At 40.8% G+C, this 72,089-nt stretch overlaps 2 protein-coding genes and 1 long non-coding RNA gene across 3 annotated transcripts in view; 2 read left to right on the forward strand and 1 right to left on the reverse strand.

Annotated features, from left to right (window-relative positions):
* The window catches only part of LDLRAD3 (low density lipoprotein receptor class A domain containing 3), a 114,252-nt gene extending 101,004 nt beyond the window's left edge, over nucleotides 1-13,248 (forward strand). Inside the window, exons 5-6 of the mRNA XM_085321871.1 lie at nucleotides 8,310-8,655; nucleotides 10,293-13,248. Coding sequence (XP_085177997.1) covers nucleotides 8,310-8,655; nucleotides 10,293-10,554 — 608 coding nt within the window. The 3' untranslated portion in view covers nucleotides 10,555-13,248. The remainder of the gene's footprint in view (nucleotides 1-8,309; nucleotides 8,656-10,292) is intronic.
* A 27,235-nt stretch (nucleotides 13,249-40,483) lies between these two features.
* On the reverse strand, nucleotides 40,484-47,176 carry COMMD9 (COMM domain containing 9). The gene is made up of 6 exons (XM_085321880.1): nucleotides 47,098-47,176; nucleotides 46,888-47,013; nucleotides 46,381-46,520; nucleotides 45,621-45,655; nucleotides 42,306-42,409; nucleotides 40,484-41,445 (listed from the first exon to the last, which is right to left on the reverse strand). Exons 1-6 carry the CDS (start codon nucleotides 47,146-47,148, stop codon nucleotides 41,305-41,307), a joined length of 597 nt encoding a protein of 198 aa, XP_085178006.1. The 5' UTR covers nucleotides 47,149-47,176; the 3' UTR covers nucleotides 40,484-41,304.
* LOC146586067 (uncharacterized) lies at nucleotides 46,659-54,782 on the forward strand. The gene is made up of 5 exons (XR_014897866.1): nucleotides 46,659-46,672; nucleotides 50,239-50,311; nucleotides 50,656-50,771; nucleotides 51,511-51,586; nucleotides 54,594-54,782. It is a non-coding gene; the product is annotated as an uncharacterized LOC146586067 (long non-coding RNA).
* Nucleotides 54,783-72,089: the final 17,307 nt, after the last annotated feature.

Genomic DNA, 72,089 nt, shown 5'->3' on the forward strand with positions numbered 1-72,089 from the left:
TTGCCAGTGTTCCCAAAGGTATTTGGTGAAAAATCCATTTGAATGTTATGCCTTTAGTTAAAGAAGTGAAAATGAAGCTGATGTTGGAGACTAACTTTGCATCCCCTTGGGTCTTACTGGTTGAATTCACAGTTCTGTTACTTTTTCCRTTAATGCATTATTTCCCTTGAACCTCCTTGTTTTTTTTTCTTGTTGTTATTGTTATTTTTCATCTGAAGTATTTTGGAACCTAGGTGATTCTGGCTTTTTTTCAAGAAAATTAACTATGCGACTTGCCACCTCTTTCATCTTGTTGGAGGGGACATCTTATACAGGTGACTTGGACCTGCAGTGACCACAGGATTAAGTATTTACTGGTTAATTATTTTTCATCTTAAATTTCAAGTGTATACAATACTGTACATTAATTGTATAAAATATATTGCATAGCAACCAGGTAACCAAAATAGCTTTCTCTGCTATTCATGGCTTGAGCAAGGCAAGACTAGAATATCTCTTGGGAGAACAGCAGGAAGGACCAGGCTGTGGTACAGGAGCTATGGCTAGAACCAGGGGTACTCCCAGTTGTCACAGCCCTTGGCAAGAGCACCAAGGGTATGTTTGTCCTCAAAAAGAATACCTTTCCCCCCACTCCCTTTACAGCACAGTTTTGCTGTAGTTATTAAGCTTGGGCCATCATAAGTGCATGTTTCAAAAGAGCCTTTTATGTGGTGTTGCCACATGAGACTTTTCTCTTGTAGAAGAGGTTTAACTTATTGGCTGGGGGAAGGAGAGAAGAGTATCAGAAACCCCTGGAGCTTTTAGTGCATCAGGCACTGAGTAGTATCTTTCTGTCATGAAGTATTATCATGAGAAGTGCATAGTAATTAATTTCTTGGCAGTTTCCTTGATGGTCATGGCCTATTTTCAAAAGAAAAAGAAGAGACAAGCAGAAGTAACTGAAATTTTTCATTTAAAGAGGAGGACTTTAAAAGAAAGTTCATGCTTTTTAGTTCTGTCCAGGCTTTTGTGCATAGTTTCCATGCTGACTCTGTATTAATAATCAAATTACACCAGCCTTTTGGACTATCGTGTGTCTAGGAAGTGCTGCTCAGATCAATGTCAGAATGATCCTGAATTGCAGTTTAGTAACACTTTAATTTCCTCTCTGGCTTCTATCCAATTGCCAAGCCTGGACCTTTTGTTTCCATGCTTGATGGCAGATTTTGGCTTCACAGGTTTTTACGTTGCTGTCAAGTTAATTTTAGAACTTTAGTTGCCATGACTACTGCTAAGTATTTCTTAGTTCTCCGCTTGCTCAGTTTGCTGCTCTGCATTTTTCTTTTTCTTTTTTTCCCCCTTTTTCTTTTTAAATTGTGATACATGAAGTGCATGGAATAATTTTCCAACCTTGCAGAAGATAAAAAGGAGGGCGTATGAGAGGTGAGGCTCTTGATCTTCAGCCTCATGACTCAGCTGCTCTCTCAGCAGTTGCAAACACTTGAAAGTACTGCTCTTAAAATGCATGGTCAGGAGGACGGATGTCAGTCTGGGGAGGAAAGCATGGGCAGCCTCCTGGGTCTGATGCACCAAACAAGACATGCTGAGATTGCTGCTAATCCTGCTAATACTGACTTAAGGTTCATCTTTGGCTCCCTGGCTAGTTGTGTATGTGTAGTCTTTTGTCTTAGCTTGCCTTTGAATTCTTTGAAATGATGGTGGTCATCATCTTCAGAGTCTGTACAGTACATAATACAGAGAAATCCTATTTCATGTAGTCAAGGTGCAACAACAATACCAATAATGATAAAAATCTGAGGATGGATAAAAATTTCTCCATATCAGAATCTTCTATTTAGTTTAGTCAGGCAAGGTCATGAATTTCTTTTCAGTCTTTGGAAAGAATATGTGAAATTAGAGCAGACGGTGCTACTTAGGCCTCTGATTAGTATTTGAAATACTAATGCTTTTGAGGAAAATACAGTTCTTGTCACTATGGATGAGCTTGGGAGATCATTCTGAGAGCTGCCCTACAGACCAGTAGCTATGGGGCTGATTGTCTTCAGAGCAGTCCCAGAAGACACAAAATGACACTTCTGTGTATGGTTTGTGTCCCCTTTGAGAGTGACAGCAGTGCAGAGGGCAGTAAGATAAAGGTTTTACATAAACTTTTTATCACAATGTCTCAAATGTTTCTTAAAGAACAACATTATCTAGTTTGGAGTGGTTTGAAACAGGGCAGGGAGCCAAGAACAGGTGTATATATAGTGATTTAATGGGCAACTGCTAGAGCTGCATATAGGGCCCCAGCCTGCTCCAGCATTGTACCTGGAGGGCCACATCGGCTCTAGTCCGTGGTGTTTCAGGACACTCATGATTAGCATAGGATGAGAAAAGACACAGAAGAGAACCTGGAGCTGTCTCAAGTCAGGATGTCTGTACAGATCAGCATTGCCTGAATGTGAAGCCACTGCTTTTATAGACATACCTGAAAGCAGGAGTTTCATCCTGCTTCTTTCCTGGACTTCCCTTGCATTCACGTACTGCCTGGTAAGCAGAGATGTAATCATATTCTCCTTCTCCAGCTGTTTCCAAAGTTAAAGTCTGTTTACTGTGTGTAGCACCTCTGCTAACAAATCTCTATTCTGTGCATGAAATAAAGAAAGTCAAAACAGGGCAGAAATACATTTTGAATGCAGTTGGAAACAAGTCCTGGTCTTTAAGCATATAAGGCAAATATGAAGGTGCTTAGGGGAGGCAGAATGAATGAAAACTCAGTTTGAGAAATGAACACAAACTCCATGAGCTGCTGTCTGAACTAGATCTTTTTACAGCTTAAAAAAAAAGTGGTGTTGGGGGGGAGATAACTGTTGTAAGAAAGGGCATCAGTGGAATAAAGAGCACCTTGAAAGTTCAGTGCACAAGGTCTACGTAAGGCTTATTATAGTGGACACAAAATCATCAAAGATGAGAAATTTAGGAAGTCTGGAGACTTTTAGCTGGATCCCCTCAGAACTACTGCAGCACAATAAGTAGTGTGCAAAGGTTCTGCTTATCTGTATTGAATTTTTGTCATCTTTAACCTTCTGAGCTGCAGCTCTGCTCTTTAACCGATTGGAATTTAAATGTGTTGTTACAGTAGCGTCTTTGTTGGAGATGGACCGTGACGTGTGTTCATTAAGGCTACAGATGTCTGCTCAGATTATGTATTTCAAAAGCTTTCTCTCTGATGAGCTGTGAAAAGCCAGGCAGAGGATTGCAAAAGATAAAATAATAGCCCCTCATCCCCTGTCTGACAGATTTAATGCAGTTACTCTCAGATCTCTTTAAAAACTTTGAGACAGCAAATTTGTTCACAGTCAATAAGATAGCCCTCTAAGCGCAACCTGTAATGTTTCCTTTATCAGTCCTTTCCTAAATTATTCACAAAGCTTTTTACACTCCAAAATCTCCAGTCTGCGAATTCAGCATTTCCTAGGTAATAAGGTTTAATAGGCATAAGTGGCATTGATAAACTGTTTATACATGATGTGATTAGAAATCATGGACTTTTTTTAAGAAAAAAACATGAAAGAATAAGTACTCCATGAATTTAAGCAAAATTAGCCTGCCCACTCATTTTTTTGTGAATTGCATTTAATAGGAGAGCAGACAGAACTTTCTAAAGCTGCCTAGATAATACATACTGCTTCTGGGAGAAGATGACTGAATTACCAAGAAATTCAGTTCAGTGACTTCTGTGCTGTGTAAACATTTGCAGAAAGTTATTAGAGCAGAACTAAAGAGTTGTGACTTTTTCTTTCTGAACTACTATTGCATGTCCAGCAAAGACTTTTCAAGTGTTGTTACATCTCATCTTCTCCCTGTTACAATGTGCATAATACGTAGATTATCCTGGCATTCATAAAACAGTCTCAGCTAGCTACCCTTCGTTCCCTTCCGCATATCTATATGACTGGTCAAAACCCAGAATATTACATCTGTGAGAAGCAGTTATTTGCACCTGTGTTTTCTCCTACTGCAAAGCTTTCTCCTCAAATTTAAAGGCTTGGATGGGACAGTGCATTAAGACAAAGGGAGCATGTGTAACTCATTTTATTCAGCATTTTACAAGAACAGCAGAAGAGGTTAGGCACTGAGAGGACATGAGAAAACACACACAAATCTCTGGTGTAGATCCAGCTAGTATTTCTTCTACAGCTTCTCTGAGTGTGTACTCTTGGAAGTTATGAAGAAGTTACTCATTTCAACATTTGCCAGTAGAGTAGGAAGAAGAAAAACATACTGTAAATCTCATGTATGCAAAGCTGGTTCATAATTCTGCTACTCTTCTTCTGGACGTCACCTAGAGCAGTTCTGGAGTGTTGTTTTGGAAGGTGACTTCTAAGGAAATTTGTTTCTTTTCTTTGAATATAAATTGTCTTCTCTAGTGCTGCAAGTCCTAGGTGCAAGGCCCCCAAGGAGTGATGATAGAGCAGGCTCAGATAGTGTTACTTTCATCTTTTGTAGTTTCAAGTTTACTGACTTTGCTAGATAAGAGAGAAGATGAAGCCCAGACTTGGTCTTACTCAATTTAGTTTACAGCACAATGGAACAGAGTACCACTAGCCTTCATCTGTGAGGATGTCTTGCCAAGTGACCATAAGGCTTTCTTGGGCAAGAAAACCTACCCATAAGGGAAGAATAAGTTGTTTTTTCTGTGGTAGTAGAATAGGTAGTTCTGATGATAGCTGACTCTTAGAAGGCAGAACCTTATTTCTAGATAGGGAGCACTGCATATCTGTTCCTGTACAGACATAAAGTTTATGTATGTTTGCAAATCCAGAGAGTGGGATTCTTGCCATGGAGAGAGAGGATGTCTCTATGCAAAGTATTCACTATTGCTCAGTGCTCACAGAAGAGTATACGATGGATAAACCAGATTTCTTCTCCTTCCATGGAAACATCTATACTCTTCATGCTCCATGCACCAGCTAGTAATAGCTGAACTGATAGAGATGCTAATTTAGATCCCAAGTGTGATACAGTTGTATTAGCCAGTTCACAAAGCTGCACCAATTGGCACTGTTTGATACAGTGCTAATGGCTGTGCTTCTGCTTCTGGAGATCTCAGCACAGAGCTGCGCTCCCTAGTGTAGATGTGCCCTTAGATWGCTTATTCTCAGTGATACAGTGAACTAAATGGGAATAAACCTGAAAACCTGAGAAGGAATATAGAATTATTGGTAAACAAATGATGTTTCATTAGCCACAACATTCACAAAGCTCCAAAACAGCATGTTAACCACAAACTTGCCCAAAATCTGTGTAAAATTAATAGGTCTTTGTTGTCGTTGCATGAAAAATAGCATAGAACTAGAAAAAGCAGATATTTTGTTTCAGACTGTACTTAGGCTGTTATCAGATCTCTGTTTTAAGATATCCCACTTTCAACAAAGTTTTCCTTCTTCTTCATTCTGGTAATCTGTCTGAATATATGGAGGCTTTCCATACAGGATATTTAAGAAGCTGTCCTAAACAGACAGATAACCTAAAATGTTTTATAGAGAAGTTGACATACAGAGCGCCTCTCATTTTTCTTCCCTTTTAATAAAGATGGAGATTATAAAGAGAAAGGAGTGGGCTGCTTCACAGTGATCCCATGGTAACAACTTAGGTCTCATCAGGTCCACAAAGACATCCTGTTCTCAGCTTTCTGCCAACGTGCGGTAACTAGTGAGCCAAGTTGAAGGGAAGTTTTGTGCTATTTTACTGGGACTTTATAGTATAATTACCTTCCTTGCACTGAAGAGTTGCAGGCAGTGATATTCATCCATGGATCATTCCTTGCAAATAAATTTGTTAATGTTTGCATAAAAATGATCTGCTTGTCACTGTACTCCTTGCGCTGGCCCTTATCTGTCTTTTATGACATGAGTTCACCACTCTCCTGGTGAATTTGGGGAGTATATTGGAGAAGCCGTAGCAGCATGTGATGAGCTGTAATTAAATTTACTAATGCATGTAAATTCCTTCCCTCCCTTTTCTGTTCTGACTTGCATTCTTCATGCAGACTTGGTTCATTTTACTAGGCGAGTTGCAGACCTGGTGTTGACTGATAATAATGATTTCTGCTTTCTCTCCAGCACGATTGCATGGGCAAATGAACTTATTAACGATTCTTGCTGAGATCTGACAGTAGATATCAGGAAAGTTGCTGATTCCCGGTGCAGCATGGCCTGCAGCTGCCCTACAAAGCAGCACTGTGGTTATACTGGCATCACCAGTAAATTGGATTTATCTAAGAGCAATAGTTTTTTCCTGTAGTCAGTAACAGGGCCAATAATTGTGGTCTCTTATTTTTTGGTACAGTTTTTCTTTCCCATCTCACTACTCCTTACTGAAACATCTTTGATTTTAAAAAGGGTATATTTAAAAGTAAAAGATTAACCATTTTAAATCCTATTTATTATCTTACCTAAATAACGTAGATGTTAAGGATGTTGTCAGATGTGGCTTTGTGTTTCACTGTGAAAGTGAACTACCAAAACTAACCACTGACAGAAATACCCTTGCAGTCCTGATGCAGAGCAATGAGTGTTTCAGGAAAGCTCTTCCACACTTCCATAAACAGTGTGGATACATATACACCTCATTATTTTACTGCTAGAGATTCATAAGCGGCTTAGTTGCAAAGAGACCAAAAAGTGTTCCCAGCTGACAGGTGAAAGGAAGGAAAGCTGTACGCTAGGATTTACTGTACAATACTTCTGCAGTAGGGAATGAAGAATTTGGATGGATGGCCCTTCTTTAAAGAATTGTATGGATTTTGGGGGTCAGGGGCTTGCTCTTGTTTTGTTTATTTTACTCAGCCTTTTTTGGTTTTGCTTGAGGTAGATGAATGTCTGGTCCTGTACCAGAACAACATTTTTATTTTTGAGGCTATAAGAAATTACAGCCTCCAGAGAAATTGCTCCCAAAAAGAAAACTGCTGAAAGACTGTATGACCTTGGGAACAGGGTGCTGGAATGGAGTCAGGAGAACRTGGTCCTGTTTGTTGTTTTGGCATTGACCAAAGTATGACAAAGTTGCACTTTGTGTGCATACCATTTTTGCTTCTCTTGAGTCTCTTTTGCCCTTTACATTTTTCTGTCTTTTTTGTTTGTTTGTTCCCCCCCACACACACACACATGCACACAAAATTTCCATGCAGCTCAAGAACCATTCAGATGTCATTATTCCACCACCTGGACCCAAAGCCTGATTCGTTCTCCTGTATCATGACTCTGGATAAATCTTATCTTCTTTTATAATATTTGGTAACTTCAGTAGTTCCTAAGTGCCTTCTACAAATCAAACACAGACTGTGCCATGTGAAGTACCTCTTTTTTATCTGGCCTTTCTCATTACCAGTCATTCCTGAAACATTGTTTCTTCTTCTTTTCCGAACCACTTAATTACTATTTCCAACCACGTCAGATTGAAGCTCGCTTCCACGGTCTTCCAAGGCCTTGGCCTAGCTCATTTTTGCCTCTTTCTCATCTTGTTCTGTCCTTCCCCCACCCCACCTTGGGGCAGCAGTCACTTGTTTACCATTCACTTCCTGGCCTGCACTTTTTGCTTTTAAGCTTTCTCATCTTATAACTAATATTACATCTACYGGGCTTACATCCTTGTTCTTATGTGCAGTTCCAATACTTTTTTCTTTGAATKTCTTCCAGCAGGAGCTCTCCTGATCATAAACATTCAAATAACYGTGCTTAACTGAGCATTTTTTCTGCTGTACTTCTTTTGGACTGTGAGATCTCTGGAGCAGGGGACCTAGCTGCTGCCTTTTTTGAAAAGCTACATGTAAACTGCTCTAGAAATTATCGTTAAAAGTAAAGGTCAGGCCTTTTCTGTCACTGATTGTATCTGGGAAAACGCACTAGAGTTTAAGGTACTGTACTTATGCTTTAGAACTGGGTTCTCTCAGCCGTTGGGAGGGGGTTTGTTTAGGATYGATAGGTAGGGATGTAGGAGAAATAAAGCATGCACACTGTCATAAGATCTCTACATTGAATATTCTCGTCTTTCTCAGTTTCTCTCTCCCTATTRTTTGAGTGTGTCTGCATCCACTGTAGGCACTTACTGCAGCTGAAGAAGAACTGACTGATTATCAGCCAGTCTCTGGTTTGCATGTATATGGTTTTAATAAGCTGATTTTCCACAGTCCTAAGGAAGAAAGGAAACTTGCTTGGAAGCTGGTCTGACAGTGTGTCACACAGTGCATTAGCAGAAAACTGCCTAGGTTAAGAACAGAGTTTTCTATCAAAACAAATCTCAGACTTCCTTTTCTTTTTGTCTTGCAGAGGCAGGCAGTGGCCAAGATTACGTGACCTCAGAGAATCAGCTGCTCTACTACCCTAGTATTACCTATGCTATCATTGGTAGCTCTGTTATTTTTGTACTTGTGGTGGCCTTTCTTGCCTTGGTTCTGCATCACCAAAGAAAACGCAACAATCTCATGACCTTGCCTGTGCATCGACTGCAGCACCCTGTCCTGTTGTCCCGGCTTGTGGTCCTTGATCATCCACACCACTGCAGTGTCACTTACAATGTCAACAACGGGATCCAGTACATGTCCAACCAGGCCTATCACAGGCCAGTGGATTTGGACTCTCCACCATCCTATTCAGAGGCTGTGCTAGACCAAAGGTATGTACAAGAGCTAATTCTATTCTCACCAAAGTTTAAAGCTACTGGTTGCAGCTCCTGCTTCCCAGTTATCTTTACTATTGYTTTTGACAAAGGTATTGTGCTGCAGTTCTGTCACTTGTACGGAACCAAATTTGGGCAGTATTTTTCATAGCTCCTCCTGCATATGAAAAATTCAGAGTCTACAAGTCCCGTTCTTGTTACTGGTATTAAGAGGATTTAAGATGAACTTCAGTCATGCTGTCTTAGCCCATGTAGTGCATGGGGCTAGCAGAGAATGAGAAGAAATATATCACTTCTCTAGCAGTGAAATCCTGTACTAGTCTGGAATCGAAACATGAAAATTGAATTTGCAGTTATTCCAAAAGACAGCTAGGTTGCAAGTGTTACTATTTTAAAATCTTAAGTTATAACATATCTCCATGATCAAAAGTAATCTGTCTACTTTTCTTGCATCAAGAAGTCGTTTAGTCCTCCTGTTCTGCACCCTTTTTTCTTCCCCAGCAGAGTTTTTTTTAAAAAAAAAAAAAAAAAAAAAAAAACTCTGTGAAAAGGAAAATGGTGTTCTCATTCTAAATAGCTGGAAGCTBTGTAAATTTTTGTGGGTAGGGGTGGTTTGGGTCATGTTTTTGTAGTTACGACACAGTTTTATTTGTAGATAATTAACCTTCATTTTAACCTCTGTCTGTAAACTCTTTCCAAGCAAAACTACTAGACTGACATCCTGCCTACATAAAAAGGGCATAGCATGAACTTTAATGATCCAGATTGTTCACTATCACCCTGTCAGTATTCTTCAACACAAACTCTGGGATCTAAGATTCATAGTGAAATATTTACATTCCTATTCTCCGCTGCATTTGGCAGCAACTTACTTGATGTTAACACTTGGTATCTTTTCATTAGTAAGGACAGCTAAATGAGCGGCTGTCTAGACTGTAATCACTCCTCACCTGATCGATACCACCATGTGCACCTTCAGAGTTAATTGTTTCTAAGACCTTTTAATCAATCTACTAAACTTTTCAGTCCCTTTTTGTGTTTACTCTCCGAACCAGAAGTAGTTTTCCAGAACCCAGTACTTGTCTTGTCTGTGCATACTTAGCACTTGCTCTGTGTGTGATATTATGACAGCACAAGTGATTTGTCTTACGAAGAATTCAGTTCATCGTTTWTTTGTAGACCGGAAACCATTAATCTCTGTCACTTAGTAGAGGTTTCCTCAGAGCTTTCCTATGTTCATATCATTATCTAAAGGTGTAAATCCACCTTATTTCTTTTAAAGTGCTTTGTCAGATTGTATACATGTTAGTCAGGAAAAATTCTTGCAGCTGCCTTTGAGGGAAAGCTGAGATTTGTTGGCAGTGCATACCCATGACATTTGTAAYGGAAAATTTTAAGCAGAATGTAATTAGCTATGTTGCATCTTGACCAGAAATCTTGTAATGTCTGGTGGTAGTGGTGTGGATGTTTTGGAATGACTTGAATAATGTAGGTGGGGCTTTTTGAGATCCCCTGATTAAGAAAAAAAAAAAGCTGAGAAATATTGTTTGTATTGTTCATAACTGAAAAACTCTGTGTACTTGCTTCCATATGGCTGTTTGGAGTAACCTCTAACTATCTTGTGTGTCTTACAGCAGACCACCTTGGTTTGACCTTCCTCCACCCCCTTATTGTTCTGAATCTGAATCCATTAATCAACCAGACCTTCCTCCTTACCGGTCTCGGACAGGGAGTTTGGTGAGCGCAGATGCTGCCGTGGCAGGAAGCCCTCTGGGCATTGAGGGCAGTCGGACAGGCAGTGTCAATGACAGTGTGGACTGCTGCAGAACTCTTCTTGAGAGGACAGCCAGCCAAAGTGATTCTCTGGTCAACACTCTTGCTGAAAGAGAAGGTTAACTGCCCCACTATTTGGATGGGCAGGAAGGGATTTACTGTTTTCAAGTCTATATGGGTTAATCTGCAGTTAATTAGTTTCAGGTGAACACATGCCTGAATGATGACTTGATTTGAATCCCAACTTCATTAATAATTGGATTCAGCATTCTGGGCTTAATGAAGACCTGACTTGTGAGAACTAAATCTAGAGTCACATCAGCTCTCCACAAAATTCCTGCAAGTAGGTTCTGCTTTAGACTAGTAAAAAACATCAGTGCTATGCTGAAAACCTGGTCTAATATATTTCTGGGACTATTTACTGTATATGAATGTATATATGTGCATGTATAATAGGTACAGATTTTGCAGACAAGACTATACCAGGAAAACTCTTATTTCCACACTGACTCTTGCCCTGCCTACATATGAGTCACTTCTTCTCACTGCCTGGAACCAACTGAGACCAGAGAGACGGTCTTTCTGCTTGGAGGTCAGATGCCCAATGCTAGCCCACTGGCAGTGCTCAAATTGCAGAGAATGTCCCACTTGACCCTTCTCTTGCTGGGTTTGAACATTATCACTGTGAATGTAATTTTCAAAGCTTTTAAGTTTGAGAGGATACAACAAGTCTCTAACTGAGCAAATAAGTTTTAATTTTCCAAAATACTAGTAACTAGGCCAAATTAGCATGGGTTTTCTCAGGAATATCACAAAGGTTGGCTCATCTGTCAAACTTCAAGGCTTTACATGGAGGCACTGAAGCTTCTCAACAAACCAGCGCAAGACTTCTTTTCAAGCATTGCGAAACAACTTTGCTTCTTGTGTTTCTTCTCAAAAATAGAAGAACTATTTCAGCTAAAACTTGAATACCAAAACCAGCCTGAGGCAAACGCCCATCGTGGAAAACTTCAGTGTGAATGACTAGCTTGTTATTGCTGTAAATAACTGAAAAGAGGTTATGTAGTGAAAGGTGTTGGGCTGTGTGTTTGTCAGAACTGTCTATAGTGCATATACATACGCACATGGGTACACATGTTTAATACTGTGTATGTATGTATGCAAATAGCATATTACATAGTTTGTACCTGTAGAACTAAAATTTCAAATTTTCTCATATACAAATCTCATTCTTTTATATAGAATTCACCATTATTCATATTCATGTGGTTGAAATCAAGTTTCTGCATAAAGATGCAAGTATTTTTATCTGTTTTTTTTCTATCTTAATTCTTGGAGTGTTCTCTGGTGAAATATGTTTCAATGCACAGTATTGAATTGTCCTTGTGAAAGCAACTCAGATGTAAAGGTATTCAGAGTGGCAAGAAAGAAGGTAAGCTGTGAATTTAAATACCACTGTGTTGCTGTGCTTGTGCATAGTATACAGAAAGGAGTGCAGTGTCTTTCTCTTGTCCAGAGACAAATTGGCCTTGAGAATTATTTGCATTTGCCCATTAGACACATTTCCCACTTTTCTTCCTCCATATAATGAACTGTTGTCATTATACGTGCTTTGCAGGAAGGAAGCCAGTCTCCCCCTTCCACCCAGTGCCTTCCCTTTTCTCCTTCACCATCTTTCTAAGGCAGTCTCTTTGCCCCAAAGGTTGTGCACTCAGAACTCAAGACTGAGCTGGGTGTGGGTAGGAGAGTGACTCAAGTTAGGTCTCAGTTCTCACACAGGTAACTGAATTGGTTCAGTGCTATGTTGCTCATCTCCGCATCCTGAGGCCACTGCTGTAGGAAGCAGGGGGCAGGTGAATTTTGCAAGTCAAGGCCGTTCTAACAGCTGATATGGTAGGGAGCACTGCAGCGCTCTAACTTTAATACTCTTTGCTTACTTTGGAAGCAAATTATCAACAGCCTTTCCTTACAGGTTTAGCGGCCTATCCTGAGGTGTACTGGTGAAGAGGCTGGTAAGTACTTGCACAGCTGTTTACAAGATTGGGTCWGACTCCCTCCTTAGTGGGAGCTCGAGCAAGGTGCTTATGCTGTCTTGCACAAAGCAGGATTTGGCTAATTAAGTACTCACTCCATACAACCTGATAGGCAGCCAGTTCTCATTGTCACATAGCAGATAGGTATTCTTTATTCCTCAGGTAGCTAAACTCAGTCATGTAACAGAGTTAATAGGGAAGTTAGGTGCTGAGGTGTATCCTGTGAGCGTTAGGCCCTGCCRGCCTGCTTTCCTTAAGATTCTGCTCAGCCTTCGGTAACAGAGCTACGCAGCACAGTGTCAGAATTATACATAACGTTTTTGTATTACTGTTTTTAAAACATTATTTTATACTTTAAACTGTAGAAGAGTTCCCAGTGGTTTCATAAGACTTGCTTTTTTTWAAAAAAAAAAGCAGCCTCCAGCTATATTAGCAAAACTAAGTCACTSTGTCCAGTGTAACTTTCATGGTACATATTCCTCATGCAGGCCKTCCAGGGGGCTGCCTTTCACCCACGTCTTCTAAGGCTTGTACCCACTAGGGTATGTGTAAACCAAATACACRTTTATTTGCCTGAGGCATCTGAAAAACACTGCCATGAATTGTTCAGTAGGAAAAAAGGGGATCTAGCCTGTCTCTTCAGCATTCTGTGTCAATCACTGTCATATATGTACATATATATAATATATATAATTATAAATACTCTTTCAGGTTGTATATATTCACGTAACTTTTGCATTAGGATAAACCCTTTGGACTTTACCAAAAAAAAAAAAAAACAAAACCCCAAACACTAAATGGTATGACATTTTTCCTTCCAGCTAAGGGTATATTTATCTTCATATAGGAAACTTCTGGGTTTTTTTGAGAATGGGAGTTCTAAAAGGAAATTGTGCCTTTATGATTGAATGTTGATGGGGGGGTGGTACCGAGATTTCAGGAGGGTGTTGCATATCATTATCCGGAGATCCAAAAAGAGAAACAAATCTTGTCTTCCTTTTTGTTGTTACTTATGGGGACCGTTGAACTTTGCAGAGTACAGAAGTTCAATATCCGCCTCCAAAAAACATGCTAAAATTTGATGGAAAATATTCATCTTGCTGCAGTTTTCTGGTATGTAGAACAGATTTGCTAGCCAGTTTATTTAGAAAATGCTATACTATCACACAGGAATTGTTTATAACATGTCACTTTTCAGTAGTGTTAATACAGCGTTATACTGCATTATTCAGTGGAATCTGTGGAAAAGGGTGGTAGCAACAACTGTGCTGATGGAATTAAATATTTAATTGAAAAACCTGCAGTTCCTTGATCTTCAGCTTGTAAGGCTGAAGTTAAGTGTTCATGAAATACCTGTTAGGGTTTTTTTTCAGTAAGTAGCTGATAAAGTTGGAATTGATCCTTCTAAGTGTTTGCAATTGCTCTTAACCTTTTAGTTTGAGGTGTCTCCTCTAGGAGCTTTCCTTTGTGTCTAATATTTAAACAAACGCTTATTCTTTTGAAAGACCTATTCTTACAGAAGTAAAACTGATGAAAGTTTTCCTCTGGAACAAATTTCTGATATTTATATCTGTATTGAATCATAACCACAGTATTCTGCTAAGAGCAGGTATTAATATATTTGAGTTCAACAGAACAATCTGAAGAGATGACTACTTGCAATAATTGAAGGGATTATGTTAGCCTATTAGAAGTAAGATTTGAGTAGTTAAAGAAAAAAGTCAGAAATTCTGAATGTCAGTAACCTCTACTGATGTCACCAAGTGCTGTGTATTTTAAAATTAGGCCATTTGTGAATATGACTGATAATAAACTGAAGTTGCTTGTAAGGCAAATTATAATTTACCTCTCTGGTATTGTGCTAGTGGAAAACTGGCAGTAATGTTTTTTAAAAGAGAGCCTGCAAATAATTTTTGTTGTTGTCTACAGTGACACACGTGACAACACTGACTGCACTGCAGTTTTTAAACTCTGCATTCGTTCCTCTCCTTTTAAGTCAAATCAGTTTTATTTACACCATTTCACTTTGATACAGCTAATAGGGCCCTTGTGATAGATTTAGGAGTTGGGTGGAGGAATGAGATGATGACTCTCATTTTAATTAATGCAGTAGCTTGTTAATCTTGTGCGCTTTACTTTTTAGACATCTTAGAAAAGACAAATGGTTTTAGTAGATAAGAAAAAACTATTAATGATGAAAAGGATAAAGGGACACTGATTCTGAATTTAATTTCTAATGAATACTTAAAATTGTTTAACTAACAGAGGAGTTTAATGCTATATTTTTAGAGTGGTGATCAAATGGCAAGTACTGTTGTTTTTAACTATTGCTTGTCAGAAACTACTTTGCATACAATGCCTGAAACTAAAATTTTAAGACAAGTGCTTTTCTTGCAGTTTATGCTAGATCTGAAATATTTTATACTAACAGAAGGCTATATCAAACTCATGGACTAAAATATGTGACTGCAGAAAGAATCTGAATACCATACAGGGTTCCACCTGAATGTATCCCACTGTAGGACTGCAGCCTTTGTTTGTCTTTTTGTTTGTGCCCGATTTTTTTTTCAACTTGAAATTGAGATGTTATGCAAGAGCTTTAAGGGAGGTTGCATGCTGAAACCCAACCTTGTCTTAAACTTTTGTAAACCGGAAATTTTCAAAAATGTATTCTGTATTCCCGAATAAAGTTGACATTTTAATACTGTTCATAAAAGAGGGTGTCCCCCATCATGTGATGTCTCTGTTTTAATAGCACAGCCTCCTACATTAGGCTTCTTACAGCTCCTCTTGTGTTTTATATTAAGCTTTGTTAAATTTGTGTGGATCTTAAACARCGCTTGAAGAACAAGGTAATAATGGAAAGACACATGCACATGCATGTAAAAATACACTGGTGTATATGTCTATATATACTTCTACAAATTAAAATTGCCTTGTTTCTTAATTTTTCATTCTCACATTTGGCTTATGCTATATGAAGCAAGGTATCCAAAGCAATCCTGTTTTGTTGTTGTTTGCATTGTAGTGAAGCTCTAGAGACTTCAGCAGAGAACAGCACTGTGCTGGGTGCTGCAGATGGGTTTACTAGCAGAGCTAAAGGGCCTTTGGTCCCCCAGAGCATTAGCTTGTACATCCCTTCTCCTGCCTGCAGCTTTTCCCTTCCACTTGCATTCCCAGTACAACATCCCTGTTTACTTCCAGCTCGTGATGCACATGCCAGGAGTGGGAGCCACAATCAAGTTGAGATGCTGTGTGGATGGTGTGTGTCTGGCTGAAGTCCCACATTCAGGCTCTTCGCCCAGCACATGCCTGATACAGGCACCACTGTTATGACCCTCACTCAGCCTAGACATCCTTCCACCAAATTTACACCTGGGCCATGACCACTTGTCCTGTTTAGCTACGTAATCAGAGACGGTCCTCTCACTGTAATGGCTAGGGTTAAGAAATACCTTATGAAGTTATTTTTGAAGACTAKGAAAAATATGTCCAAATATTATATCTAAATATTTCTATCTAGAAAAGTACATAGGGATTGGCATACTTCATTTCCACGGCTCCTCTCTGCTTGCTACCTTAGCTTGTTGCAAAGGCTTGTCAGTTTTGTCACTATCCTAATTAATTAAGTCACGTACCCTCACCCGAATACTCAGACAGTGTGCTTTGACACTGGCAAACTGCCCCAAAATAAATAGCTGCAGATTCAGAATTCACCCATCAAAAGGAAAAGGATCTGTTGACACTGCCACAATGCATTCGCTGCAGGAGCAAGAGCGCTGGAGTCTCAGGGCTGGTGTGTTCAGTTGTGTCCCAGCAAGGGATAAGCTTGAGAAATGTTGATTCAGAAGGCAGCTGCTTATGAAAACAAATAGCATACTCTCCAGCTAAGCTTCCTGGTTAATCACTTTTATTCTCTCTGCTTCCAGTTTATTTCAAGATCTTAACTTTTATGCCTTAAAAATTAAATGTGCATTTTGTTTAAGCAGTGATTTTTAAGCACAACATATTTCCTTGCTGATTCGTAAGCAATCTCCTGATTGTCCAGCCTCAGTTACTTAGCAGTCAGAGAGCTAAGAGGCAGTTTGCTTTTGGGGGAGCTATATCCCAAAATGATGTGTTGTTATTAATTGAAGTAAAGTTCCCACATCTTCATGTGGAAAGTCACAGCTCTTCAAGCGTGCTTTTCAAAGTAAAATTCAGGGTAGGCATATTGCATAAAGTACTTTGGAAAAGTACTGAATTGATCTCTCTGGGAAGTTAAGTTTTCTTTTCATCCACAAAACATAGTATGAATAGGAACACTGAAATTTGATTCTTCAGTTCCCAGATCCTACCGAATCCGTTTCTTACAGCTGTATGGAGGGCACTGCTGCAGATGAATAGGTTGTTCAGTTTCTGTGGCCCATCTAGTGTTCAGCATTTCTATGGGAATGAGCACAAAGTGGTTCAGTGGCACGGTGGTTCTGGTGCTGGATCCTGTGCAAGAGACCCTTTTTCGCTGAGAATTGATTTGAGACTATCAAATCCTATATTCTACCCAACAGCTGCCATGTGGTAAGTACTTTTGTTAGTAGTTCACCTAAGGTTCATTCATAACACTAACCTTTAGATAAAAAGTTTCCTATCTCATGACTTGATACCACAGCCTGAAACTCCTTTCAATTTAAACCATGGCCATTTCTCAGCACCAAAGTACAAGCACCTTCACTGGTGTAAAAGCAGTAGGGTTGATAGTTCAGTCTGACCCAAAGCAGCTCACTTCTAGAACAGCAAACTGGTAATGTCAATTTGAATGAATGAATGAACGGTCTGCTGCATTTATTTGTAATACCTGGTGTTTCCTTGACAAATGTGAGTAATGTTGTGGCATAGTGATGAAGAAGTATGATGTTTTATTTGACAGAGTAGATTTTTCTTCTCATTTGTGACAGAGCTAACTCAGAGAATGCTCTTTTCCTAGCAATGCATCCAAAGTAGCACTTGCTTGTGTAGATGCAGAAGGAGGAAATTAAAGTTGGTTGTYTGATAAAGATGTAACCCTTTAGGAAGGGGGGTTGGGAGTTTTTGTTTTGTTTGCTTTTTTAAGTATTACTGTGCATGCATGTGTTTGAAGGAGGAAACTTTACTTTTTTTCCAGTCACAGATTAAAACTTCATCTCCTGTGACTGCTAAATATACAATGGGAGCTGCAGTGTGAAGAGTACTGCACGGTATGTTCTAGAGATGAACTGTGCTCTTCATCCAGCTGCTGCTATATACTGTGGTCTCTAGTTCGAGCAAAGAGGGTGGACCCAGAACTGCAGCTGACAACTGAGACGATAYTGATTCAGGTCACAGTGGGGTAGCAGTTAGGTTTGAGAGGATTCCTTGATGGTAGAGGTGGCTGCCTTTCCAATCTATTGTCCTATATAGAAGTATTTCCTTTTTCTATTTTTAATGAGTCTACCCTTTCTAACTTGGGCTTGGTTTTTTGTTGCACCTGTTAAACCTAAGGCAGAAATATTTAAATGCTCTGCAATACCTGTGCTTGCAAACTACAGAGGCATTGTGGATGTTTGGCTGTTCTTTTGCTATTTCTGTTTACCTAAATATAATGCAAAGTCAAGCAGCAAAATATTCCATGCATGTGTTGCTGTATTTATTGCTGTCCCTTGGCATTCTGCGCTGAGCGGAGGAGTTAGCAGAACTGATGAATTATCCAAAGTGGATTTGGAAAATGCTCTGCTTCAGAAATAATGGCTCTGGCTTAAGTATCTTCTTTCAGGACATCGTTGTCCTGTTAGATATGCTAGTTAAGATACAGATTACATGAGATTAAAAATCATACCTGAGTCTGCAGGAGAAAAAGGAAAAACAAACAAACAAACAAACAAACAAACAAACAAAAAAAACCGCCCATCTGAGAGCTGCAGCAGATCTCTATTAGCGAAGGCAGTCTCCGGGAGGCTGCTGGAGAGGGCCGTCGCTAGCAATTCCGGTGCCATGAGCCCAGAGGGGCTTGGTGCTGCTGCTGCAGCAGTCACAGCTGAAAGCGATGGCCCTTCTGGTTTCTGTAGCACAGCTGGTCTGACGGATACCTCAAGTCTGTGAAAATAATTCTGGACTGATTGTCACCTTCCTTCAGAAAACTAGATAGAAATCCTCTGGTTGCTTGACTGAAATTATGTTTCTCAAGCAGCTAGCTGCTTATATTACTCTTAACAACCAAAATATTTCTTTTATCAGCTGCAGGAGTGGGGGAAGACTTGCACTGTTTTGTAAGAAGGGACAATTGTAACATGGAGAGACATCAAGATTAGTTTTAAGAATAACAGAACTTGCGTCTTCTGAGATCCAGCCTCTGGACCATTGAGTAGCACTGAATTATTCATTTATAATCATTTAAATTCATTCAAATTTAGAGAGGTAAATATGAAATGAAAAAAAAAAGGGGGAGATACTTGCTGATTTAAGAAAAAAAGACAGGAAAGTCCTGAGCTGCAGAAAACTGTTTCTAGTTCTCTTTCTTTTTGTAAAAATGGCCAAAAATGAGGGCAATGTCAGAATAATAGAAACAAAGACTTGTATTCTTTATTTTTATTTTTTCCCCCCTCTAACCCCTAGGTACTTGTCTGCCTTATTTATAYGTGCAGACTTACTGAAATAGTTATTTTGTGGTAACTCTTTGGAGCCTTCTGCTCTGCAGTTTGTTTGCAGGCTGGGACTTAATCTAGTGAAGGTATTTCTGTAGGTTTCCAAAGGTTAACGAATCTGTAGACTGTGAATGTCTCCCAGAAGGGAGCCAGGGTGTGTTGAAATTGGCTTGTCATAAATGATAATGGTTAAAAGATGCAAACCACAATTGAAGTGAGAGGGGAAGAGGTACAGGTGAGGGGGCTGTAGGAAAACCTTGTCAGAAGACTGAAGCCAAGATTTTTTGCTTTACGCTATTCAGAAAAGAGGGGGACAAATTAGGAGGAAGAAATGTCATTTTGTCCCTGAACATAGTAGGTAGCCCAAAGTGACATGTGGAACTACAGAGAGAAGAGAGCAGCCTGGCTGCCTTTTATGCTGGCATTTGAAAAATGAGCTCAAGATAGTGCTTTGAAGGGTGTCTTGGTAATACTATATAAAAAAAAGTCTCCACTTTCATTTCTTGATATYGGTATCAAGAATTAGATGACTAATGTGGGGGAGAGAGTGGGTTTGAAATGATTTTGGGATGGTTTTTCGTCCTTTGAAAAATTGGGTGAAGTTAATTATGGAATGGCAGCGATGTCTGATCTGAAGCAGGCTCTTTCATCTCACCTCCTGCTTTTAAAATAGCTGTGTTCTTATCTCTGCTTTTAGGAAGAGGGGGCGGGAGGAGAACGCCCTGGTGCTCTCATGGCCTGGCGGTCTCCAGATGAATGAAATGCCTTGTAAGATCGGAGGCCACTGAAGATTGCAAGTAAAGAATTAATAAGACTTTAGGAGGTAATTTCCCATGATGAAGACRACTGGAGGAAGAAAAAAAAATCTGGTGTGCGAAAGACAAAGAAAAAACATAAAAAATTAATGAGCCCAATTATTTTAATACTGTCCAAAATRTGTTCTGTTTAAAGGAAAGTGGAGGCAGACAAGAACTTGGAGATATGATTGGTGTTTCCCTTAATCTCCACTGACAATCTCAGTTATACAAATGCTGATATTAACCCTTCTCCTCATCATGCCTAAGTTACAACTATTAATCATTATTAAGCGCCTGCCACTGTGCTGATAGCATTTTTCTGTATTAGTCAAATAAAGTAAGTAGAGAGGAGCTCAATTTCTTATATAGGCTAGATGTAATAGAGAGAAGCACGTACTATACACAGCAATACAGGCTTTAAGCATGTGCTTAAGGCTGTAAAGGGAAGGTGTGCTGTGACGTTGATATTGCTGTCCTCATGCAAAATCCCAGAAGGACAGGGCACTGGCAGGAGAAGGGGAGGTAAGAAGGGAGCTGGGGGACTTATTACCTTGATGCCTGCTAATTACACCAAGGTAGAAATTACCTTTGCCTTTTGTTTTCCTGGGGGTGTGCATATGCCGTGTGTGTAGCAAGATCCCAGCGAGGTTGAGAGCCGAAATTGATATTGCTGTGTCAGGGTGGGTATCCATTAGGCTGCTGGGTAATGAGGCTTATAACCCCAGGCGGAGCTACACCAGTGTTAAGGTTAATATTGCTCTATGGTGTGCTAAGTAGATACATCAGCATCTTCAGGGGTTACCCATTATTTCTAAGTGACGTAAAATTTGACTGTGTAGGCACGCTATAGGATTTCATATTCTTTTGAAGAAAGAAAGAAACACTTGTTTTTCAGTGGAAGCAGAATCTTAACTGAACCTATGCAATCACCAGTAGCCTGTGGTTCATCCGATGTCCCACTGACCATTGCTGAGTTGACTTTTGGTGGTGGCTTTCACCTTTTGTTTTACTTCTGAATTAAGAAAGCATATAGTAATTTGTTATATATAGGATTTTTGTTTTTCAGGTCACTGAGAGCAGTATGAAAGGGAGATACTGGATTACTAGCTATTTCCAAGACAAGGACTTCGGGCTATAGGCTTCTTCTGGTGCATACCTGATTGAAGATGGTAGTTGACCATGGCAGCCCTAGGAATAAACCTCTCTGAAAGCCCTTAACCGTATCACGAGACTCAAGCAAAAGCAACACAGTGCATCTTTGTCAAATGGGCTGTGACAGATCCAAAGGGAAAGGGGAACAAACAAAGGGGGAGGGTAGATAATACTTAAGTAATATTAAGGCTCTAGTATCAGCTAACAAAAGCTCAGAACTCTGACATTTTGCTCTTAAACATGATATGTTGTCCTGAACTGAGCTTTGTGCTGTGTTCTTTAAACAGTGGCTGATTCCACACCATCAACCAAGCAGAGGCTGAAGAACGATCTCTAAGAGGCCCTGGGAAGTTTTCCTCCATCACTTTTAGCCACTAGAGAGATGTCATTGGGTTTGTCTGCCCTGGTCTCTGCTTAGACTGAGAGTTTATAAGGATGCCCTGAAGAATTTCTTGTTTTGTTTGGGCCTATGGTTAGATCTCTTCTGTCGACTTTGTTATGTTGCCCTTTGGTGAAGATCTAGTGCTTCTGTGTATGCTTTCGGTTCAAGGACCGTATTCTGTTCTTGCAGTCTTTTTTCATCTTTTCATGCGACTGCATTACAGTGCTCTGCTGATGCAAGGTAATTCAAGCAATTGAAGGCCCTAAATGAACTTTTCTGGGATACTCTTGCAGTCCAGCATCTGCAAACAGGTCTATTGTGATTTGGGATAAGGTGACCTTGTATGAGTTTTGTATTCTCTTATGAGTTTTGTACCCCAGATTGCCAGCCATAAAGGTGGTCTGCGGTTCCAGCACTGCTGTGGCTTGACCAGTTCCTTGGGTCTCTGCTAACTGTCTTCAGGTGGTCAGTAGGAAGAGACAAGTAAACTTTGCTCTTGAGGAAGAAGGTTGGAGCAGCCTCTTCCCCAGAAATGCATTAGCAGTGGTTTGGCAATAGCAGACATCCCCAGGGGTTTGTGAGACCACTTATCCTTTACAATGCAGTGATTTTTATGGTCAGTGGCCCATGCAGAGAGAAGTAGTAGTGTACTCTATAATCAGAACTCCAGATTCAGGCAGATATCAGAGAATTAGTTATGGTGTGTCTGTGTATTTAAAGTGTCTTGTCTTGCTCCAGTAGGAAATCAGCTTCAGATATAGTCGGTGAGTCTAGAAGCCATAGTCGAGGCAAGAACCTTTCAAATCAAGGATCTAAAACAATAAAATATCTGTGACGGTTACTGCTGAGTTAATGGCCCACTGATGAAGCAAATCAATGCTTTTAATCTGCCTGATCTGGGTTTTTCTCCTGTAACCACACTACCTTCCTCTCTCACAATAATCAAATGCAATGCAATATAATCAAATGTAGTGCAGTGTAATAGTCTCCTTTCTCCTTTTCTTCTCAGTCTGGGTTTATTTTTCCTCCTCTACTACAGAATAGGGAGGCACAGGGACATGAAGCTGAATTCACTGCTCTCCCTCTGGGTCAGTGAGAAATGACTGAAATCTTTTCCTAGATCACTGAGTTGCCATCATGTCCCAGCAATCTGGCACTCCTTGGTGAAGACATGAAAAATGGTCCTTTGCCTTCTGTGTGGCACTGGCACTGTGGGTGAAAAATGCTCCCCTTTTTATGCCTGCTTATTTTATGGCTTTGTGCATTTTCCAGATAAGCTGTGTGACGGCCCTCTCATTCATCAACTGTATTAGTGGTCTATGAACCGCTAGCCTAGAGCAATCTGTTAGATTTGACCCTGCTGAAGGCAGGGCAGAAGGGCCTAGTGGTTCTGGAGAAATGGAGAATGTGTCTAATAACATCATGTTTCTTTGTTGAGAGCTGCGACCTGAGATAAATAAGTGAATCCATCCAGGATTAGTCTGGTTATTTAACAGCCTCTCTTTGAAATGCATGAAGCATTCACTCCTCTTTGGTCTGTAAGCAAGCTGGTGATTCTCAGTTAAAGGTAAAAGAAAAGGGGAGAGAATCAAGAAATTAGCACAGGAATGCTTTTGGACAAATTTCTTAAAAATGTCAAAGAATGACACTTCCGTCGTTTTCCAATTAGATATGTTAGTTCCAAGGCTTTTAATTTTGAATGTTGAATGCCATTTTAAATATTCCTCCCCCTCCCCAGTGAGACTGCTAATGAAACAAACAGATGGTAATTTCAACAGAGTAGAAAGAAACAATAAAGATGTACTTCTAAATAGCCAAGCAGAGCAAATTATATGGGAGACTGGGGAAAGAGAAAGTGATGGAAAACTGGGAATGAAACACACACAGTGCTCCTGTTGTTCATCAAATGGTCCAGCATGCAAGTGAAAGATGTTTGATTATCTTCCATAACCTGATTTCTAAAAAAAAAAAGAGTAAGAGTTGATTTTTCTTTCCTGAAAAATTTTGGAGGTGATAGGGAATTCTAGTCTTGCTCAAACACAGGATCTGGTCAGCCTCTGTGCATCTCTTTGCTGTCTCGCGACCACTGTGTGTCAGCAGTGCCATTTGTTTGATTTCTATTTTGAGCAATGCCTGAGAGAAAAACAGCTTTTTTTTTTGTTTACCTCTTTCCCACGCTAATGCAATTTGAAATGTTGTTCCAGAGGTTCTAGGAGGCTTTGGGCAAAAGTCAAAACTGTGAGCTTCTGAATATTAGACTGTATTGTAGCAAACTGAGTATTCTCATGCTAAAGAAAGGGGTTGGGGGAGGATGGCCCTTGGACAGGCTGCCTCTTTCTCTCTCCTCTTTTTTCTTCCTCCTCACTATCTATGGGCACCTTGTGCTCCATGCTAGCAGGTTGGCTGATGTTGCAATTTTGCCTTTCAGTAGTACCTTCTCTCTGGAGATCCCAGTGTGCTTTGCAAACTGTGAATTAAGATTTGTAAGCTGCAGTGAGGAGAATGAAACAAAGAGAAATAATTTACATATTACAAATACAAAGTAAAAATATATAGTGATATCAGACCTAAGACTACAGAGTATTGTAGGACTTGGAAAAAAATGTCCATAACTGAAATTATTGCTGCTCTTCAATTCAATGAAGCGTTCCCAAGGATTCTGGTGCAGTAGCAATGGAAGTGTCTTCCCCAAACACCCACTGTCGCCCTCCTTGTCCATCACAGCTCACTGCTGGCACAAGGCACAGCACTGCAAGTGGTTATGTAACTGTTGAGCACTTTAGGAAATTTTTAAGTCACTTGGACGAAATTTCTCTGGGTGCGAAGAGGGGAAATTACACCTTTATTTCAGGCCTAGCAACCCAAAGTGGAGAGAAAAGGTATGAGTTCTAGAAGTACACTGCTCCTCCATCAATACTTGCAGTAAAAATTGTGGTCTTCTGTTGGCTGAAGTTGTGACAGCATCCTTATTATCACACAACTAAATGTTTCTCTCTCCTCTCTTGCTGAATCAGAAATCTTGTTTGGCTGGCTTTTGTTCACTGTGAACAAAACACAAAACACATCCGTGTTTCTGCTGTGCCTGTAATTGCACCCCGAAAAAAGGAGGAGGACAAAGTGGTGCATGTGTCTCCGTAACTATCAAAAGACATCTGTGGAGCCTTTGAGAGATGTACTTGGCCTCCCCTTGTGGTATGGCAAGTTCCCCAGTTCCCTGCTGCACCCTTGTCTCTGGTCATTAAGACTGTGATGATTGCATCTCCCACAGCAGAAATAAATAGGAGCAGTGGGTKCCTTGATGGCCCCAGCTTGGTGCAACTCAGTTTTGTGCCAAAACAACTGTGGGAGCTGCTGCGTCTCACAGAGAACCTTTTGTGTCACTTTGTGCCTTTAACTAGGTTTATTGAATTATAAATATGTAAGTTAAGCAAGAGCAAAATCCTCTCATGCAGATAGACACAAGTTCTCATTGCATGCACTCAAACTGCAGTCTCTGGAGAGAACTGAAACAGTAACTTAGCCCTGGCTTGAAATCTTTACACATACTATTGTGTAGCATCTTATAGACAACTAAAGCTTCACAGCCTCTCTGTAAGCTAGGAGGAAATTATTATCCAGCTTTTCAGGAGAAAACTTTTCAGGTGTAGTTAACAGGCAGAGAGAGGTGAAACAGCTTGACTGCAGCACTCTGTGAGAAAGGGCCAGACTCCCTGAATCCTGGCTTCAGATGACTAGATTGTGTTAGCTTGCCTCCAAGAAGAGGGTTCACAAGGCAGAGAACTTTGAAAGCATCCAAGGGATTTAGAAGTGCAAAGTTCCTTCTAAAATGCATATTTCCTTGTATATGTAATATGCCATTAGTAAGGTTCTGCATTGCTATAGGGTATGTAAAAATGTAGACTACTTCCAATAGATTTGAGGACAAAAGCTATGTTATCAAGAACCATGCATATGTAAATGTCTAGTCAAAAACATAATTAATGCAGTCATTTTTCATTACATGGAATCAGCTTTTTGCTGATCTGTGCATCACAAGCTCAGTCCTGCTGACAGAGACTAGGGAGCTGCTTTTAGCTAAAGCAACGTCTGTGTTTTACGTCTGCTATCACAATCTGATGTGTGGTATGGCAACAACTGAGGCATCTAAGTGGCCATTAATTAGCTGTAGTGGTATGTTTTCCTACATTTCTGTAAAGACTAGCACATCATTACTGTGAGGTTGTATAAAAGTGTGTTTTGCCATATTTTAGCAGACTATTGGGTCATCAATTCCAAGAGCAGTCAAAACTTCAAGCTAATCTGACTTGAAACTGGTCTTATTATCTAGGCCTTCCTAGAGGGCAGTGTGTGATGCAATGGTATTTAAGCTTGCCTTGCTTAGACAGACACATCTGTGGTCTTCCAGAGCCTTTGAGAAGGAACAGTTTCAGGGCAGCCGGGCAACACTGAAGTTAGCTTAACTGGCAGAATTGGTCTCTGTAAGTGATTGGACTAACTAGTAGATGTCACTTCTCTTGAGTCTAATGAGTCAGAGTGATCCTTGTTCAAGCTGAGAGCTTTGAGGGGAGGGAGAGACCCTCATGTACTTCTGGAACTTGTCAGAGTTTCCACACTGAGGTCTCGAACTTACGGAGATAGCTTCTTTCTCAGGAATAACAGTGGTGCAGAGAATTTTAGTGAGTATGAAAATAAATGAGGTAAAGTAAAAATCTTCACTGCCACATAACTGAGCTAAAGCATTGGGGAATGTCTACAGCAAAAGTACGTGGTCTGGGAATTAAGTGGCTGGAGCCAAAGAAAGTGGAAAAGATATGGGCTAGGCAAGCTAGATGTCTGCTTTTCCATGTCTGTGCAAAGTTCTGTAATTGGGATAAAATTTAAGCCAGGCCTAGTCTGTGCCTTGGTCATCCTGGGTCTAAAGCTGAAGTCAGTCTGGCTTGTGCTGGTGATAGGAACTATCACAGGATGGAGTAGCAAGGGGCATTCAAAGCAGGAACGTAGCAGCTATGTTCTCTCTGCTTTTGCAAGGAGCAAGGAGAAAGGGAGATGGCTTTCAGCCTTGAAAAGGATGTTGGGGCCTCAAAATCTAGTGTAACTTCCCAGTAGGCCTGTGAGTAAATTACTTGGTTTCTGTGTGTCCTAGTTCCTGTCTTTATAAAACCTTATCTTTGAGTCTTTGACAAGTGGTGTCTGTTAATGATTACATGGCACTCAAGTTATAACGTGATGGAGTTTTCAGGGATAAGCCCTGCTGAGAATTTGGAGACACTGGAAAAGAAAAGCTTGGGACTGCATCCTAACTGCTACCTCTTGGGAGGGCTGCAGTTAGTTTACAGTGTCAAAGTGGAGAGAGCATCGTTGAACAGATGGGTATGAACAGTTGTATTTCACAGAGGCCTTTCATGTAGTTTCAGATGCTGTGAGAGGAGACATGAGAGGAAACTTCAAAAATGTAAACTGCTGTTGAAAAGGCAGAAAGAAGCATTTGTTCTCTGACCATGTGGATGGGACAAAAATAGTTGGTACTAAATTCAGATCCAGGCTAGAGAATGGAAAAAACTTTTTAAAAAGGTAGCGAGGTACTGAGGTAGGCTGTTGGAAATGTTTAATAACAGCTCAGAGAAAGCTGTCAGAAATAACACTGTATCATTCTCTGTCTGAGTTGGTCTATGATGACCATCCACTCCACTTTCTAAAGTCATGATAGGGAAAGAACTTGCCCATTCACTGACTCTTCCCTCTCTGGGACAGGGTTCAGTCCTAGTGTTATATTTGCTGTGGATTCCTTTGGGAATAGACTTTGGGAATAGTACTTAGGTGCTATCTTGCTGATCTCCCTGAATCTTTCCTTACTTTAGTTCATGCCTTTAGGCTTACAGTGTAGAAGAAACTGAGAATACTCTCTAAACAAACTTATTGTAGTAATTTTGAGCAGTTTCTAGCTTGGCCTTGTAACATGCAGGCAATGATTTATTTATAATGGAAATTATGCAGACATGGTAAGGAGTTAGCCACTGACCCTTGCAAAATGTTATAATAAACTGATGATGGAGGAAGGATAAGAAAAAAATCAAAGAGCCTTTACATCAAAGGCAGAGAGAGAAGCTGCAATTAACATGGTCAGCTGTGGGAAATCCAGCAGGGGAGAGAGTGGGTACCAGAATTTGCACTGGTGTCCCCCATCCAGACCCTATCAATCTTGCCAGGGAGTTTGACAGGCGAGAAAAGTCAAAGAGCAGCTGAGGGATTCTGAAATCAAAGGACTTTGAAAGCTGGATCAGAGAATGGAGCACAATTTTCCCATCTGCTTTGAATTTATTGCTGCTAATGAGGAAGCATCCTCTGGTTTGAATGAACCAGAGGGGTCATTTGACATTTCCGTCAAATTCAGAAGAGTATCAGGGGACTGTTTCTCAGAGTTAACCCCTTCATTGTCAAGGACGTACAAATGAGCAATTTACAATGAGATGTCCCAAGGGAAAAAAAATGTTGGCTTCTTGCAAGCTAACAGAACATCCTGTTTGGGTGTCCAAAATCATATGGTCCTATTTTTCTGTATGACCTGATAGGAGCACCTGCAGACAGAGCTGATCCCTTCTGGTGATCTACTCATAGGTGTATCTGCTGCTTCTGCTCTGTTGCTGATGTTCACTTTGGTCAGAAATTTGGTTCACTTGGTCTGCAGAGCCAAAATTACAGGGCTGTGAATCCAAGATCTGCAAGTAGCTTTGCTATAGAATCTGATTTATATAGAAAACTGGAAATGGTTCTGTGGAATATTTATATCTAGGCCCCATATCCTCTCCTTGTCTGAGGCTACCCCTATCCGCAAAAGTTGCATGAATAGAACAGACCTCTTTCCAGCCTCCCTGCTATGTTTCCTAAGCAACAGGGATTGCACAGTGTTTGTTTGAGGGAGCAGATGAGAGAAAACAGACTGATGGGACTGAGATGAGTGTTGGAATTAATTTGAGGCCTTTTGCAACTGATGAGAATTCATCTTGAAATTGGCAGCTTCATTATTTTGAATACCAAGGCCCCCATCTCAGATCTTCCAAAACTTTTCTGTGCTCATTGGCCTTTGCTGCCTGTTGCCCTAAATGCTGATGCCATCATACATGATTTTCTTTGACTGCTTCTGATAATACTGAAGGCACAAAGACTAAAGCCATGGGGATCTGCTTGGTAGGGTTATGATGCCTGCTCTGAGCTGAGCCAATTACAACTCCAGGCTTGTCTACAAGGCAAGTGCAATAGCTGAGACTCAGCAGAATTGCAAATCTTCAGAAGGGGACAAAGCATGCAAAAAGAAATGTTGACATGAGAGCTGAATCTCTGACTCATAATCTAAGAGCTTGTCCATGCAAGTCAAGGAGCCTTTTCTACAACAAGTGGCTCGGTGGCTCACACTGCAAAATTCAACTCCAGCTCTGCTTTTGAGCACTGCGTAGCTCAGAGCCAAGCTGGCTCATGGAATAGACACCGATCGCAAAAAATGGGTTCTGGAGTTGCGTTCAGAAAGCTTGCAGAGTGGGTGAATGGATGCTTGAGTAGGTCCATCTTCCGTGGATCCTCTTCTAGCAAAACACACTTAAACATGGCACAAAGTAAGATAGATTAGGCCTGACCACTCAGGGAACAAGTTGGCATTTCCAGCCTGATCACGTCATGTCTGAAGGAGGTATGGCAGAGGAGGGGCCCTGCCTATGGGCTCTGAGAGAAAAGGAGCTTCCATAAAGTCCCCAGTCTTTTAGATTCTCTCTGGCTCCCTCTTCTGAAGATGCTGTGGCTTAATTTTTATGGAAATTTCATACAGTTTTCTTTTTTCATATAGTATTCTTTCTCATAAAATTTAATTTCTGGGCATTGTTATTTCTACTTCAATTCTTTGTGTTATTTGCAACAGGGTGCTGCAGCAATGTGTTTATCAAACATAAAGAATAGGGGCCCTTGACTGGGCTGTCGAAGAGTTGCTAGAGGAAACCAGTAATGCTGGAAGGTAGCTGAGGCTTTTGATCCCAACAGCACTCAGATGGAAATGTATGAGCTTACAAACAAACTATCAAGGCTTAGTAATGCCTACATGTCAGCTGAGCCACACAAATGTCTGTGCACAAGCTCTTAGCCTGCTGCAACTGTAAGGTAAAATGTGTTAACTTACCTAGCAGTGCAGATTTAAGTCGGTGCATTTAACCTTGTGTTTCCAGTGGCTGAGAGCATATGCACAGTAGTTACCATGGCTCAGCTGACATTCAGTAAATTGTTAAACTGCGGTAGGCTGATTGTGTGGCTGAACCCTAAGATTTGCATGAATTTAAAATCATAAAATGAAATTACTCTTAGGAGTCATTCACAACCAGTCTCAGTTTAATCGGACTAAGGCATATGACAATATATATTGTGCCCTGTCTTACTGCTCTTCTGAAAGACTTTGCCTTTCCCCAGCCATTTCTTTTTTTAGCTGTCTTCTTGAATACCAGTACATGAAGTTTTAGGACAATCCACCCAAGTTCAGCAGTGTTGCACTGGCTCTCTTAACAGCACTTCTGAGGCTAGTTCAGTGGTTTGTGATGAAGTAGTAGATATCAAATAGAAAAGGAGTCCCAAAGTGGATGAAGGATGCTGTGGCCATTCGTTAATGTGATATTTAGGATTATGTTTTTAAGTAGAATTGTTGGGAATTAAAGGGACAATGAGTTTTCAAGGACATTTTATCTACTGGGAATGTTTAAACCAGGAAACGTACAGTGTCGATAATACAACAGGATTAAAGCTTGTTGCATCAGAACCAGCACAATTTTGTTGCCAGCTAGTATCTAGAGTACAAAGCCCGTATGCAGCAGTTAATTCTCTTATTTGGAGGCCTTCCTGCTTACTGCCTACTAAATTGCAAATACTGACTGACAATAGTTAGTTTAAAGCACTATCTGTCCTCAAAAACTCTTCTCTGAGCTACTGACTGGTTCCCACTGCTATACCCAAGCTCATTGAACAACAGACTGAACTCGGCAGAAAAATCCCCTGAACCAGACGGAGCCTCTAAATACACTAACCATTGCACAACCCAGAGAGGTCCTGAGCCAAGCTAGAATTAGTAGATCTATGTTAGCACAAACTGGTTATTTAAGTGAACTGTAGATATTTATCCTCTTGACTAAAGGTTTGCTGAGTCTAATATTAAAGTTATTTAGCAATCAGGTAATGCACATTAAAACAGGACTGTGGCATAGCCCAATCTCAGTCTGCCATTCCTGATTCTAAAATTATCAGTCTCATTGCTCACAAAGAGCACAGTAAAATTGATCCTTCCACTCCCTGCATGCCTTCCTCCCTCTCTTTTTCTGTTAATGCTCCTGGTGTGAATAGAAAGGAAAGCTGTAGTAATCAGAGCAGTATTGTTGCTGTCATTCCCTTAATAACAGTGCCTGCCTGGTGACTAGAGCACCACGCTGGCTGGCTGCAGTAATGTCACAGATGTGCAAAACTGGGATTAACATCAAAGAGTCCTGGCCTGGGCTCTAGTGGCAGGTCTACCCTTCAAAGCTTGCTTCAAGCTGGCTGCAAATGTGCTAACGAGGTATGAAAAAAGGCTGCTGCGAGGAGGAAAAAAGGAGAAAAAAAAGCTATGGAGATGGCTTGGGTTTACTTAAATTTATTTTTAAAAGAGCTGCAGCACTGTGTGTTGATGCAATAGCTGCATGTAATGACAGGGACTGTGGAACTAAGTGGTATCTTCTGTGACGCATTCGGAGGGCTCCTGGTAGAGAGTTCCTGAGGAGCAGGAGGGGAGGAAGAGAAGCAGGAACACTGAGAGGCTGTTTTATGATTATAAAAGAGCCTGTTAAATTTTCTGCATAAGTCAATGTATAGTAGATTTCAAGTGATAGTAATGAACCCTTAAAACTCTTTGTAGGCCAGCCCTAATAAAAAACAACATCTGAACATAACTAGTTCATTACAGGCACTTCTCCATCAGGTACAGGATGTCCAAATATCATAAAAACTGTAATAAAAGTGGGTTAATAAGGCAATACATGGCTATGATGAAGTCCCTGGTTGACTTCATCTAAAAAAATCTGTATTTATATTTCACCTAGGATGGCTGAAGCTTTATTAGGTCCCTTCCCTGCCTTCTACATCTGCTTCATCTCAGGCTTATTTGAGCTATACATCATTCCACCCATGAGACATTAATGGTATCTGCAAACTCTGCAGCCCCCTCCTAAAGGCTTGCCGAAGCTACACTGCCCTCCAGGAAGCGTGTATTCGACAGCAAATGGCTGGGAACCAGGCAACTCTCACCGAAACAAAACAACACAACCTGCGCCACAGGGACCGAGCTATGAAAATGGAATTCATGTCAGTGAGTCAGTCAGGATCACTGAGCTTGATTCTTCAGAAGTGCCCCAAATCCCTTCCTTGCTTTGCACGGATGTGTGCATCAAACAGACAAGGGTACTACTGGGTCAGTTGATATATATGAAATCTCTTATCTGTACCCAGCAAATGCTGCTCCCAGTCACCAAATACAGGAAAGGAGAAGCCAGGTTAAGGGGCAAGATGCCACTGAGGAGGGTGAGAAGAAAAGGAGCAAGTTCAGAGGAACTGTCTCAGTAGTTACTTCTTGCTGAAAGCAGATGTCAGTTCACCTGGAAGGTCTGAAACTGAGAYGACGCAATGTTTTTTTAGAAACAAACAAATGAGCTGCGCTTTCGTTGTGGCCTCTATTCACAATTTCCTTCTGAAGCCTTTTATATGAATGAGCTGGAAGGACAGACTTTTAAAGTGGGTCAGGGAGAGGCAAAGACTTGCTCTCAGCTATAAACCCAGCAGGACACAGGATTCCTTTGAAGAGCATTGTAATAATGATTTAAGTTTTAGTTCAGGAGTCAAACCTTGTTGTGTTTTCAAAGCTGTACAGTGCTGTGCTCCTACGGCACTGAAGAGAGTGATAAATTCTGCGAAACACTCCTTTCTTTGTAGGCAGCAGAAAATAATTTCAGACTGCGCTGTCATAGGGGACACARTGCTCTGGCATTGACATCTCTTTCTTGGCAATATGCTCAGTACACTCCTAAGTTCCTTTGCCTACACATTTCAAGAGACTTAATTCTGAGTGAATCAGTTCATTATCCCATCTCCCTGGGAAAAGGTGTAACCTAGCTTTTTACCTGTTAGGCAGAAAACAGTGATAAGTGACATACTTGAGAGTCATGGTGGAGTCAAGCACACAGCTCAGAAGTCGGCTTTTCCAGTCCCTTCCTTCCTGGTGGCTGCTACCACCAAAGCTACTTTCTTCAGTTTTTTGCATCCAAGAAGCTGTGAGGGATGTGTGAATTCCTGTTGGGCATGCAGAGGTCTGAGCAAAACTGATTTGTTGTGCAGCACTGCACTGGTACCTGCCATTAGAATGCTCTATGCTAGAGGATGCACCCTCTGCAAAACCCTGCTAATGAGACCTGCATGTGCTTAAGAATAAATATCATTTGTGACTGGGATATTTATTTGGTATGCAGTCATCATCCCCAAAGCTTTTTTCTCTTCTTTAGAGAATTAAAGTAAATTGAATTCATTACATGAAAGTCAAGTTCATTTTCAGTCCCTAGCAAACTTCATAGCTCTTTTGATTGCTTCAGTGGAGGGTGTGTTAAGAGGGTCTCTGTAATTTTTTGGTTTGAATGTTGGTACTTTTCACTATTTATTATTATTGAATTCTTGAAATAGGAAAGTGTTCTTTCACTGCCAGTGTGCAGTCTGCTCTGGAGTAGAGGCTGACAGTGCATGTGATGCAGAATGATTTAGGAAAAGGGAATGCAGAGGAAGAGGAAATTTTAACTAAAAATGCCACATGTTAGTTCTCTTGGGTACAATTGTCCTGGAATCCCTTCTGATCCCACAGATTGGATGGGCCTGGGGAACAACGGTCTACAAAATATGCCAGAAGTATCTGATTTTCCAAAAACAAAGTACCTCACACTTCTGAAAATTGGACCATTTTGCTGTTAGGGGTCACTGGAGACACAATCCATTGATTAAACTCCATGGGTCTGTCTTATTCATCTACAAAAAGATAAAAGATCACTGTTGTGTCAAGAAACTAGAAAGCCTGAAATCTGATCCCAAGATAACCAAACTGTCTTGATAATAATGCATTAGAAAGGATAGAAACTGTGTTGTTACTGATGGCAGCACTGGTGGTGGCAGTGCGCCCCATGTGCAGCTATGAAGACTCTGCCTTGGAGAACCCGAGAGACAAAGTGCAAAGCAGGACAAGAGAGAGAATGACACATGCACCCTGGTTAGATTTCCTGCCTTTTCTTTTTTTTTTTCTTTTTTTTTTTTTTTGAAAGCAGTGACTTTTATTTTGATACTTGTCTGAGGACAAAGCAAAAATGCCTATAGCTTTTATTTCATTTAAAGGATCTTTGCTTTATTGAAAGCTATGTTACTCCACCCACAAGGGCCTTTAGTATTAGACAAAACTTCTAAGTTGGCAGAACTTAGAAGTGAGAAATGAGGTCACTGAAAGTGATGGGTAGAAGCTGTAAATAAGATTTGCTTATGGGGCTGATGTTGTAGACAAGAATGATAGTGATGTTTGAAGTTTACCATCTGTGCCCAGGAAAAGAAAAACATCCTGTGAAGCAGATGGTCAAGTACACTTTCATGCTGTCCTCCTCAGAAAAAAGAGTTGTCTCTAAATGTACTTACCATAACTTTCTGTTATGCAGAGCACTCAGTCATGTTTTTAGGCTTTCTCTGATTTTGTTGTCATCTTCCGACTATTTGTCAGCAGACATGTCTTTACAAAAGTATATGAGCTGTTTGGTGGCATTCAAATCATTCTTTTTTAGATTTTCCATGGCTTTCTGCCATTCAGGTTTAGTAGAGCACAGAATACTACTGACTATTATTAGGAGAGTCCAAAAATAATCAAAAGTAAGGGTTATGTCTCTAAGTGGGCAGATAAATGACAGAAATACAGAAACAGGTCTATGAATGAAGCAACAAGGCCTAAATCCCACAAACTGCTAAGGAACCAAAATACTTCTGAAATACTTCTGACACTCATCATAATTCTGCAACAAGCTTTAGGCAGGCTGAGCCCTGCTGCCACGCACAGCTGAGACATAGCTTAGCAATGCTTGCCGACTCATATAGTGCTTTGCTCGGAAGCAGTGACGAACTTTGCCTCAAGACTTATCGATAAAGAGTGGGGTTTGGACACCTCTGGAGCTATAGTCACAGATACAGTTGTAAAGATGCCAGCATTTCCAATTAGACCAATTCCCCATCAGCACAAAGGCCAGGCATTGGTATACATCAGTCTTCTCAATTAGGTTTCTTATCTCTTCTTTACAGCACAGTCCAGAGCATCAAAGCAAATTCGATATGTACTTTTTTCTTAAGAAACTGTAAGGTCTAGATTTTCAATGTAAAGTTTTTCCTGTATCTTATTTGCATAGCTGAGTTATAACCCTCTAAACTACAAACAGAAGCACTGGCAGACTCTAGCTAACAGCTCTAATGGATGCTATTATAATTCTGCTGCTAGCTGGCACTGAACCTTCACTCTCTCATCAGCATAAAGGGACGCTGTCAACTTGAAAAATCATGTCTTCCTCAGTGTTTGTTTTTTTTTTTTTTTWAAGGCTATACCTACTATTGTTACAAATAAGTCTTTACAACAGTTGTAACTGAAAGAGAGGAAGGATGGGAATGGGATTTGTTTAACTGTCTCTGTTCAGTGCCCTTAATTTTATGTATTTGACAACACTTTATGGGGCATCAGTGTCGCCGATGTGCGTGAGCACCTCATCTCTCGTACACTGGCAAGTGATGTCTGTCAGGAGGCGAGGGTACAGAAGGGTCAGCAAAGGAGGGGGGACACTTTTGATCCAGGCCTTTTATTAACAAACAGCAGCAGCAGCAAAAGTGAGCCTGAAAAAGCTACAAGAAAATGTATACGCATTGAGAACAGAGATCAAGGATGCCGTTGTGCTTGGTGTACTGTATAAAGCTGGTCTGTAACATGATTAGGAGAGAAGGAGCCCTCCCCGTAAACTCCCTCCACCTTACTTCCGTCTACAGACACGATTGTCCCAGATCCTCTGCGCGCTGCTATTTAAAGAGCACTCTGGGCGAACCGTGCACTGTTTGAGATGGGCTGGTTTTGAAACATTCCAAGTTGTCAGCATCCCTTTAAATACAATGCTGTTCTTTTCTGGTTCCTGGAGGAATTTGCATCTAGCCTGGCATAAAAGGAAGGACTTATACTTGGCATATATTCTTTCAGATTAAAATCACAGATGACTGGCATGCTATAGAGAACCATCCACTACCACCAGCTCTGCCAGATTCCCCTAATATGTGCTTAGTTGCCTCAGCCCATAAATGTGGTAGCAGATGACAGACCTTTTGCTAAACCTGTGAATAATATCTCTGTCTTTCCTGTTCAACTGCTGAAGTAAATGGTTCTGTTTGGGCTATTGCAGGCACTTTATTCCTCCTGGCTTCTCAAAACTACAACTCCAGATTGCTCCTTCCTGCAGAGGATGGAATAAAATTGGGAGACCAAGTTCGCCATCTCCTGGACAGAAGGCATAAAATTCCAGGAATGGAATTTTATACCATTTCTTCTTTCCTTTCATTCTCACTCTCTTCTTTATGTGGGAAAGACCAAGATCTTAGGAGAAGTCTGGGAAGTCTGCTGGCTTGTAATGCCAGCTCTCAGCTACTGTGTTCACTCTTCCTCATGTGTCACTATAACATAAGATACTGAATTTATGTTACAGGGTGGGTAGCACACTCAGTGTTTTTGTTATATACCTTACATGTACTCAGCAAGAGAAATGTTAGTGGCAAGACTTGTACACACTCACAACCCCAGAGAAGGGGCTTTACAGACTGCTGAACAGATGCAGGACAGGAAGGTTCCCATGCATTTAAAATGCCAAGGATTGGTCAGTCACTACCACATAGGCTCTGTAGAGGACAGAGACATTACAAAAGCTATAGCAGTTGATCTAATTATTGACTGGTTACCATCTAGCACCTTTAGTTTTCACAGACAATTATAGAAACTGCTTCAAAAACTGATGCCCGCAATGAGGCTCCCAAAGATACCAAGTATGTAGTTAATATTTCTAAGGGCTGGCTATAACCAACTTCCATTTCTTTCTACTGATTTAGGAAAATATCTCAGTTCCTTATCTCTAGCTCTTAACTCTTCTCTGAGGCAAATGTGTGTTTTACTGAGAGTAACTCAGAAATTCAGAACTTTCTGCACAGTCTCTTCAGGCCTGGCACACACACATCCCTTTGCTGGAGTTTGTGAAGTTTAATTCACCAGTGTTTCTAATGTTACTGCAGCACTTCAAGCAGGGGCCGTATGAATGCAAAACATCAGAGCTGTTTGAAAATGCTGGGCAGGATTAAGTAATAGCGATGGTGGGTAAACCAAAGTAAGTGTTATGCTGTAATGCTACAGAACTGTGCTAGGGCAGTGATACTCCTGACCTGGGTTTTGGCAGGTGGTAAACGTACCAGAGATTAAATTACATTGCATTAGTCAAATCACATCATTATCAGGAGGTGACAGTTATTCAACAGACAAGGCCTAGATGTCCCAAGCACTGCTAATCTATTATATTAAAACTAGAAGAGAGAAAACTGAGCAACTACCTGCAAAACATCTGTATAGATAGGCACAATAACGTGAAAATTAGTTAGTGTAACAACTGTCTTACATAATTAAAAAGTTTCCAACTAGGGGGTCAAAAAGTTAGAAAAGGGACCAGGAAGGTGGGATTCCTCAATATCCAACACTACTGATGTGTTACAAAAACAAGCACCTACTTTACCTCTCTACAGCTTAGTGAGTGGATTCTGTTATGGGGTATGTGAGAAGGACTGATGAAATCATTGAACTGGTTACTTTTATAGTGTTTCCTGTTATTCTTGAAATGATATTCTTCAGCCTGTAAACAGAATTATTATGACTCAAAACAACAAATAACAAATTTTAAAGTAGCTACCGAAATAACACTGCTAGATGTTGTTGTTTATTAATACCAAGACCTGAAATTAAGCTGGGATATTGTGATTTTAAAGAGAGAAGCCCTTCACTTATCAAGAAATCTATCACAAATTTGTTACAAAATAAATCTATTTCAGTTTATGGCACGGGGTCTCATGTCTATTCTTAAACCCTTGTTATCTCCAGTGAAGATCAAATACCAAACAAATTATGAAACTAGTCTTTTTTTTCTCTTAACTGACAACAGTTCTAAATTAGATTATTGGTAATGAAATATTTTGTTTGAAGTTTAAGAATACCACCTTGGTTAAAGACAAAACAAAAAAATGCTGTAGGTGATAGTTTTGGGAGAGCTTGACTATGTAAATTTCACATACTACAACCAAAACTTCATGTAGGGCAACTACTATCACTTCACCAAATTGTCACAAGTCCTGTGAAGTCTTCTGCTGTTTTAAACCAATGTTCAAAAAGTGATGATTCCTAGTTTACACTCCAATTAAAGGCTTCCTCACCCTAAGTTCTTCATGCTGTCAGCCTCCAAATCCATGCAATTTTTAGCCTGAACTCTCAAGTTCATTTTCTTGCAGTCACTTTCAGTAAGCAGCAGCAGCAAAGTTTCTTTTTACAAGTACTTAGAATTTAATGTTTTTAAGTGCCTTTTCAATACTTTGATACAGTCAGATCCAGCACCAAATCTGGACTGTGAAATTACAATTTAAATTCCACTTGTATACTTGAATTTTACAAACAAGTTTCTCAGTAAGTGCTTTGCTTAGTGTAACTGGTCACTTGATAAACAGTGTATGTGTAGGAGCTGTTTTTCTACTCCTCAAATAATACTAGAATGAAGACAGACTTTTTAGCTCTACTTCACAGTGAAGCTTTGTGGTTTCCGGGGTGGTGGTGGGGGTTCATTCAGGTGATTCACATATCATGACAGTTCTATTTTTTATTAGTGTCTCTCAACCACACTTCTTCAGAAATGAACGACTCTGGTGAACCCCTTCAAAGGAGCAGCTTGTGAGTGAAAAATGGCTACTAGGATGCTGAAAGGTACCGATAATAAAGTTTAATACGCTTGCTTACCCCTCACAAATGGGGGGGAATTTCATTGGTTACTATAAGGGAAAAACAGAAAGCTAGGGGGGAACTCAGCTAAAGGAAACTGTTGGCACAGGAGCAAGATGGTAATAAAAGTGATGAACACATTTAGGCTAGCCTACCAAATAATTGCAATATGTGGAAGGAGGATAAAAACCTAACTGATTTTAAGAGAGCAATCATTTTACAGAAAGGATAATATGTGATTGCCTGCAATAGCAGGGATATTATTCTCTCTCTGTTTAACAGTCTCTGTAAGTAGGTTTTAAGAACACTTAATGAGGTACTCTTGCTGATTGGGTAATGACAGTCCCACTCAGTCTCTCTTGTTTAATACAAATCTTTCTGAGCAGTAAGTCTCAGTTCTTCTTCAGGCAAAAGTGGTAAGAACCAATAAAAAAAAAATGATTCACACTTTAGGGAAAGATTTGAAAGAAAGCTCTTATAGCCTCCTAAATCTTGGCCTAGAGAATACCAGCATCTTCTTGTAAAATGACTTGAAAAAATACCACTTGAAATCATCAAATGTTTGCCATGTCTCTGATCTAGTGCACAATCTCCTTTATTAAGCTCCCTGCACTCTCTCCATGAGATCTTTTTAAACTGTCTGCAGATAGGACCACTCTGATACTGGAACAGCCTCTTCAGTTCTAAGCCTTTCTAAATCCTGTGTTGCCGTAGAGGAAGATTTCATTTGTTTGTTTGGTCATCATCCATATGAAAAAAAGAAAGTGAAGTAATACACAATAATTATATATTTTTTACTCAGTGGGTGATTATGCCCTATTCTATAGCTGTGTAGAGATTTCATACAAAACCATTATACAGCTATCAGTTATTCATTTAATTAGGCTCTACAACATTTTGACTATAAAGATTTGCTTCAAAGATTTCCTCCATATATTGACTTATTTAGCATGAGTGCTTTTTCTTTCTTTCCCCCCCTTTTTTTTTTAATGTATTATGCATCTCTCATCGATTCTTACTTCTAAAATAAACAACACAATACAAACTATTCAAAAATTTTTAAGGCTAGGCTGCAAAGGCAACAAAACTTCCTCAGACTGAAGAATTGTTGCAGATGTTTTCCACAGCTTGACTCTTATAGAACAGATGCTTGACTATTGATCTCATTTTAGATTTCCCTCTTAAATACAAAGTTTAACAGTTTACCTGGAACATAAAACTAAGTGTTGCAATCTTAGCTCTAAGTATCATCTAGCAGACCTTAACCAAGTGACTTGTGTATAATTACAAGTCATACATCTCATCTCAATGTAGTATAAACTGTATAATCCTGGTATCTTTTAGTCAYAGGCTTCATTTACACCTATGTTCTGGCCTGCATGGGGACATATAAAATTAATTAACAGTAGTTTATTATTACTACAGTATTAATTGTAGTTTATGTACACATCCTGAATGATTTCATAGTTGCAAACAGAAGTGACCGTTTTCTGTGTGTTAAGGGAGAACCAGCTGCCTTATGAAAGGCGGGGGGGGGGGGGCTTTGTCATAAACAAAGCAGTTGGATCAAGCTTTCTTGTTTGGTGCTTTACAGAAGCTCATCAGAAAGATGTGTCTCCATTTTTTTCATTCCCTTACTGCTTCTTCTACCCCTTCAATGCACATGTATCTAAAAAATTTTAAATTGGGATCATCACCTGTGATGTTGGAGAGAACTGGAGCCTTTACCAAAAGGTGAGCTTTTTACAAAACCTTAGTAAACTTTACTAAATGGAGAATGGACAGAGTTTAGAAAAATCAAGCTATCTTGAGCAGGAAACAAAGGATCCCTCTCAAAAAACAAAACTGAATATCCATTAAACCAGCCTAGAAACTAAGCACTATCACAAAGAGGCTGAGGTAGCCCTGGACAATCTCTCTTCTAGACAAAAGAGGACTCAAAAAAAAATCAATTAGCCGTTTTATTTAATTAAATGAAGACTTACTTACACAAACAACAGAATACTTTGAGGAAGTATATGCTCCAATTGCCATAGAAGAGTTTCCTACAGCACAGACAATGGCCATCAATTCCTTACTTTCCCAGCCTCTATTTTCTGCAGCAAGGCAGAAACGCCTAAAATCTAATAAGCCTAAATAGGAATGATCTAACCTCCTTTTTTCAAACAGGAGGAAATTACTTGCTGCTAAAGATGTCCAGAGTAGTCATTTTGCAAATGGTGCTATGTAGCTGATCAGAAGGGAATCTGTTGTAGCATAATTGCCCTATTTCAAAGAATTATCCTGTAATAACAATCTGAAGCATGGCTGTGCTACATCTAGCATGCACCTCAGTACACACATTTCAGAAAGAAGCACCCTCCTTGTCTGCTAATGCCGGAAGGCAACCCATTAGCCAGGCTGAGCCTTTTAGATCCTAATTTCAGGGCAGGGAGATAGTGCTCGCTTCACTGGCTGCAGCTATTTGCTATTTCCCATTACGACCCTCACAATTAAGCCAGGCTCTGAACCCTTAAATCCTTCTCTGAAATGGAGAAGAGTTTCTATTCAACAACATTAGGAAAACAGTTTTTGGCACAAGACTAAGGGCATGTTTAAGTGTTAGCTTTTGAAAAGCTATCTTTACTGACTTAAAAAAGAAATCTCTTTAATTTCGTTTGGTTAAGATAGAAAGCATAGCACACTAGGCTGCAACTTATAGAAGCTATAGGTGGAGGAGAGAATACTTCCCTTCATAGCAGCTGAAATTCATGCCCTTTGGTATTCATTTGTTTGCAACAGCAGAAAGCTGGTCCCGGATCCTTCCCAGCCCTTCTAACATAGTGTCCAGGGTTTCTTTACTCAGTTCCACAGTCAGTGCAGAAACAACAGGATTATTTCCACATAAGGCAGCATCTTCCTGAATCTGAAAATAGAATGCAGGTGTTAGTTGTATTAAAAATCCATCCACGTGTTTTTCCACTGCCACTAGGAAAATCAGTGCTTAATGAATGGATTAAGAAAAGTGTTCCGAATCCAGTGTACAGCTCCATCCTGAAAGACCAGGGCACACTGCCTAAGCTGCATGCCTCACCAGTGAAGTGTAGTCCTATTGACAGAGCACAAGTAAGCACATGCAGCAATTAGTAAGAGAAAATTCTTAAGAGTCTTACAGTAGGAAGCTGCATCCCTATCAGAAGCACCTTGGCAGATATCCCACAGGATACTTAATCCCATTCCACACATGCCATTAGATCTTCCCCCCTCTCGAGCACACCTATCCAATTTTATTAATTCAGAGGGATCAAGAATTGCATAGAATATGAGAAGTTTGGTTATGGCCCCCATATGACAGATGTGGCCAGTGAAGAAAGTTACTAATAATCAGAAGTCATCTCTCAACTAATGCAATCAACTGAACATGCTACTGAGCCTTGAGTGGTTTAGAAGTAAAGGCCAATGGCCTCTCCCTGACATGCTGTTTTCTTTCTTTATATAGAGAACATTGCTTGACCAGGGACAAATATCCCGTCTCCCTCCTCTTGCAAAGAGATCATTCCTTTAGAACAAGATGGCTTTCATCAGGGATCTCGTTCCCAAATTCTGTGGTACTACACAGATCTCCTCTGAGAAAGCCCGTTAATTCCTCAGCACCTTTCTGTTCTTACCTGTTGGGCAACACGCAATCACCAGATGCCTGTCTGAATTGTTTTGTGCTGCCACTCATAAGTCAGGTGTTAGACTCAGTTATTTTGATCCTGTATCCCATGCAGCCATTGTTATTACCTTCAGCTGTAGCAAGCAAGTAGGGACTGCCATTCTGCTGATACTGTCTGAAGAGGTCTTGATGTCCACCCTCCAGTCCATGTCAACCAGGCGAGGCAGGGAGACTGAGGGATTGAAAACCAGGGGTCAGTTAGGCCCAGATTCTCCATTAACAGCGTTCTGCTGACCCTGTGAAAATGGACAATTCTAATGCTACCACCCTATTTCATACCAATTTTGCCCTGCAATAAGCCAATCTGTGAAAACCTCCTCATAACACTGGAAGGACAGAGTTCTGTTATCATTTGTAAGCATGGTACAGCACAGGACAAGCATAATTAAGTTCACAAAGCAGCTGGGAGAAGAACAATAAGATGTCATCTCCACCTCTTCATCCTCTTCTTTGCCTTGCTGCCTGCAGCATTCAACCAGCATTTCAGCATTAGTTGCTCTGGGACCTACTATGCTTATTACTCTGTTCTATGACCAGTGAAAAAACACATAAGAATGCTTTTAAAAATCAAGCAGATCTGACTTGGCTGCCCTGCCAAGAAGGTTATGCAACTATCATCTCTTGCAGAGAGAAGAGGCAGGGATCTCTCATGATGGTGTGTACTTAATGCAACTCTTTGTAGTTTGACCCCTGAAGAGTTCCTAAGCATCATACAAACTGGCATAAAAGCTGTGGTTAAAGCTGTTCCAAAAACACCTGCACCAACAGACCTGACTGGAAGTGCTCTTTATCAGCTCCTAGGAGCATAATGTTTTTCAACAATGTTTCTCATCTTCTAACGAGAGATACTACAAGAAATATGAAGAAGATATTCAAGTGAAACTGTGACAGATATTTAGATGGGTGGCACACAGATATCCTTGCTGGCGTTTGAACAAAATAAACATTCCTACTCTCACAAAGAAAATACGGTTTTAGCCCAGAAAATGACACAGTACTGATATTCTCATCTCAGACGTACAGGTGTTTTCTATTAAAACGCTGACACAGAGGAAAGTAAAATTACCTATGCAGCTGGATTACAACAACAGATTTTAAAAGGTAATGCTTGAGCTCCTGACTGCCCAGTGGAAAGATGCACAAAACATTTTAGCACTGGAATCTAGGAATTTGAAAAAATGTCTGTAAGGTAAACGCTTACAGTTGTAAGGTGTAGTTTAACAGGGCATACTTAATGTCTTTTCCCATTTTGGAATCATTACATTTATAAGAAACAGAGCCTCTCTTGCACCTTTTGCAGCTCCATTTTCCTAAAAGAAGCTCTTCTTTTAAGAGCTGAGCTGCATGTCCCATATTTCAAAGTGCAGCATCCAATTTCCTGGAGAAAAGTAAACTCTCACTAGAAGAGAAGTCCACACCAAGGACACAGAAACAATAACAAATGCTTTGCATTTGAGAAAGGCATTTACAGCATTACATGTTTAACTACTTAAATTACGTCAGAACTGATGGCTACAGGGTGCCTAAGGAAACATTGTTCCTGTTTATGTCGGTCAAGAATTTTAACAGGAGTCTGAAAGAAATGCAAGTCCAACCCCATAAAACATGATAGGGAGGTGGTTGTTCATTCTCAGACTCAATTCAAATTCTCAGCTGTGGTGCCTGGCAGGTTTCCATCTACTAGGTTCAAAGATATCATACTGAGTACATTTGTCAAAGCCTTATCAAACCTGGTTTACAGCAGTTATTTGCTACCTATTCAAGGATACCCAAGTGGGTGAAGTAGCAAAGACCAAGGTTCTGTTGAGTGCTAAGTGTTGCCCTCACAGGCAAATGCACCCCATCTGGATTCTGTCTATCATAACGTACCTAGCTTCCTTCCCAAGGGCTGATCCCATCTGATAGCTATCCTTCCTACTGACTCCAGATGCTCAGTTGCTTGCTAACAATACTGACAGAAATTTCTCTTTGTATCTGGGGAAAGGCTCTCCCTTCTCTGCTGAGCAGAACTCCAGGGGGCAGTGCAGAATTGGCTGCCTTGCTCTTGCATTTGGATCAAATTCCGATTTATAGCCTATTAGGGCCAGCACTTGGCAGCATTTGCAACAACATAAAACACATCTGTTTAGTCTTGTATGTTAATTTGCAAAGAGTCATTGCTGGTGGCTTGGGAGGGGCAGGAAACCATCCACATTTTAATGTTAATATAGATCAATCAGTTGGAACGTCTGTTCTTTAAATCATTGCCTCAGCACCTATGCAGTATATGGCAGATGTTTCATGAATATAATACTAAAATGATCCATCATTGCCCAGAAGGCAATCTTATTCCAACAGGGTTAAATACCAAAGCATACCAAAGTACCCAAAGAGTACTAGGACACGGGTTTCGGAGCAGAGTTCCTGGGTAGTGTTCCAAGAGCCACACACACAGCCTTGCTACTGGGTTATGAAGACCTAGCTGGTGTGCCATGCTTGCTCTCATTTCCTCTAATGCATGATACTGTTAGGGATACAGGAAAAAGCATTACGTCTCTTGGTAACACTAGAATTATGTTTAACGTAAGCAACTGCTGTACTGTTCTAGCATTATGCAATAGTTTCCTCCTCCACCACCCTCTCTCTTCACCATTTATACTCTAGAGATTTTAGAGGGAAAGTGGTTTTCCTAGTCTTTTGGGACATTGTGTTTCCCTGTTGACCATTATCTCCTCTGTTAACTAAGAAAGAGGCCAAGAGGATCTATGCAGACCTCAAAGTACTCTCTTGTAAGCCTCCAGGTGTTACAGATGTAAAGAAAACCTAAGTAAAAAAACAAAGTATAGTTGCTGCCTGGAATACTTAACTGTGGTGCAAGTCACTGTCAGTGACGCTACTGTTAAAGTTAACATTGCATAATTACCCCACATATCAGAAAAGTTATGAATATACGCAGTATACCTCCTGATGGCTGTAGGAAAGGAATACACAGAGCTGTCTAGATGCACCCAGATGAGATATTCCCTAATACATACATATCCTTTGCAATATACAGTTGTTGAATAGGGATATCACTTACTGACCTCAATCAGGAGGTTAGAGTGCTTCACTTTCAAAAGTCTGGCAAATATTTGCTACTTCCACACTGCACTCTGCAAAGTAGCAACAGGCTGAGTATTAAATGAATTTCCCTGAGGACTGAAAACAATTTAACACAGCAGTACAGACCTCAATACAAGCTTGTTGGCCTCTGCTAAGCTCTACGATGCCACAATCATACAGCTTCGCCTAAGGCATATGTAGGCATCTCTGTGGAAGATGTGCTGCACTGCACTCTTCTAAACTCAAACCGCTCTCAAATCTCAAGAAACATTAATTGCATCAAAGTGTGAGAAACTACTTACTCTGACTTGCTTGTGCTTCATTCCTCCAAGTGGAGCTGTGAAAATGTGAAAAAAAAACAAATAGCATCAACAGTGCTTATGAAAGAAGTATATATCTTGAGTGGCTTTTCTCTGATGCAGTGGTCACCAGGGCTGCAGCAGTGAAGGGGAGAGAGACTGCCTGTGCTTCTGAGCGCTGAGAAAAGGCTGTCGGGGTAGGGCCAACTGGTGGCCAAAGTTATCTCTTGATTCTTCTCTAGGTGCAACTCACTGATGATGTGTACCCTTCTCCTTGGTATTATCAAGGTAACTGGCTACCACACAGTGAGAGGTACACGGGTCCAGAGTGGCTCTCCTCTTAGGTATACAGTGCCTCTTCCACACACATTGCCTCAGCACCTAAGTCGTACTGGTAAATGAATAGATTAAACAATCAGATTTTCCAGTACTGAAATCTAGCCCTCCAAGTTTTATTTCCACCTGAAGTATTTTCCCACTGCACAGATGAGTTGTTAGGATGAGTTGTTGTGTTATGTGGATCAGGCCCACACCCTTTCCTGAAGTCTTGTGACTTACGCGCTGCTGCATTTTGTTTGCCATACCGCTCAGGTGCCCTATTTTGTTCAACTCCCCTCATCCCAGCCTTTGTAATTACGTTCATATGTCCAAAGGCATGCACAAAATTCCCAGAACCAGCACTCTGCACGCTGTCATCCATCAGAACAGCTACATGTGCTTTAACTTTCTAACTGAAAGCAAACGGTGGCTGGGTAACACTCACACATTCTCCAAGATAATCTTGGTTAAAAGGTTTTTCAGGTTTTGATGGAAGTTTTCTGGAAAGAGTGCGAGAATATCTTCTGGCTTTGTCAAGCCCCGGTACACCACGTGCCTGGTGAGCTGGTGCAAAGCAGATACCAGCTGTGGGAAGACAGGAGAGGACTCTGCAGGGCGGGAAAGCGTTAGGCACGGCATGGGACGCGGCTGCAGCGCCCGGACGGGACACAGCTGCCGCCGTGGGACCAACGCATCCAGGGCCTTCAACACCCCCTCGCGGAGCGGTGCCTTCCCGCGTAAGGACCCGCGGCCCCCGCCGTCGCCCACGCGCGCGTCTCGTGCGCTCCGGCGTCCGCTCCAGCCCCCAGCCGAGGCCCGAGCCGCCCCGCGGGCCGAGGCCTCCTCTTGCCCGGTTCTCCATCACAGCGGCACCCGCGAGCCTCGGCGCGCAGCACCCGCCGCACCCCGGCGCCGCCCGGCCGCTCGCCTCGCTCCCCGCCGCCGCCCTCACCTGCGCGGCCTCCTCGGGGGCGGCGGCGAGGCCGGGGCAGGCGCGCCGCGCGAGCGGGCCGAGGCCGGCGGGGCCGCTGGAGAAGCACTCCTGGCACAGCTGCCGCACGGCGTCCCGCGACGGCGCCTGCCGGAGAGCAAACGGGGGCGAGGGGGGCGCTCAGCCGCCGCCGCGGACCCCCCCGGCCGCGGCGGCCCGGGCCGCGCTCACCTTCAGCAGCGTCTGCAGGGCAGCGAACTCCGCCTCGCGCGGCGCCGCCATCTTGGCGCCGTCAGCTGACGCGGCGGCGCCATGTCGCGGCGCGGCGCCACCGCCGGGCACGTCGGGCGCTGTAGTCCCGGCGCCCCGCAGGCGCGAAGCCGGGCCCGAGGGGAGAAAGCGGGCGGGTGTGCGCCTTGCGTGTGGGCGCGCATCCCCTTCAGGAAGCACAGCTGCTGTTGCCAGGTGGCTGTTACAGTGCCCGTGCTCACGGTTTTTAGTCTCGAATCCTGGAGTCGCAGGAAAAGAACTTGCATTTCCTGCACGCTTTTACACGGGACCCAAAACCTGGAGTCAGAATAGTGAAAATGAGGTGCCGCGTGGTCCCTTCCCGCCTGCTTTCTGAGGGCCAGAGTTCAGAGCCGGCCGTGGCGGGGGCAGCGCAGCAGCGGGGGAGGCCGCAGGTTTTGGGCCGTGGCCGCTCCAGGCGCGCGGCCGTGGGGAGGCACCGAGCCAGTCGTGTGAGGAGGTCCCGGTGTCTGAGGGTGCGTCAGCTGTGAAGCAGCCCACTGCGGGTCGCTGGAGCTGCAATGCGGGACAGCGTTTTGCACCAGTTTAGTGTCTTTCCCCCATAAAGCTCAATAGACCTGTAAGTATCAATCCTGTGTGAAAACCTTTTGAGATAGCTGAAATAATTCTACATCTCACAAACACGTCATTTGCATCTTTGTTGTTATTTTACAGAAGAGAGAAAGGAGGCACAGATTTCAAGCAACCAGCCTGTGGTCACACACTACAAGATCAGGAATGATGCTGAAATGCAACACAAATACAACAGGCTTCGTGACCCATTTGTTTCCATCCCAATTACTGGCTGCAGCCCAATTACACTCTGAATTTGGAGCATCTACTTCATACTGCATGCTAAGTTCATTCTAGAAAACGTACTAGTATATAAACTGCGTGAATGTCCCATGAGCTGGGATTGCATATGGGCTCAGAGCCTGGTTACCTGACCGTGCTGCCATAACCAGTAGTGTCATAACCAATAGTGGCATAGCTGGGGTAATAGGAAGCTCTAGCTGCCTCTCCTTCTCTGATTTAATCACCTTTTTTTTTTTTTTTTTTTTTTCTGTGCAAATATCTATATTGGATGCAGAATTTAGTACTAAGCACTCTTTATTTTCAGCTAGTGGGAACTGAAGGCAAAGGATTCATCACGGCATTGCTGTAATGATATGGACCATTACCTTAGCAAACTGTGTGTTTTTCGCTTTGTAAAAGACATTTAAATAAATCGTCTTTCTGAGAGAGAAACAGTCTCTTCTTTGTCCGGAGTAATTCAGAGCACATCTGGTACCAGGGCTTCTGAGTAACTTGTGGGCTTTCCCCATCATCACTTCTGCCAAAACTGCCCCATCTTCATTTTCATTTGCATTGTTCTCTTGTAAGTAGAATAATACATGGTAAGAAATGCAAATGTAAAAATGTTATTTGCATTGGGCTTCAGAAGTTTGACAGGAAAAAGGGCTTCTGCTTGTAGAGGAACTGAATTCACTTTCACATGTTGGGAAGCTTTCAAGGGCAGAAGAATCCAAAGGGAGAGGATTTTATTTTCTGTCATTTTTCACAAGCAACAGGAATTGAGGCTCTGGGGGAGACTATTCCAGGGTATGAGTTTACCATCTGTGGCCTCTTGAAATTAATTAGTATGATTGATCAGTTCATATATTTGTGCTGCTTTCTTTAGCTTTGTGCAGCCAGTAAGTTTAACCCAGGATAGGCAGTATGTTACATAAAGTTGAGGGTCTGCAGTATGGAATCATCTTAATGGAGGGCCCTTCCTGGGAGAATTGATGTGGTGCTGAATTTGCGTGTCAGGACCGAGCGGATAGCGAGTCTTATGGATACCAATTGCTTATGCAGCTAATGTTACTATACAGTCAATAGTCTGCAAAAAGGAAAACCAGCTATGCAGGATCAGATTACAGAAGCTGTGACATTGTCTGTGCCTTCTCAAGAGGAAGTGTCTGAAATATTTGGCAATGGTCTCGATGCCACAAGCATCTTTTTCCACACAAATGTGGCAGTATCTACACATTGGAATAGATCAGGAGGTGAAGGGAAGGGATGTGGCATCCTAATCTTTTTTTCCAAAAACGTGAGATTTGCAGAGTTAGTGAGCTAAACAATAGCATCTCAAATGAAAAAAATGGAGTAGTGGTTAGAGGCCAGGACTTAAGAGCCAGGAAATTATATTTTGTGTCCTGACTCTGCTTCTGTCTTGGAATAAACCTAGGTAAATCACTTTTGTCACCTGCGTGACAGGAAGACAGTGTTACTTCCTGTGTAACATAAAGTCATGTGTTGACATTTATTAACATCAGTAATGAGCTTAGAGATTGTGAAAATGTAAATAGAATGAAAACATTTAAAAAGAGCAACACGGTATTACTATCTCTGGGCCAATAAACTTAAAGGAAATACAGGGACAGAGCACAAGATATTGCTTAATATTGTGATTCCTCACTTCAGCAACCTCTTATAATCTGTCTGCTTGTTTTGCTCCTAAACCAGTAAGACTGTTGTTTTCTAAGGAGATACGCAGAATTTTTCTGACCAGTAAAGCTTCTGAAATGCCATATCCATCTGGCAAAGAGGGTCATTGCCTTTTGAGAGGACCCTTCTGTGAAAGCAACAAGATTACTCTCCCTTGGATAAAGATTTGTTTTTCATGAAAATTGGATTAATGCATGCCTGGGTTAAGGAGTACAGAGTAACGTAGTGAGATAAATAGGAGGAGAGATGCAAAAGGGGGATAGATAACTGTCATTGATGTGAAGGTGTATGTGGCATTTTCTTATGAGTCACATATTCAGAATAAAGATATTGCCTGCCAGTAAGCACAGCTGGCATCATATTGAATTCATACTCCAATCCACCTCCTGTTGTTGCCATTTCCTCACTATGGGAACCATCTCATTATGATAATAGCATGTTTGATTTAATAGCAAAATCAAAATGCTCAAGTTATAGCTCATGGGTGGTCAAAAGCCAACAAAAGTGCTTAGTAAAAATGCTTTATCTGAATGTGAATAAACTTTTTGTTTTTTTCTTTATCTTTTGTTTTTCCTTTTTTGGTACTGTCTGTAGCTGGCATCAAGGTCCAGACCTCCAAAATCAGATTTCCTGATGCAACAAAGGGTGGAGGGTGAGACTGCATCAGGTAAGGAAGGCTAGTGCTGTAATCAGTGTGCTTATCAGGAACTGGTGTTTCTGAGAAACACCAGTGAGCTACTGTGCCACAGAAATACTGTGGTATTTCTCTGTGAGCTTGAAAAAAAAATCACTTAAAGGAATGAGATGGACTGGATGATCATCTATGTCTTCTCCCTGTCCCCTTTGTGCATGATTTCATGTCTGTACTCCCTAGTGGGACCAAAGCTGAGAGCTCTGAGCCTACTGATGCATCTGCACAACACTATGTGCAGATATTAGTTTGGATTTCAGGAGAAGAATTGTTGTTAGTTAAGTAATTCAGTCTCATAACTAAACACTACCTCCCACTAGGGCAGGTTTGCCTGCACCTATGCCTGGGTGATACAGCAATAGTATTGACATCTGGAGCTCTCTTGGTTGAGCCAGCCTGGGCATCTCTGCAAATTATCCTCCCTGAAGTTGTGCAGGTATGTCCATTTAGAAAAATGTGGGCAATATCACTTTCTTATCTTTCAGGGAACTGGGTAGGTGAACAGTATAAGACTGTGACACTCTTAAATGCTGCTGCTAACTTTCTGAATTCAGGATTTCCCAGACATGAGGATGTGGGTGCATGGGTATTTGTGGGTATATACTTGCTATTCTGTTTTTTTTTTAATTCTCTATTCTCAGCCCTGCAAATTCTCATATGGGGAGAGAGGACCAGTGACACTGGGAATCACTTGAATTCCCTGGGGAGGATGGGAGGTTTCTGATGGAGTAGGAGACCTCTCAAGGCTTGAAGCAGGAGAAAAGTTCTTCATTTGCCTTTTCACCTGAGATAGCAAGTTGTCATAGTTTTCTGTATCTGCTGTTACCTGGCTAGTAGACCGCAGTCCATGCAGAAAGATAATGGCTACGTTCGTAAGAGTCTCAATGGCCTCACTGATTCCTGTAACTGTGAGGACAATATGGATAATTGCATGTGGCAGTGAATAGCTGTATGGAATTCCCTTGCTTCGGGGTGTATGTGCAGCTCTCTCTGCTGGACTCTGAGGGATTTTGACTTCCCCCTACTTGCAAAAGAGCAGAAGGGGAATGGCCTGTATACTTGTCTTCTTTTTTGGTGGAGAGACCCTGAAACCTTTTTTTTCTATAAAGAAAAAGAGGGGGGAGGTAAGGGGAGAACTGTGTGTATTTCATATATGAAGCACTTCTCTTGTACAGAAGTCAACTGTGATGAAAATTCCATGGAATCACAAGACGAAAATCAAGAGTTGGAAAGCTGAAGGGCAGCATTTAAGTAAGTTAGTTTAACCTAACATGGCTTCATGTTTTTTAATACAATTATATAACTCCATCGACAGATAAACATTTTGCAAAAATGTCATTTTTGTTATAGTCCAGAACTAAGTGAGAGCCTGAAATAAAAGTATCTTGAGACGCAGATATCTGAGAAAAAGTCAGTCTTGCTGTTCATAATATATATAAGGTAAAAAATAAGGCTAAAAAAGCAGGCAAATAACTTACCAAAATCCATTCCAGACAGTCTTTATTTTCCTTAAGAAGAAAAAAAAAGAAAGGAATAAATTTAACTTCTAGGCTGGAAAACTTTAACCTTTTACACTCTAGGAAATGAAGCACACAATTCTAGCTCACTTTGGCTGTGTGAGGCACCCTGAGAAAGAAATCCCTGGGACAGTAAAGATTTAGTGGGAAGAACCATTCTGTCTTTCCCTGCGGTGTAGCCTATGTTCGCTGGAGCATCTGTGGTCAAACAATGGTCTCTTCTTTATGGGCTTTCTGCTGCAAGGCAGGGCTGTGCTGGGTAACCGCTCCCTGCTGCCTGTGGATAATTTCCCTGCTGCAGGGCAGAGTGAAGCTGTTCTCTTGCCATACTCCCATAATAGGTAGCTCTGGTTTAGAGAGAGAGCGAGAGAAAGCACAAGAGACTTCTTTGCCTTAGTTACGTTTGCTTTTTTTTTTTTTTTTTTTTTTTTGGTTTTTTTTAATGGTGTTTCTTTGGCAACAAATAAGTGCAAATAACAGGAAAAAAATCTTCACTGAGTGGGTATGTGAACTCAGGTTTACTAGTACTGGCTGCCTGCTTGTAGTCATATTCTCCAAACAGGACTTTCCTGAAATGCCTCCAGCTTTCTAAAGTCACATTTGTACTAGCTTACATATCAGGGATATGTCAGCCTTTCCATGCTGGAGTTAGACTAGGAGGGTTTTTTTTGTTGTTGTTATTGGGAAACTTGCTTAGGTATATTATCAGAAGGGCAATTTCCCCCCAAATGTCTGGTGGCATCTATACTAGTACACTAAACAGTGCAAGAGAACATTCCTGAGGCATCTACTGTTAAATTGTTCGTGCTATTCTTGGCATGGTTTCCACTCATACTGACTGCCATTCTCCCAAACAGCTCAAGGCTATGGGTCAGGAGTTAGCATGGGCTGGAAAGCAACCCCAACAAGCAGCATGTGTGTGACCGTCCTCTGTAAAAGGCTGAGACCTGAGCAGCTGATGCAAACCATTCCCTGCCAGTTAGTCTCAGCACCAGAACACAGTTCAGGGCATATTTAATTTACCAGCACAAACATAACTCTTATGTTCTTGTCCTCATACATCTTGCCCCAGTTAAAATGAGCTTTTCAGAAGACATGGTCTCCCAGTTTATTCCACCTCACCCACTGCACAAGCATCTGCCATTAGAGGCTACAACAGAGCAGAGAGAGACTGCAGACTGTGAAAAAGCATAAAAGGTTAAAATCCAGAGTTTTAATTCTCGGACTACAAAACCTGCATTCTCTTAAATGTGTTGGCAGAGCCCTCTTCTGGAGATGCAGAGTGCCCAGGGCAGAGGCATTTTTCCCACTCAACGGGTACCGGCCTGCAGGCTGACAGCGTCACTCAGCTGGTAGGCAGCCTCTCCTACAAGTTGGGGGTACTGCCAGCAGACCTATAACTTTTTTCTTTTTCATGTTCCTAGGTTACACTGCTGTACTGATAAAACCTTGCAGACAATTTTAAAACTTTTCAGTATTTGCTAGGGCAGCCCCTTTCAATTTTAAATGACTAAAAACTAACCTAGGCTGTACCCTAGAGTATAAGGCCGTAGCAAGTGTCTTGGCACCTGACTTAAAAAGCATTCTTAGAACCAAGCACATCCTGGTTGACCTCAAGGTAATGATCATCTTAGTATAAACTAAGCAGAAAAGAAGAAGGATCTACTTTCCATTCAAAGCATGGGAGATAAATGTTTGCAAAATGGAAGGAACGAAGTATGACAGCAAAAAAATACCGGCTGCTTAAAGTGCCAGCTGGTTTGAATGATCCTTTTTTTAGATGCTGAAAGGCTGTGACTTGAACGAACAGGAAATGTAGATTCCTAAGGACTTATTAGTCATAGAAATAATGATGAACTTAGAGAAGCTGTAATAACCTCCTAAACCAGGAAGATTTGGCTTGAACGATGAAACTTTGCCAGCAGACACTGTTGGCTAAAATAAGCAGACACCGTGCCCTCTAACCAGCTTAGCTGTACTGGCAAAGCACTTGATGTAGATCCAGCTACATTGAAAGAAAAATATTTTACTGGTTAAGATATTCTGGGAGCTGAGTGACTAATGAAAACAGAAAAAATTATTATATGTTGTAAGAAAGCCTTTGTGTTAATGTAGTTACTCTAACACAATCTCAGAAGTACAGAGAAACCTGAAGAGCATAAGGCCTGTTTCTAAATGGTAGATGGTTTAGATGCTTCTGATACCTGCTCCAGCCCTTTCAAGCTTACTGAATGCAGGCACCAGACAGGAGGCAGCTATAGGTAGATACCAGTCTGCCTCTAAAAGGACACAATGGCCAATCCCTGCAGAGAGCACTGCAGGGGAGGAGTCAGGTAGGCCTACAACTCAAGCATCCCACACACAAATGTCCTGAAGAGTGGGGTGTGTGGACTAAATCTTGTCCATATTTTCCTGCTATAACAACTACTTTCTGGCTATATCAACTACACTGAAGAAAAAAGCACTATTTTTCTATAGTGCTTTCCAGGTAGTAGTGATTAGTTTAAAAGTAGCCAGTGACAGTAAAAAAAGCAAAATACCCTAGGTATAAAATAGTATATTGACTGTCATTATTTATGTTAGGTTACATCCCAGGTTTTCATAGTTCATACATAGAATGAGGAATGATAATAGTCCATATCCCCCAAAACATGTCATTTATGTACTTTGAGACTTGCATATAAAAGATTACCACTTGAAGTTACAAATTTTGTGTTTTCTCTTCTATTGCCTCTTACTAGGTAAGGTGAGGAAAATGTGTATGAAACTTGTAAAATGATGTTGCATATCCAGTATCAGAAGTCCCTGGGCCAGAAATGCTTCTGCTGTACACCCCAAGAGATCATCAGTGGAACAATGAACATCAATTGTATTTCAACCACTGGAGGACAGAAATAGAAAATGTCTGGCAATTCTAAGAAAAGGCAAAAAAGCTCCTCTATTTTTTTCTTTCTCTTTTTTTATTTTAGAAAAACATCTGAAATTCTGACAAAAATTAAAGTAGCTGTACTAAATATATGCATATAGAAACAAAACTGCCTTACAAAAACAAAGCAAAATTTACTTCTTTAAGAATGAGAAATACATTATTATCAATATAGTTAGTAAGTAGAAATTTCTGCTGTTAATGACATAGCCTAGGAGCAATTCTTCACTTTTAAATAGCTATTCATGTATCTATTATTAGAGATGGAACAGTACTAACATAGAGGTATTTAATGTATCTTTTGCTGTTGATATCACTAAAATGGAGGGTGATAAAATATACCAATTTTGAAATAGAAAGCATTAATTTTGCAGACTTACATAACAAAATGGAACGTCATAGCAATAGGGCTGAGAAATAATATGTAAATTAAGACTGATGTTATAATGCAGATAGAGGAAAAACTCATGTTTTTAGAGAGCTTGGAAAATAACCATGACATTCCTATGTATTTTTATTACACTGTGATTAAAAACACCGTAGCATTAAAGACCAGCCATAAATCTAGCCTCCACTCTGTGGAAACTATAATTGCTCAGTACTAGCAATTTTAAAATGAGCTGTCCTTATTTGAAATAGGTACTAGAAAGAATTGTAAATCTGTAGTACATGAATAATAATATAATTTTGAATTTACTCTGCATTGTGAAAGCAAATATTTAATATCAAAGTAGTTTTTTCCTCATTTCAAAAAAAATATAATTTTCCTTACTATGCATAAAAATAACAGAAGAAACTGCTGTTTTACTTGTACCTTTTTCCTCTACTTCCAAACCTTCATGTCAGAAGCAGAGAAGCTGGTACAGTGTTAACAGCACCCTAATAAGAAAACAAAAATTCCTAGTAATAAAATTGTTTATCCTTTTCCAATTCAGAAGTTTCAAGACTAGACTCCTGAATTAATGCAGTAGATAGGGAACTAAGTATATGTCAATTGAACTTGATGCAGGCCATGTAGTGAACAAGAGATAAACTCTATCCCCCAGCCATTTGGCAAATGAACCACGCAGAATTTCAAAGTGCGGGGTTTCAGAATTGCCGCCTATCTGCCCGTCAGTRGAGCCCCACCTAAGAGTCCGGAGGAAGAATGCCTGCTTGTGCATCAGCTGCTCCAGTACAAAGACACGAGCTTCGAAACATCTTCATCAGCAGTCAGACAGGAAACATTGCACTTGAGTGGCTGAGCAGCATGCATACCTTCCCTTCTGCCAACCCTGCTGCAGGAAAGCTGTATCCTGTAGAGGGAGAGAGATTTGGAGTGATAATTTCTTAGGACACTACAGCAAGATTTTGTCACAGTTTGTATGTCAAGGGCCTTAGATTCTCCTGAGTAAAAGAGGGAAAAAGCTGCTTTTGTGAAGAATTTTGTTATCTACAGATAGAAAGCATTAGGTAAGCACTAAGTATGTTTATCTTTTAGAAATYAAGCAACAAGCAGTTAAAAATATTGAAAAGCTATACAAATAAGACTACTTTGACAGCAGCCTTTGAATGTGCATTGATTTTAGAATCTTTGTGGAATGAAAACAAGGCTCTTGTGTTTAGCATTTTGACACATAATTCTTTTTACTGYAATTCAGACACATTGATTGGCCTGTGTGATTCAGGAAAGCTTCTGTATTGATTTCTAGACCTGACAGATAATCCTTGCCTTAAGGACTTGTCTGTATTAGACTCTTTTCCTCTTAAAATTTCTCACATTTATTTCTGTTGGTGAAACCCATTAATTTTCGAGGGTGATAGTAGGGAAGGTATATTGTTGGCATTATTAACAGTGTTGGCCTGGTTCTGCATGGCTTTGCATCCTTGTGTGTTTCCAGAGTCTGTCATTTGTTGCAGTGGGACCTCTCCTGTTTGCACCGATGTGGCATTTGGCCCCATCTCTAATCACTAAATAACTTTAATCCTCACAGGTTTTTATTATTCTTATTAAGCATTTAGGGATGGGTAAAAACATGTGGCTTAGTATCCTGGTTTGTGTTCTTCAGTGTCAGTTCTCAATTATGTTTCAGATGGCAGTATTCCTTCTTCCCTGACCTCTCAGCTGAAGCAGCTAGTGCGTTTCCAGTTTCAGCTGCTGACACTTGATACTGTTTGGATGGGGCTGCTGATTAGAGGATGAGACCACTGATGACAGATGTGAGCTTTAAGGCTCTGTGCTAACAGATAGTGTCTGTGTGCTATGCAAGCCTGTGGACACTTATCTGTATTAAAATTGGGAAGTCAGCAGCTTAACGCCGTTGTGAATAAGGCACTGCGCATTAGTAGTTCATCTAAAATAATTCTCTTGCCCTCTGCAAGATAGTCCCCATAAATTTTGATAGACAGGTCAGACTATGCTAGCTCAGAAGATTATGAATATGTCCAAACTGCAAAGTGTCATAGGGAAAAAAAAAGCTGAGTATTTTCCAGTTGGAAAATTTGGCCTAAGCATAATATCAAGCTTTTACAACTTTCTTTATCCACAATCTCATCCAGATTTAACAACTGTTCGTTAATGCTCACAAAACTCCTGAGAGAAAATTTCATGTAATATATCCCAAATAAATAGAACTGCATCCACCTTTTTAAAGGCAAATTAAAGCATGCTTTGAAACATTTTCCTTGAGGTATTTGCAATCCTGACATTGTAGCAGAGTTACTACTGGCACAAAAAAAGGACCAAGCCACCAGGAACAAAAGGGAGACATATAATCTCTCTTATAAAAGCAAAAATTTAAACAAGCAGCAAAGTTGGCAAAGGATGACTATAATGTTTAAAACTCTTTGAATGGGGCGGTGCTTCCTTCCCACTCTCCTTCTAACCATATTAGCCTGTGAGTGTTCCTCAGCATGACTTAGCCATATTGAAGTGAGACAGTGAATCAGAGGTCAGCACCGGGAAGGGCTCCCAGCTCTCCCTTTCAATCACAGAAGGCTACTGTCATGCCATCTAAGTGACAATATGCAGAGGAAGAGAGCAAGTGAAAGGCAAAAACATGTCAAAGTTCAGTGGCTAACTATGATTGACAAGAGCTGCCAGCAAGGGCTCCTTCAGGACTAGTACATAAAACAGCAAGTCTCAAGCATGTATTTTGCAGTTGCGTGGTTTCTCTCTTCCATCAGGAGCTTACCATCAGTAGGTAAGTAGATAGTAGGATCTATTGCTGGAAACCGTTACTGGCAAGAGAGTGATTTCTCTCTTTAGATGGATCTCAGGGAATCTTGCTGACCTCTGGCCAGCATGGACTTCAAAACCAGGTGAAACATCAATGACTGACTGTAAGAGGTGCAATGATGCCAGTATCAACAAACTGATCATAGAAGCACTTCATCAGTTTAATATGCTGTATTCATCACAAAGTCTTGCTAGAACACAAGCCTTTGTAGTCAGCYCCAAGCATGAAGATTCCTGTAACATGACCTATAATGTGCATAACCGTTTTTAGTCTGCTGAAGTTTCTTACTCTCATTCCACTTTTCCACATTCTAAACCCCACTTGATCGCTCCCTTCTGCACTGCCTGGCTTTAACCACTGGGTGCCAGGGGCTTCCCACCAGGGAGGCATGCAGGCACCATTTGATCCTCCCATAATGGGAATGCTGTATGCAGCAGATAAGCAAAGGCTTGTGAATAAATCAGTGTGATGTTCACCAAAGCAAGGTGTAAAGTGGTGGATTTTGTAATGTGAAAGCTCATAGATTCACCAGGCACCACACAGAATGTGTGAAGTAAGAGGCCAGCATTCAGTCACTTCATCTAGCTGTGGTTGTGCTCGATTTCTGTTTGTGATAAATGCAGRTAGGGTGAAAGGTGCTGAGCTGTTAGGTGCACCATGGGCATGGCAGAGCAAGTTGGCTCCATGCCATTGCACACACCTGCTTCAAGAAATGGGATGTCCACATTCATTGTGTCCCTGCTCTGGCTACTGAGGCTGCCTGCAGAGCTGCAATGTAATGGCAGATGTAAAGTTGCAGTTGTGACCCAGAACTACAAGAAGAATCCCATTAGCTCRTTTTCTATGAGAACAGGTGACAGAACAGTCATCATTAGTTTAAATTACAACTCAGTAGAAGGATTCCTATCCCATAATCAGGGAAATGCTTAAGTCTTTCAGACCCTTTTTGTTGAGGTTGCTGGTTTTTATTGGTTTGAAATGACAATAACAAAGGGCTTAATTCTACCCTATTAGTTAGGATTGTCTTTTCATTTTGTATTCATACACTGGCTAGTTCAAAGGACTCCAGATCTAGGCAATAAGAATTAATAATAAAGAAAATTATATGTCAATAATRTCTTGATCAAGTGTATAATTACAACAGAAACCAACCAAAAAAATGTTTTTTTCCTCCTCTGATTATTTGGATGGCTTAACATACAAAAGATGAGGCATACCCCATATACCCAAGAAATCTCCACAGCAATGCCACAAAACAGAAGAGCAGATTTTTTAAAATGAAAAAATGGAATATAAATCATATATCTCTTTCTTCTGCTAATGTTTCAACCTCATCACAACCACATGCTTAAATTATCAAAGTATCATAAGGGTGAATGTCAAGACAAATGCKTTAAAAATGTCCTTTCCTGCATTATTAACATCACCTTGGGCTATTAAAATTAAAGTGCTCTTTAAAACATAATTGATTTTTCACTATTTATCTGCTGTTATCAGTGTTCACTTCCCCAGCTATCAGCAGTGAATCCCCAGAGGGGTGTTACATATCTGTATAAATGTATATTAGTTACTCACCTCTGGCCTTTTTGAAATAGCACAAATGCAGCTGTGTTTGTGCGTCTGTGATTTCAGGACATGAGCCAACCTCTCACAGAGGAGAGTACAAAAAGCAACTTCCTGTTGGCAGCCTGTTCTGTATATTCTTCTGCAGATTTTTAGGCATTTCTCTAAAACATCTGATATTAATGACCAAGGTTTGTGAGATGATGAATGCTTTGGACTGCTGGTCTGCTCTATCCTGGAAATTCCTATCTCAAATCATCCTAGGGCAAGAGATGGCATTCAGAGTCTGGAACCTTTTATGGTTGGCCAGACAGGTCTATAGCATCTGTGTGTGTGTGCGCGCAGGGCATACTGATGCAGATGAAGACTTCTGTGACTGTACCAGCATGAAACAAACTGGAGTGATCCAGCCATCACCTTCGTATACGTTTTGGTGTATTCCAAAGGAGGAAATAGCTCAATTTATTTCTTTGGCAACTGTCATAATTAGAGAGCATATTCAGTTTGCTGTGATGGCTGCTTATTTTTATGGTTACATTTATATTCACTTCAGAACAGCAGAAATTATCAAATTACTTTAAGACTGTAGATTATGTTTATGTGAAATATTATGCCAAAACAAATTGAACCCACATAGCTCTCTATTGGCCTTTTACCAATAGGATAAGTATGAAATATGAAACTGTATGAAATAATTATCATTCTTTTAAGGAAAGCTCTTCAGGTAGATTACACAATAAGCATGGAGGGAATCTTCATCCCCAAGCTGCATTATCTACACATAGTAAAYGAAGCATGTTTAATAGAAATTAATACCACACTGCTTTCTCCAGAAGAAATACCTGTATCCACAGTGCATGCATTCCTTGTATCTCACAGTGTCCATTCCCAAAAGRGTTGTTTGAATGTAAACATGAGTTTCATTTGAAAGCAGTGGGGCCCGGACACTCTTACTTCTTTTGCCAACATTATACTTGCATTGTGATTATTTTAATCAGAAACATACTGCGGGATTTATGGTGCGTGTTCTGCTGCAGGAAGCACTATAACAGAGCAACCAACAGACGGCTAAATAACAGCGCAAGCGTGTCGGGGTGTCAGCTGGTCAATGAGCTCTGCTTTGGAGAGCCCAGCATGACAAATGAGGGCTTCAGAGGGTGAASTAGCTTTTGAGGTGCAGACTGGGTTGTTGTACCGCTGTTAGGTCACTGAGGCAGAAACCACTAAGTTGACTTTCAGGAGGTTATACAGAAATCTGGTGGCAGAGAGAAAAATAATATCCAAGGTTTCTGTTTYGTGAGCTAACGAGGCTTTAGGCTATGCTTCTGCTAGGCAAGCACACATTGAGATTTGCCCCAAAGTTAAATATTTTATCTCACTTCTGTCTCTGATAGGCTTTGATGTTCATTTGACTATTCTTCCACAGTGATCAGATTCAGGAATAAACTAAATTTGGAATAATTAGGTACACTAAGACCGAACAGAAGTGTATTTTCTGAATTTTGGGGGCCTTAAACTGTAATGGCTTTAGGTACTGAGGGATAAGAATGAGGGTTTTGTTGAAGTTGAAAGCAAATAACAGTATTTTCCATGTGTTACTCTGTGATGCTTCAGGCAGCACCGTCCTGGATTACCTGGCAGGGCTGGGGCCGGGCCATGCCCAGCAGGTCGGGCTCGGCAGAAGAGGAAGGCAATGCCAGGCCTGCGCCTGCCGTGGCGGGGATGCAGAGGGGCAGCGGTGGCACTGCAAACGTGCGAGGTGCAAACCAAGCTGCGGTGCGGTAAGAGGCAGGTGTCAATGGTGTGGCTCACGCCCCGTGTGTGGGGTTTGACAGGTCTGGTTCAGAGCGGGGCAGGGTTATAACAGAAGTCGGTGCTGTGGGCAGGGAGCAGAGCGCTGCTGTGATGGGAAAGAGGATGGTGCCATCCAGCAGAGACAGGAACTGTGTTTGGCATCTGTCGCTTACAGAAAAAGCATAAAAATTCATGCTAAGTACCCCATTGGTTTATATATTGATGATTTTATTGCATGGTGAACATTTTATGGCTATGCATGCTTATGATGTTTTCCTCTCAGGCAGAATACAGCATGCAGAAAAAAAACTGTTTGAAAATACTATATTAATTGTGGAACCTCAGATCTGTAGTCTGATGTGTCAGTCTGAATCTCTGGCCATGCCAAGAAGAGCACCTAAGCATTAGGGGACTTGTTGTTTTGTTTCCCTCAGACTGGTACATCCGGCAAACAAGCTGACTTCATTGCTTGCCCCCACAACGGCAGCATTGTACACTTCAGTGCAGGCACAAAGCAGCATCGACAATGGGAATTATGCCTCATGGTACCAGAGCCTGCACTGAAGAGAGAGTGAGGAATGTTACAGCCTTAAAAAATGACATGATTGAACCCTGATTTTTTTTTTTTTTTTTTTTAATATATAGCTGTGGTTTAAATCAGGCTCCCAGCATTTCTCTGTTAAAACATCTGCTTTTGGAATTGCTATAAAATCTCCTCAGTCAAACGGTAAACCCAAAGACTGTGAGTCTAACAGCAACTCTAAGAAGTTCTTTCCTTGGCTTATAGCTACTGATGTTGCTCTGTTACTGGAGTACCTCACTGCTTTTACCTAGCTCATATATCCTCACTGTGAAAGATTGTATTGGCAGCAGACTTGCTACCTGAGGAACAGTGGCTCTGGGAAGACACTTGAAAATGTCATTTCAGTGGTGGAGTATTTGTCTGGCTACTGTGTATTTGCTAGGGATTTGTGTCAGCTTTAACGAAGAGGATTTGTGCACACAACAGAAAGGCTGGCCATTGGTGGCTGTCATTACAGTTTCAGTGTGTCCACATACAAATCAGTGATTACAAAAAGCAATATAAATATGGTAGTGTAAACTACCCTTAAAGAAGTCTCCAATTTAGCCTGTAACTCTTGATGCTATTACTACATAGGAGTATTGCTGCCTAAATCTTCATGTTGTGCTATCTTGCCAATACAGGGTGATGTAAGGTTGTTATTCAACTTCATCATGCAGTGACACAAATATTATGGAGCTGTAGCACTACTTCCAAGAAAAATTCCTTCCACCAGTAAAAATAATGCTTATATCAACACAAAAGCTTTGGTTTTAAGTCAGCTTAGTGTCTCCAACTGTTCTGTATCAGTGTGTCTGGAAATGATGCAGAATGAATTCCCGTATCTTTGGATACAAACATTAGATARGCATTTAAGTATAATTACTTTATACTTCAGGAGATGATAGGCCTAAAAGTAGGAGCTCATACACCACAMTGGAAACAGCAAAACTGAGTCTGTGTCAATTAGTTATCCTTTTCTCTATGTTGTTATTGTAATGTCTTAAAAAGTTAAGTGTGGGACAGAATATCAGAAATACCATTGCATGAATCCTGTCAGGATCAGTTATGATGTGTCTCCATTAGTGCTTTTGTTCAGATCAGAAGTGTAATTTTGAAGCAAATCACTTGATKATCTCCATTTCCTGTGTTCTGTTTTGCATCAAGGGCTGATTTTGGAGTGCGTAGACTCAATTCTGTTTGAGTGAAATTAAACTGAAAGTTGTGCGCCAGCAAGGCACCTAATGTGATCCAGCCCCAACAAGCATTCAGTCCAGGGGATGCAACTGAAGATAGTTTGAATTTAAAAATCCTGGAATATGTGTAGAGTGGATGTCAGGTCCTCAGCACCAACTCTGAATTTCTACAGAATCTCAGTCTACTTTACAACAGAGATGCAGCTCTATTACCTGATTTTTAACAGCAGTTGAGGGAACCTACAGCTGGCATCTGAAAATAAAGCTCCTAATTTTTTGTTTCATCTTCCACATATATGAAATGGGCTGAGTGAAATTTTTGCTCATTCACAGACTGATCATTAACGAGTTAATGCTTACACAGTATCACTGCAAGTGATATATCATTGCTGATGATGTACAGGGCATTGGTGCTAATAACAATGAGGAATGATATTATAATAACACTTTCTAATGTATAGATCCTAAAATATTTCACAACTTAATAGGAAAACACTTCAATTTTCTTTGAAAATGCACCCACTTCTGGAAAGGAACTTGTCAGCTAATTAACAGCAAGCAAAKTTACTATGTGGGAGGAGAGGGAAAAAATGAATTGCATTAGGAATCACATATCCTGAGTAGAATCAAAATACTGCAAACCAGGTTGGACTAGATTTAAACTAGCATTTGCCTCCTCTTTGATAATAAATTACTCAGTAAGTTTAAGTACTCAAGATCCTCCCTGCTACAATTCATTGAGAAACATAGTATTAAAACGATCAAACTCAGTAAACTGAGGTGGGAACGGAATTTCTAGAGAAAAATGATTCCTACAGTAAGTAAAAARAGTACTCAGAATGTGCTAGGTATTTTCCCAGTCTTTCTAAAAGGAAAGAAATATTATTTGAGATAGTGATTAATATAAGGACTTAAATTAATAAGTAAATGTTAAACAGTATGTGGAAGAAGTGAGATGTTAATGAGCTGCAGAAAAATATGCTGCATTTTCAAAAGTTCATACAAGAACTTCTTTTATTCCTTAAACAGAGGGAAGCAGGAAGCATAATTCTTTCAGCATCACTACTGATTCTGATTTGATTCAACTAGGAAAGAAAAGTCTGTGATAAAAAAAATTAAAAACCCCCTTTCCTTCCTGGAACAGGAAATGTGAAAATAGGAATAGTGTACTTCCAAATCCTGCTAAAAGAAGTAAAAATATCTAATTTCCTTTGCCAAAAAGTCTCTACCTTGTTTTTGAAAAGGCAAATATAATGACCTTGTCAGTTTCAAACACAAATATGCTTATTTGTTCTTTTTAAAGTGACACAGAAAACATTAACGCACGCAAAACTCCTAACTATCCTGATTTTCAAGACMGCTGTCACACACTCTAAAACACTATCAATCAGTCTGTGAACTGTAGACCATTATCAATCATCTATAAGGTACCAGAATACAGTCAATGGAATACTTGCTGACTTCTGACTATTGAGAGACAGCTAGTACTAGCAATATTCCAGTTAAAATATTTGTAATTATAACATGTAATTTATTTTTTWAAAAATAATAGAATTTTATTAACTAGATGTCAAGTTCTTTATTTTTTGAGCTCATAATTGTCAAACACTAGTAATATATAAAATATTCCAGGGACTTTTTTTTTTCCTTCCAGAAAACTAGTTGATCTATTAATTAAGAGGTTGATAACCGCTTTTGTAATGGCCCAAGTAAGGGCTTGGATCTTGATTCTGGATTAGACACTCCATAGCCTATGTCTTCCTGTTCTCTTAGTCAGCTTACTTAAAGCAATAGCTTGAAAAAAGGATGTCTTAGGTTTTCAGATATCCAAGAGAAGCTTTATTTTCACACTAATCCAAATTTATAAGCCTCAAATTCAGTGTAGTTCAAAGTCAGGCATCTTGAAATAGGAGTCTCAAATCCTAAAATTCGCCTTCCCCTCAAGTCACGAGAATCACTTTGTTTGGACAACCCTTCTCATTTCTCTGGGTAAAGAGGCAGGAGAAGAGTTTCAGGTTTTTTAGGTCTGACCTGTGGCCAAGGACATAACCAAAGAAGCAGTTATCTTTGTGCAGACTGGAGGAAAAGACCAACCTCCTCCAAAATGCGAAGGCAGCTCTCCTTTCATCTAGTGCTGGGAGGTTTCTTCCACAATACATTCTTGGTTGCATCCAGCAGCCTGCATTCATCTCCTTCTTCAGATATGATCTACATGACTAGCTGGAACTGAGTCAATACCCCAGGACTAGGGGACAGGATACAGGAGGATTTTATTACGAGTTGGGTTTCCTGGAGGGAAGTCCATTTAAAGAGGAGGCTTGCATTCTCCCCRGGCTATTGTTCAGTCAGACTTGGAACCTGGCCTTTTCTGTTTATTTATCCAGACAGTCCATCTCCTTGCATACCAATCCATATGTGTACAGTAAACACTGGCAGCTCATTGTAGTGGTAATAATGTAGGGCAGCTATAAGCATCTGCATCTTCCTAGGGTCAACTGCTAATCCTGGTTCTCTGTGCCTCTTTTCCCTGTTGCCAGGCTCAGGCAAGAAGGTATGTGCACACAGTCTGCGTCCTGTGCATACAGACTTTATTTCCCCTATGCACTGCTGCATACAAAACTTTCATCAGGTGRAAAAAATATCTTTATGTCAGCAAAATGTCAGGGGTGATGGATTTGACAGAGGGATTCATTGCTCAAACTTCCATATTTATCAAGTGAATCTTTCTCAGAGATCCTTCTGTTGCCTTGGAATTTTTTGTTCTTACTTTCCTGTTGTGTTTATATGTGCCAGTGCACAGGAAAAGTCAGAGGAAGATTTTTTTGTTGATTTTATGATCTGTGGGTGTAGAGAAGGGCACAATATGGGATCAGATTATGGTTAGTTAGAATCAACTTTATTGACTTTGTAGTTCAGGTTGTGGTTATATATTCGATAACAACATTGCTTAAATCATGTTAACCAATTATTTCCCTCCTCTCATGAATGTGTGCAATCCCTGTGCCATGGAAGTTTCCCTGGCAAGACATCTGCCCTTTGCAGATTTTGGAAAACAAAGATGTGGAAATAAATTCAAGTGTGTCTACAATTGTAGAGAAGTGTGATGGAAGTGTAGCGAGCAGCCTTCATTTGCTTTAATTTAGCTGACAGGTAAAAATAGTGATGGAGATAAGTGAGAGAAGTCATCTTTCTATATGCTTTTCCTGTTCCTATGGTCACTTTTGGCCACTGTTGGAGACAGATAGTGAAACAATCAAGACCCATTCTGCCTATTCATATGTTACATTTTCTACTAATGAAACACAAGCTGGCTGGAGTCCCTGCTAGCCTGAGCTAAGATTTATGCAATCAGAGAGGTTCCCAATTTTCAGTTGCTTGTAACAACTGTAAAATTAGATGAAGCAAGAGTATCTCTCTCACTGGTAGAACTATTTGTTTTTCAGCAAGTTGATCATTCATGGTAAAAGTGGGCCTGTTGGACAAGACGTAACTACACTCACTTGCTCCTGTCACTTCAAAAATCCCCTGCCTAGGCCTGAACATCACCTCTCCCTCACTGTGCAACCCCATGCGCTAGATGCAGCCTAATATGGAGCTGTTCCGTACAGTACATTCCCCAGCTGCAGGGGAGCAACACAGCCCCTGGYCCCTTGCATGTGTGCCCCACTTCACAGACCTCCCAGTCTGCGATGTAATGCCTTACTGATATTTCATTAAAGTCATTTTTTTGACAGTTCAAGACTGCAACTTTCCTTAGAGTTGAACTCATCAGATGCACTTTCTGTTGCAGATAGAGGATGTGAGAGAGGACACATGCTCAGGGCATGGTGCAGTCAGCTCCAGTGAGTGATAATCCAGATTAAATTACTGTTTAATTGGGATTTTCTTTGCCATTTTGATTTCACGTTTTTCAGCAAGGTGTGAAATTGGTGGAAAAGGGAGGGAGGGAGGGAAGGAAGAAGAAAGAGAGGTTGTTTTATTTGTCGAATTTTTGGTTGCCCTGAGTGTTGGCCTATGTCTGTTCTAGTGAGTTGGCTTTATACACACACATGTAAAGTCTTGGATTTCCTTTATGAATGGCTGAAATTCCAGTCTTGCCTGGCATGAGGGTAAGCTCCACATAAGTAACAGTCTCTGTGGAGAGTTACTGAAAATAAATCAAAATTCTGAGGGGATAAAAAAAACCCTTGGGCTGAGAATTGGAGATGTGACAAACTGCTTTGCCCAGCTGCATACTAGCACAGTTAGGATGTTACTGTTTTCCACACAAATACAGTCCTAGACATAGATTCCACAGCTGGTATTCAAACCCACACGTTAGCTCTGTGATGGGAGTGTGTCTGTGCATACAAACTTTCAGCCACCTACAATATYGCTCATAGCCAGTATGAACACATGCATATGAGACTCTATAGTTAAATAAATTTATTCTGGAAAGTTGAGGCTGAATTTCACAAGTGCACAGGCCGTACTAGCTTGCAAAGACTCATCACGTGCAGAAGATTGCTACATAGTCTGCACCCTTCATTTAAGCAAAGTAGAATTCTTATCTCACATCCTTTCCCTCCCAAAACACTATCTTGACTACACTGCCATAATTTATGATGCCTTTGTGCTACAGAAGGACTATCTGATAACAACAGATAATTTGGGATCCAAGGCATCTGATAAAATGAAAAAATTCCCTATGGAGCCATTCTTCATTTTACCATCCATATAACTCTCACAAGTCATGAATACTCTGGATATATGCATCTTAATCTTACTCTTTGTATTCAAATGCAGTCTCAATTCTAAATCCTCCTAGTTGTGCACAAGTCTTCTCAGCCTCTTTACTCCAATCTTACTCTATAGCCTAAAACTTTTCCAAAGTGACATCACTTCTATGCTAGATTAGATMATCTATTCAAGTAGTTTAACTGGCCAAGGAAGAGGGTTATAGTTACCTAGTTGTAACATACTAATTCTGCCAGTCCTTCTATTTAGATAAGCTCTGAGTGGCTGAGGGTTCCCACCTCACCCTGATCTTTCCCCTAATAGCACAACCTCCTTTACTGGACAGATAGAGGAAAGAGTTCTGAGTATGGAAAGTATGTTTCCGCCTTGATTTGAATGAGGTGGCAATGAATACCTGTGGTGCTTGTGCACTCCTTCTAACCCCGATTTTCATTTTTTTCAGTAACAATTGCCAGTTGCACATAGCGGCATTTATATTAGCATGTAAATGTCCAAGTAAGATCCTTTAATTACTGAAACTGAAGGCATCTTCAGGTTTGGCTTGCCTTTAGCACTTTTAAGTCTGGAAGAAATGACCTGGCATTTAGAAGGAGAAGAAGGAGAAGGAGCAGAATGACAGTAGAAGACAGGAGCAGAAAAATTAAATAAGCAGTGAACTAGAAGCCACTAAATTCAAACTATGTCATGTAGCTATGTTATGTAGTTATTCCCTCTCTTAAGGAAGGGCCAGTCATCCCTGGAAGATAAGGCTAATTTGTCAGTGAGTATGCCAACTTGGTGGCATATGCCACAAGATAACAAATGGGCACTCTGCTGAGAGTGGAAAAGGCATGTCGGCTCATCACCCTACCAACTGTGGGAAGGCTAAGAGGTCTTAAGTCTCTCCCATGTTTTTTATGAATATAAATATTCACATACACAGCCACTGTGGTCATTTATAGTGTGACACATGATTTCTTTTTGGCCTCTGACTAAACTTTTTCTTGTGCCAGTCAGCTCAGGAGGGGAATGTGTCTTTCTGCTCTATCTCCACACATTCATTGACTTAGCTGGCTCTGAGAGCTACATCCAAGCAAAGTGATGGTGCTGAATGTAGATAGGCATTTTAAAGAAGAAAATCTGGTTTCTGACTAAGAAAGGTCTACCCCCAGCAGTGGGTTTCACTGCGTCAGAATGCTTCTGTTTCAGCTGTTTTGCAGCCGCAGAGCACAGCATGGTCAGTAAGTGAGATGTGGGAATTAAAAGAACACAAAACCAAAACCCAGCAAGTGAATCACTGTAATAAAAGAAGACAACTTAGGAGTCTCTTGTAATTAGGACTGTGTGATTTGGCATCAATTCACCAATAAAAGTCATCTAGCACCTAGTGATTCACTTGTTCTGCCATAAGAAATTTGTCTCATACCACATGCATTCTTTCTTTTGTTTCTACAGCTCTGCAAAAGCTGTTGCTAATAGAGAGCTAACATCTGAAATATCAGACCTCTTCACAGCTGGTAAGTGAGCCAATGGTYACTTTGCCAAAATTACCTACTCTGCTGACCTCTTTGCTGGCACTGCCTAAAGATCCTATATGACCTGAAGGACAGCCCCATAACAGCAGGTTAATGTATCTAGTGGACTCAAAACAGAGAGTTTCATTGCTGCTTCCTGTGGTTTTGCTCACACTAAGGGTACACCACAGGTTGTGAGTTCCCTTGGACTTGTAGGCTGGTATCTTTCACCAGCGCTGATTAATTTTACAAGGAAAAGCTTGGTCTGCCCTGAGTAAAACTGTGATATGAGAATTCCATAAATGGTTCTCAGGCAGACAGGCACAGACACTAATAAGAGCCTGGATGTTCTTTGCCAGATTTTTTGAGAAGACAGGGGAATRAGAAAGTGTGCATGGTAGTAGTTACCTTCTTTAGCTGAGGGCTATCATACTTGTACGCCACAGAGATCTCTGTGGCCTTATCCTATGTTTTGATGAAACTGTGGCAAACAGGCCTAAAAGAAGTATGGCTGTGGGAGGCAACTTCTTGCTTTTGATCTCAAAAGTGAACATGTCCTTGATTCACATGGAAATGGTCCAACTATCTATCTTTATGCAATTCCATCAGCAGAACCCAGTCAAGYTGAGCTACCAGCAGGGAGCAAGGGAGATACCATTTTTTTAAGCCAACTCATTTTCCTGAACCAATTTGCTGTACGGTCACATGGATATCTGGTGATACAAAGGAGGGATAATGCTGGGCAAAACTAATGACCTTGACCAATGTGAGTGTGAGATGACCTTTTTCAGTACTGATTACAGCTAATGATCGTGAAATAATGATGTGGGAAACTGCAGTAAGAGAAAGACAGGCTGAGAGCAGTGATGGTAAGTAAAGAAGGAGAAGCCAACTGATGGATGGAAGGTAAGAGATCACAGTCAAAGCGAGAGGCGAAGGCAATATTTGTAGCACTGTTCTGGATGGGTATGAGTGAAGACTGCATTTTCCAAAGCCAGAGGAAAGGATATCACATTAATTTTGGCAAGAAGTGACAAAAGTCTGGCTGAGGAGTATTTCTCTGTGAATGAATAAGAACTTTATTTGAAAGAAGCCACACAGAAAGYATCTGGAAAATTCAGACATAGCCTGAATATGAAGACCTAGAGAAAGAAAGGTCTGAGTTAAAAACAAAGCCCAAATTATCGGGTGGGCAATAGGCAGGTAGGTCATATGAGCATATATGCAATAACTAAAACAGAAGTAGCAAGCTATCTCTGAGAGCAAAAATTACAATTTGTATTTCAACTATGTTGAATTGACGTCTGGAACATCTATGAAATCATGATAGAAAAGCAGTCMATGACTTCTATTTGAAAAGGAAGAGATAAGACTGGACTAGGGAGTAGAACTATGCATTGGTATATAAACTTTTATTTGCAGATGAAATTACCTGGAGACAAGGTGAAGGAAAAGAAAAGTGACCAAGGAAAAAAGCTTTGTTGAATACCCTCCAGGAAGCTGAAGGAGGATACACTGAAGAAGCAGTTAAGGAGGTAGAAGAGCAAGAGGACTATCAGGGAAGAAAAGGCCAAAAAGATTTTACAAGAGCACAGCAATGTGTTTCAGAAATGGCTGATTGTCAGAGAAGAGGGACTGAAATGTGCTCGTTAGTAACTCTGACACAGCACTCAAATGCTCAGAGTATAGAAACTGGCTTTAGGATGGATTAATAGGATCCCAAATAATGAATTTAAACATTCAGTTTACTGACCTTGTGGGTGAAAGGTAAGAGGGAGATGGAACAGACTGAGAAGGTGGAGGCACGAATAAAATCAGGAGTGGGATGGGAGTGATTAAAGCAGGAGGATGGAAGCAAAGGGTCTGTTCTGCTGCTTGGGGCTGCTTTGTGTCCTTTGGAAATTTACATTACGGTTTCCAGCAGAGGTCAATATAAGGACGGTCCGTTGCCGCTGGCTTTACTTGACTATGATTTGTGGTGTGACTGTAAAGTATCACACACAAACATTCTTTAGTTCTTTTCTTCATTTAGCTCTTCTCTCCCTGAGGGCTAGTTTGTTTGTCTTCTCCCTCAGAGGTTTGCCACTGACATGCCAAACACTGCTCTATGGAGGAGGAAGCTTTAGAGACACAGAAATTAGAGATGGAAAATTCCTCTGTAAAAGATCAACTAGCCCACTGTGCTTGGTAGGCCAAGCATAAACACTAGCATTGTGCTTATTTAAAATACCTCAAAAAGTATTCCAGAGCAACTATTCCACCAGGTAGTGGATCTTACACCTAAGCTGATGTAGCAGTACTCCTAATCTGCACCTTCTTTTCCCCTTCCACACAATTATAGTGCTTTCAGTTCTTCCTGCAAGACTAAATAGTTCCTCTCTCATGATGCTTTATCCCATTTCGATTTTTTTATAGCTTTGTGTCCTATACCCCATGCATAGCACAACCAGCTGTATTTAGGTCTTTCAATTCATGCAGTGAATCTCCAAGTCAATCCTCATCACTTCTGCTGTTTTTAAATGGACTTCTTTATACTTGCTGATGTCTTTTTGATGAGAAGAGGCTAAGGACTGAATGCAATATTCCAGGGGGTTTATACTACAGTAGGACTAACCAGAGGCTTTTGTTACAATTTCTGTTTATGAAGTATACTATGCCATTGTTTTTTTGTTTCTGCTTTTTACTCTCCATCATCTTAAATTACAGACATGTCTAGTTTACTGTCTGCTCTCCTGCTATTTTAGGTCT

This window comes from Rhea americana, unplaced genomic scaffold, assembly GCF_003343005.1.
Source record: "Rhea americana isolate MKP2758 unplaced genomic scaffold, rheAme1 scaffold_72, whole genome shotgun sequence".
Lineage (NCBI taxonomy): Eukaryota > Metazoa > Chordata > Aves > Rheiformes > Rheidae > Rhea > Rhea americana.

Coding starts and splice junctions, on each gene's coding strand:
- COMMD9 (XM_085321880.1), bottom strand. CDS start 47,148: ATGGCGGCGCCGCGCGAGGCGGAGTTCGCTGCCCTGCAGACGCTGCTG. Junction 47,014..47,097: donor CCCTGCAGACGCTGCTGAAG/GTGAGCGCGGCC, acceptor GCTCTCCGGCAG/GCGCCGTCGCGGGACGCCGT. Junction 45,656..46,380: donor AAGATTATCTTGGAGAATGT/GTGAGTGTTACC, acceptor ACATTTTCACAG/CTCCACTTGGAGGAATGAAG.